General features: G+C 46.5%; 1 protein-coding gene across 1 annotated transcript; it reads left to right on the top strand.

Moving 5' to 3' along the window:
* Positions 1-13,221: 13,221 nt before the first annotated feature.
* LOC144145356 (glutathione S-transferase 1-like) lies at positions 13,222-58,846 on the top strand. Its single transcript, XM_077676927.1, has 5 exons — positions 13,222-13,461; positions 15,055-15,113; positions 21,091-21,232; positions 24,676-24,846; positions 58,653-58,846. The coding sequence occupies exons 1-5, from the start codon at positions 13,321-13,323 to the stop codon at positions 58,788-58,790; spliced, it is 651 nt and encodes a 216-aa protein (XP_077533053.1). The 5' UTR covers positions 13,222-13,320; the 3' UTR covers positions 58,791-58,846.
* Positions 58,847-72,089: the final 13,243 nt, after the last annotated feature.

The raw sequence follows: 72,089 nt of genomic DNA, 5'->3' as shown, positions 1-72,089 counted from the left end.
CAACTGAGTACAAGCCACATCCGTACTTATCCTAATATTCCTCAAATTGTCCGCATAATCATTAATTACTTGTCGCTATAGATTTCCCGTAGGTGACATATGAAACATGTCATTTAGTCGTTTTGACAGCACTGCATTTGGGTCCGGTGCGAAACTTTCGTTTTCCCCTCAAACTCTCCTTTGGTGGATTTGGCTCTTTTCCAAAAAAAAAACAAAGCGCCTTAAATAGCTATCAAGCCCAGAATTCATATGGCAGCGCTTTAGAATGTGTGCGAGGGGAGAGGAGAGGAGGCGCAGGGAAGAAGGGTATGGCCCAAAAATTTAGGGAGGGAGGAAGGGGGGGCCGGGACCCTCGGGCCTCCCCTCTGGGTACGTCCCTGCTTCGAGCGCATTTCTAAATTTGGAGCTGATATACCTGCAAGGTAATGACACACTTTTAGCCTGCGCACAGCCATTAAACTCTCAACTATTATTAATGCAGGACGGAACGAAAAAAAAAATGAAGGGGTTCCACTCAACGTGAAAGATGTCGGAGGTGCAGATCAGATATTCGCCATAATGGGTTGCAGCGCCATTATCCGCTCAGTGCTACCACACATCACGCTCCTCGCCTCCTTGTCTCGCTCCTCTATCGATGAATTGAACCGAGGTTTCGTCAATTGAATTCAAATTTTTGCATTATTAGTGCCGGCGCGCCCCTGCCTGGATGAGCCCGAGCGGTAGTTCTGTTCTTGTTGTGCTTGTTTTCCTCACGCATGTCAGCGCCTTATTGCGCAGTTTGGAACTCGTCGTTTTAAGCGGCCACGTTTTAGTCTTAGTATCATAATAATCAACCCAACGGGCGTTCCCAACTAAATGACCGCGGTGGCTGCCGGTTTTATACACAGTTTTTGTCTCAAATGTACCTGCAGTTTTCTTTGCGCTAAACAACGGAGAGGTGTATTATGAGCGCTAACAATTCAGGAGATTAGAGCGGTTATTATTATATAAACCGCTTGTTTATCAAAGCCTCAGTTGCGTTCGTTACGCCCTATTGCCGTGGCCGTGTACTTGTGAATGTTATCTCGTTGCGCCGCCTCATTCCGGCGGTCGCCAGACAGTGTGGTGGTGAAGTAGCTATGAGGACAATGCAAGCCCGTAAAGTGTTCTGCACTTTCCAAAAACGATGACAAGCGCCCCAGCACGTTAATGTGCCCATTTATAAATTCCGGTATTACGTGGGCGGCATCGACTCGCCTTTAGGTAAAATGAAAGCGCAGCTGCCTGACCTTGTCTGCACCTTTGAATATCTAACGTGTTACACAGAACAAGTGCGAAAGCTCCCAGCCGAGAGGAAACGTACGGGATGGTGTAGTAGTCCCAGCAAATTCCCCACATTTCTCACCGCGCCTTCCGTGAATATACAAAGAGCGTCCATGGTAGCGTTTACGTTCAGGAGCTCCAACGTTGATGCACATGCTTTAAAACTAATACTAAATCTCGTGGGACATCAAATGTGCCTACATACACAACATACCGCAGAGGACACCTGCTAAAATGCAAACTGTGCGGCACGCAAAAGCCAACCTCCATTATGCCATATTGTATGAACTGAATCCTCCACCCAGGTATCCCAGGCTTATGCATATGAAACAGTTTGCCAGATGATTTAAATGCGCTGAGTGAAACTTAAAATTATCAAACACAAATGAGGTGCATTTTGACGTTTATTTATGTTTGCTATGAGTCGAGAAGTTTTATATTTGCTGATATCAAAGTACGACAATGACCATCAGAATTTATGCACAAAACAATCGTTACAACCGCGATGTCCCGGATATCTCGGCATTAATAGTGCCAGACCCATGCACAGACGCTATCATTTAGGAATACCTGCTTGCGAACGGACTTTTTCATTGCTTGCTCTTCTAACGCGTGCGTAATAAGTTCCCATCTAGTGAAAGCGCACTATGGAACGCTCAGCGTTATCTGCTGCAAGTTGCGGTCACCAAGCGGTATCTCCCAGAAATTGTTAGTCAACGCATTGTATCTGCGCCAGCACAACGTTACATCAAAAATCTCTGCTGAACCATAAATGCCAAATACTACCTTGCGAATCGAATGTGGAACGTTTGCAATATATAAGAAGCATGCAATTGAGCTAGGTACTAAGTATACATTTAGGTCATTGTTCTTCTAATCACTACGCTTGACAAATAAATCGCCACATGTAGTTCCAATAATTTCCGTTTTGGCCTACAACTGGAAATCAAACTCCTTAATACAGTTCATTTGACAGTGAAGCTTCCAGTTTGTGCTACAAATGGAAGTATATTTCCAGTTGCAGGCGCAATAGCAAATGTGATTTGCAGTTATTTGAAATAAGATTTCCAATAGTTCTGCGCAACTAAAATGAAGAATTTAAATCGGGAGCACCCGCTTTTCCACCAGTACCACTCTAATATGGTATACTCCAATCAGACCAAATAATTGAAAGGTATTGGAATTTAAATGTTTTTGACTGGGTTGAGGGATACAACCAGTGGCAAAAAAATACTATCTTACACGGTGACACGTCGAAATGCCGAAAAGAAACTGGTTGCGAGTTTTCTGCACTCGTCCCAACATTTGTCCCTTTTTGCCAAACTTTGGTCTCACATTCTGTCCGTTCGTGCGCCAGTAGCTGAAATCCACCCTTTCAGCGCTATTGTTGGTGCCGGTGGAGAACCAGAAAGCTCTGGCTGATGAGTCTTGTAAGACTGTAATTCAACAATGTGGCGACACATATTGCCCTAAATATAGAGCCTCGGCACATTTACCTAATCGGAAAATGCATGAAAACTTTCCTTTTCAGCATCCTAAACCTGAATGTTTTCACTCTGAGTGAATGAAACGGAGCCCTCGGTTTTTGCCGTAAGAAAACGCTTCCCGGCACGGACGGCATTCCGTATTCCACGCTGAAGTATATTGGCCCCGCAGGAATTTCCATACTCTTAGCATTATTCAACAGTTTGTGTATTGAGTAAGCTATTCCGTATTGTTTGGAGAGTGCACATCTTGTTGCATTCCTGAAGCCGAGAAAGACACCAGTTTGGCTCGAGTCTTTTTGTCCTGCAAGTTGGACAAGCCGCTACTGCAAGATTATGGGCAAAATAATTCTAACAAGGCTCCAATGGTGGTCTGCTGTATCGCAAACCTATCGAAAAATTGACGGTATCCCAGCGCCATTTTTGCGCTGGAATCCATAGCCAGCGCTGGTTTGTTCTGCAGGCCCCGCTTTAACCTGCTCGGGCTCATTCGCATCGCGTCATGCGCGCTGTAGTGGTCTAGCTGCACTGGAATGTGCTGCAGGCGTTGCAACCTCACTTGTAAATAGAGCTTTGCACGTTGCAACTAACGTTTCCATGGTATGCGATACGCTGCCCTCATGGCATTGGCGCATGCGTGCTGTGCGGTGAGCCCAAAAGCAACGTTGCGGGCAGAAACTTTGAATAGCGTTATTTTAAAATCAAAGGCCAAGTTTTACATCTACTCTATTACCCTTTCGCAGAAACCGCAAATGTTTGCCATTTTAACACGTTCGTACGTACGTTATCACAATGAAGCGGGGTGGGAGATACATCGTACGTTTACGCCCATATCCACGCATCTGCTGTAGTTAGAATTTAAAATAATCACGGCAACCATTTGAGATTGCGTGCGCTCTCACATAAACCATGATGATCAATTTAAACAAATCTGTTGCATGCCACAATGGACGCGCAGCATCTTCAGGATTCACTCCATAATATCCTGGCACGTCATAGGAAGTCGGAGTTGTAACCAGCAAGGCTTTCAGGAACTACTCACCCGATAGCGCACGGTCAACAAGAGAAGTAAGACAGAAGTAACTGAACGTGCCAGATTGGAACGATAAAAACTTAGAGCTGCATTTTTAGTGCAAAGTTCGCATGTTTTCAATCACACCTTATGTTCTTGCTTGGAGAAACCAGCACGGTCTAGGGGCTTCTTTATGGGGAACCTACTTGGCCGTGAAGACCGCACACCAGCAACGGATCTTAGAATACGTCTACTACGATAAATGTATTAAAAATAAGAAGCCTTCGCCCTTCGAACAATACGGTTTTATATCAACACGCGAAAGTTAACATAGGGTTGACCCCTCTAAAAGGACCAAAATTTATTAAAAGAGAATTTTGCAAAACCTAGCTTTGCTGGCTTGAAGAGTTTCGAAAAATATGCCTGAGTAAGCTACAGTTACGAACATCTTATTAGAAGCTTGGGCTCAAAGAGACAACATCCTGGTCTAGTTGACTGGAACGATTGCAGGATTTATTAAGTATGATGCAACGCTGAGACGAGAGAACCGAATGAAGCAGTGGGTCCTGTTCTGATCACGTCCTTACGATGTGACAGGAACTCGTTTATGCAACTTGCGGCCACGAACCAAAGCCACTGCCGAGACACAAGACTGCAAAAGTGTAGAAGCGCCCAGTTTTCTATTATAGCATCTCTTGAACGCCAACATGTAGCAAGCTTATTAAACACTGTTGCTAGTATTTCCTCCATTTGGTAAGTTCTCACGTCGCCGCACAAGGCTTGACTTGAGAGATATTGTCGAGATGTAAGATGGCATTTGAGAGAGAACTGTTGAGCTCGTGCTGTAACCCACATTTTGAGCTACGTATGGAAGCATGGGCAATAGTTCTTATTTCATATATATGCTGTTCAGCTTTTTGTGACTTTTGAAACTACCTCCCATGAGCCACAAAAATTCGCAATCGTCTGAGGAGTTTAGGGCCCTTGATGTGCCTTGCGGAAATAATCCTCCGCTTGTTCCCATGTCCCGGGAGTGGCTTCATCGACACAATGACACATCAGCGTCACACCAATTCGAATGATATTGTAATCAACATCTTTCTCAGTGTTTGTAGTTTGTCTTGTTGTACATGATGCATTTTCTCTTTTATGGGGCCATGTCTGGCAGGGCAACATCATTTCTTGAGGAACGCTGCTTCTTCACAGTGAAATGCCTGAGTCCGTTGAAACCGGCACACAAAATGCAGCCTCCATAGTCTAAAAATTACGGTCTTTCTTTGTCACTGTCTGAAATTCAAATGGTTGTCATTTGCTACTTTACCGGTAATCCGTGCTTAGTTCTGGCCCATCCAACAAAACGACCAGGGTCTTCCTGGCGTTACTTCAGCAGGCCGGCCACAAGGTACCTATAAGCAATTATACTGCTGCAAAATGACCGGAATGTGACCTATAGTAATGTACGTTTGATCACAAAGTGCAATGCTACCGTATAAAAACATCCACTGATGCTATGCTCATCATGTAGTTGAGCCCCACTTTGTAGCAACTGCTACAAAGAACGGTGTAGAAGTCAACACCACTACAAGGAACTTTTATCATTTGCTCTCGGCGTTGGAAAAAGGCAACACGAAACGAACGAAAACTGGGACCGTACGTCTACAACTTTTAACAGGAAATGTGAATGCCAAAAAAAAACAGCACACCGGCCGTAAAATATTTAGATCGGAGTTAGCTTAGCTTTACAACAAGTTTTGGCCATTTTTCAAAGTAAAAAAACAGAAGTTATCCGGAGATCTTGGGCTCCGATAATTGTTGCCCCATGTGAGAAAGGAAACTTCTGATAGTGAAACCCGCCACAGTGAAAAAAAGGTTTTTAAAAGTCTTTATCGGTAGCGCTGTTTATATTTCATAAATAAACGACCTCCGTGGACTACGTTCGGCGCCATCGTAACAAATTTTATTTATTTATTTATTTTATTTATGGGTACTACAATCCCCTGGAGGGATTTTCGCAGGTGGGTACAACAGACGGAAATTTTAGCATATAACACCAGGCAAACAAATGGAACAGTCACTAACATTTCACATAGTAGGCAGCCATATAACACAAGTCAAAAAAAGAAATGTCACTTGCGTTTGACAAACGTAATCAAACGTAACAAAAATAGTACAGATGAAACATCAGTCTCATTTTATGAAAAGAAAACCAAGCTAGCACAGAAGTAAAATTATTTTCTCTGCTTTTCTAGACCAGCAGCAAAGGATGCTAAAGATTGTTTTGTAACTTGATGGTTATTTAAACTATTCCAATCCTGCACAGTTCTAGGGAAAAAAGAATATTTGAAGCAATTATTGCGGGTACGGAACGGAGTTATTGTACGAACATGGCGTTGTCTGGTGGCGTAACCTGAAGAAAATGTAATAATTTTTCCAATATCTATCTCGTAATGTCCATTAACTAATTGGTATAAATATTTTAATCGGGATATGCGGTTTCTTTCTGAAATTGAGGGTAAGTTAGCTCTGACTAACAGTTCACTTACCGAGGTGCGTCCATAACTGTTATATATGAAGCGAACTGCTCTTCTTTGTATTTTTTCTACTTTATGAATGTTAATTTTAGTAAATGGATCCCAGATCACCGCTGCATAATCAAGTATGGGTAGGACTATTGATTTGTAAGCAAGAATACGGACGGATGGAGGTGAAAGTTTCAAACTCCTTCGTAAAAAGAAGAGTTTCTGATTAGCCTTGGAAGTTACTATGTCAATGTGTTTTGTCCAATTAAGATCATTTGTTATCCATACCCCAAGATATTTGTAGGATTCAACCTTGAAAAGAATGGTATTGTTTGCAAAGTATTGAAAATTAAATTGGTTTTTCTTATGAGAAATGGACATGTACACCGTTTTTTTTTCAAAATTGATTGACATTTGCCAAGCCTCGCACAGGAAACAACCTTGTTTAGCGACTCGTTTAACAAAACTTGGTCCTTTAAGGATTCTATTTCAGAGTAAATAATGCAATCGTCTGCATAGAGCCTAATATTTACAGGGATATCATTTACTATGTCGTTAATATACAAAATAAATAGCAGGGGACCCAGAACCGACCCTTGGGTTACGCCAGAGTCAACAGCAACCCTGTGAGAGGAATGATTTTTAAAAACTACAAATTGTTCTCTGTTTTTCAAGTAGGCCGATATCCATTTAATAAGTTGATCATTCCCGAGAATTTTTTCTAATTTGTATACTAATTTATTTTGCGAAACCTTGTCAAAAGCTTTTGAAAAATCCATAAAAATTGCGTCGGTTTGTTTGCCATTATTAATTGAAGTAGCGAAGTCGTGTATTGTTGATACCAATTGTGTCGTTGTTGAAAATCCCTTCCTGAATCCATGCTGATGCTGGTTTAAGATATTATGTTCATCCAGAAAATGTGACATACTATTGTGGATAATACGTTCGAGAACCTTACAAACGGTTGATGTTAGCGAGACAGGACGATAATTTTTGACACTCTGCTTGTTTCCTGATTTATGGATAGGCTTGACTCTGGCTGTTTTCCAGTCGTCCGGAACCTGGCCCTCGCGCAGCGATTTTGTAAAAAGAACATGGAGGTACTTCGAGATCCATTCAGCGTATCTCTTTAAGAAAGCGTTAGGGATATTGTCGGGTCCACAAGATTTTCTGATATCAAGTTTCACAAGCATGTTCAATATGCCCTGTTCACTACCAACAATATCGGGCATTCGCGGCGAAATAGTTTCAAAGATCGGTAATACAAAATTGTCACAAGAAAAAACGGATTTGAAATGATCGTTGAAAGCATTTGCAATTCGAGCATTGTCGTGCGTGAGAATACCGCCGACATTAAAGACGTCACAATCTTTCGACGTGGGTGAAATGCTCCTCCAAAATTTCTCGGGACACGAGGTCAAGTAATTTGGCAAGGACTCCCAGGACCCCCCTCCAAAATTTCTCGGGACACGAGGTCAAGTAATTTGGCAAGGACTCCCTAGCTAAACGTGTGTGCAGTAACAGTAATGTAACTTCTACCTGCACGGTGTCATTGTAAAATAAACGCGGCTTTTAAATAAGTTACAAACAAGTCATGAGAACAGAACAGGACGACGGTCGCTCCAACAATGTAACGATGCGACGACGCTGACTGGTGTGCGGGTGCACGCGCAATCGATTCTTCTCTATTGGTGAATGTGCGTTCTTTGGGATGCTCGGAGTCTTAATGCTGGTCAAACCGCGTCACTTAAGAATTGTGGGTTTATTTTTAGCGATTTCGAGGCCACATTTTCTTGGGACAATGGCCTTTGTGTCCGTTTCCCATCGACACAAAATGAGCATCAACTAATGCATGATTTATTTATAGGTTTCTGTGTTGGTTGCTCGCTTTCTAGCTTTTTGTTTGCTTTTTTTGTTTTTGTTTTGTTTGAATACTTTTATTCTCAAAGGCATTAGAGAAGCGTGTGGGAAGCGATACAATACCAAATGTTTTACAAATTGTTGCAAAATGGAGAGGGACGTTCGCAGGGTCAGTGACGGATGGAACATCGGCGGAGACGCGCTCCTTGCTTGTTTTTGTACATCAAGAAACCATTGTAGTGACTTGTGCGGTTAGATGGCGGACCTAACATAATAATGTCATAGAAATGAGGTTAAACGTGGGAGGGGTAAGGAAAAAGTGCTGTTATAAGGGTTCTTACGGAATTTTTTTGGTGGGGCGGGGGGGGGGGGGGGGGGGGGGCGATCAGGAAGTGCACAAAAAGACTGCACTTAGAAAAGCGCGCCGGCCCGTGTTCTTTTCTACGTGTAGTCGTTTTTCGCGCTTTTTCCCAAGATGTGTCTCCAACTCGCCCAACTTTCAGTCGAGTTAAACGGAATTTTTAATATGCTGCTTATTTCTGATATAACACCGTTGTGTGGTTATCTTGTCTGTTTCACCTACTTTTTCAAATATGAAATAAAAACCTTAAAATCTAATATTTTTTCGTTTTTCACAATTTTAGCTTAGGGGCAAACGGAAGGCTTCTCATTAAATTAGCCCACCTAAAAATTTTGTGCCGTTGTGTTTGCCATGTTAGACGCGAAACACGTCTTACAACATCAGAGTAAAATTTGCAGGGGCACAGAATCTGCGTCTTCAACCAACTAAACAGGGAACCAAGCTTTCCCGAGAAGCCATACCCAAGTAAGATGAGTGCTTGGCGCGCCGCACATATTGTCATTTTCTTCCTTAAATAAATTGGTATTGAAACAAATTCTTAGCAATAAAAGAATTACCAAATATAAGAAGTTAGTTAGCTGTTTTCGGAGATATGCGACAATGTACGTCATCCATTTCGTTCAGGGCTTCACTCACCAGTAAATAAACTCACGTAGGGGGTTTAGCCATCAAAGCATGTGGCGCAATAAGTAAAGGAATGCCCTTACGAACGACACAAAATTTAATTATCACGCACGCCGTCAACATCAAAGAGACAAGAACTAGCTTTGAACGCCAGTTGGTCATTGCAAATGTGCCAGGTATTTAGAAGGTTTCTGCAGCCACTCTGATATTCAAATAACGATTTGTGTTGCTACCATCACACTTGCTCATTTACCAAACAGTGTTCCGCCCGTCCAATCCTGGCTGGTATAACATTTACAGCCATGGGACGTCTTCATGATGTTTTGCTAATAGAGGAGCTCTTCTGCAAGCCGCAAAATCGCCATCGCAGAAAAGAATACTAACAAAATGCCGAGCTATCGTGACCGCGTGCCTCGTGGCGACCGCCAGGCATCCCTGGCACAGGCAGTGGCTTTAGCAAAAAAAGAAATCCAGCGCAGTCGTAAAGGGGTACTGCGCATGTAAAAAAGCCCCAGCGCTAGTGCTAAATGTGCAAACCCACCCTGCTTAGGATGGGTCACCTGCGACCACTGAAATCTGTAGAAGCGAATATGAATATTTGGTGACATGGCTACGAGTTTGACTGTTCTTGCCGATACGACTTTCACATCGCGCCACCACTGCCTGGAGTCGGTGATGAAGATCTGGTGAAAGCCTGCCATTGCAACTTTCCAACCAGCACGCGCTGCAAAGAAGACAACGACCTCTTCGACGCATATTACGGCGATTACGAGTACCGCAACTACACAAATAAACAATGGTGCTAAAACTAACTCTGTGTCCGGCAATGCTCATCTATAACGTATTCACCATTCAAATATTGCGCGTGGGTGGATTAAGATACCGTATTTTTTTTTTCATTCTTTCGGTCCAGCTCCAACTGTTTGTGAGCTGGCACATCGCAGCCCTGACACGGACTTTTGTAGATGCAAACTCTTATCATTCGCCAATACGTGGTTCTTCGATTTGAGGAGCTGGTCTAAATGAATCTCCCTACCGGGCGTTTGCGGGGCGCTTGATGAGTAAGCTGTTTTTCTTTCTCACGTGAAAGGTTGTCATTGAATGTGGCGCCTGCATACGTGGCCAAGCGTGTTTTTTATTCTTGTGCAATGTGCATTGCAGCCAGTCTTTCAATGATCAAGAGGCTTCAAAAATGACCGCTTAAAATCAAAATTTTAATTGTTGTTTTTACTTTCTTATTTGGCGAGTGTTTAGGGCGTAATAACATCAACAGTTACGCTCACTGAACTCACGTTCCCGCTTTGGCAGTTACTGCACATCTGAATGCAGGTATGGATATTGAATTTCATCAGTAGACATTTTTCGCAAATATTACTGCACCAACAATAGACGAACAAAGCGAAATACCCAAAAACATCAGCGCAGGTGCTATTCATTGCGCCGTGCTTTTGCAGAACGGTTTTACGTAAAGGCGTCTAATGACCGGCAACTGGTTGTTATCAAATGCTTTCATGTAGTACCTTGTCTGTTCCGGTGAAAAACCGATCCCGTCCTTTAGTGACGAGAAGTTCTACCGGTACAAAGGGTGTTGCAGTGTTTGCAGTATAATAACTGTTCGACTTCGAGGAGCTATAGTTCATGCAGGTCAACTCCAGCATCGCAGACCGCTACTGGAGGTATTCCATTGATGGCAGTGGTCAAATAAAAATAAAGCAGCTGCGTTGAAATGACAATTCGCTCCACTTAAACGTTACATGTGGGAGATACAGAACACTGCAGTTGTAACTGCGCATAGCTGACGCGAGATAGGTAACTTTCTAGAATTAATGACATTTCCCCGGCTACAAGCATCTGATATAATGACATCGAACCATGTGTGCGTGTGTGCGTGCGTGCGTGCGTGCGTGCGTGCGTGTGTGTGCGTGCACGTGTGCCGATAATTTTGACGTCGCTATAAAAGCGCCTGAAGAGGCTGCTCCCAGCGCCTGTTTTGTGAAGTTATTTTTAAAGCAAAGCTTTATAGCTCTACCAGCCAACGGTTCTTTCGTGGCGTGCGGGACAACAAACCCCCAACGCGGCAGGGGCGGCAGTGGGATTGGGAGGGTGAGAGGCGGAGGGTTTCATTTACGGAGCACACTGTAGATGCGCGCCGAATTTACACAGCGCTCCCCCCCCATGCGGAAGTGCCTGCTCACTGGCGGCGCAATCGGCGGTGCGGCTTTGTCGTCTGCTTTAGCCAGGGTTGTTTCGGGCGTTTTGGATTAGCTTCTGCCCATTGCGCGCTGTCTCACACCACTTGATTAACTTGTTTGAGAGAACCTCCGGGGTAACCCCCACCCGACGGAATTATGTGGTCGTACGGCCAACATACGTTAAGGATTGTTTTGCAGGGCAGAAAAACAAAATGTACAAACCACATACAGACACCTGGCCACTAGAGAAACGCTGCCTTTTGTGCACTGCTTCCCACGAAAGGGACCCTGTTTTCTAACTTTGTGAATACCAATTCGGTAGCGTTTTAAGCGGTAATAAAGTGGTAATAAAGCGGTAATAAACGTTCTCTTAGCTTTCTCGCAATTCTCAATCGTACTATACTAAATACTTTTTTATAGGTTTAAATGGGAATCACTAAGCTAACATGCCGAATTGTTTTGGTGACTGCGCTTGTGTCACGTGGTGGTGTAGCCCCAAGCTAGCACGTCAGTATGGCTAGGTTCCACTGTCTCACCCTTCGAAAGATGCTCCTCTCCGTTGTCTTTCTTCCGACTCACGGTTGGGCTATAACGGCGGCGTCCGCCGCTCTAGCCCTGCCGTGGTCGACGCTGCAGCTGCTTTCGGGACGCTGCACCGCGTATTCCAGGAAACGGCTGCAGAATCACTGGTTTCACCCTTTGCAGAGCCACGTGTGTGAATTCAAGTGACGTCGCATGGGCGATGGTTGTGAGCGTCGTTGAAAGCTTTGCTTTCTAACCACCTTCACAGCTTCGATTGCAGCCATTTTGTTCACACCGGAGCTTCTCAAGCTTTCTTCTGTGCTTGCGGACTATTAAACAGAAATTGCGCTTGGTGAAGTGCGGAGGGGGAAAGTACTAGTACAAGAAATGTGAGAAAAAGTGGCGAGGAGGCAAGATCCCACGAGCAGAAAAATATAATTAGAGAGGCCACAGGAATCAAACCCGGGACCTTTACGCAGTCAAACCGGCAACCTGACCACTGAGCATCGTCAAAGGCCAGAGGTGTACGTGGCTAACAGTGGTGCGGAACAATAACATGTACGGTCAATTAGAAAGACAAAAAGCGCTCCCTATGGTCGTTACCGAACCTGTGTCGCTTACGTTTTGACACGGACGTCTATCCAGTTGCGCTTTAACCGTTTTCGAGGCGTACAGCTTCTTGGTTGGGTTCGTGGCGCGGGAATTGGCTATCAACTTTGGCTGAGTAGAAGTATACTTTAACTCGGGACTTTGGCTGTATAAATACATAACTTTAGAAGGGTGGTTTCTGGAATTTGATATAACTCAGTTTTTATAGGGAAAGCTTCACTTTTTAATATTCATTCTCTTAAGAAAAGGGCGGACTTAAGGAACAGGACGTTGCAGCTTGTGAAAACAACATCCGCTGTTTTCTCGGTCCTCGCATCTGAATTGCAAAGGTGACCAATTTTTTAATGTTATAATTCGTCGTACTATAAATAACCTCTAAACCGCAAGAATCGCAGCGATACCACCTGGGTTGTGTAAGCTATTTCTCGAGGTTCACGTGTGTTCAGTTCGCCAAATATGCCAGAAGTGAGACAACGTATGAATACGTTGTCGTAATATTCTCTCACTTGCCAACACCTAAATCTTGGTGTACCACGACAACTCGCGAAACAAGAGTGGCGAATAGGCCTGGTGATACTCATTCCACTGCCATTCGAGGCAAGCGGCCACGTAGCCGGGGCGCAGATGGGGAGAACAGATGTAGGCCGGGTGAATTGTAGAACGGAAACAGGTTTTCTCGTAGCGGTTTTTTCTGTTTTTTTTTTCTTATTCTCTCGCGCCAAATGCGGACCATGCGTTTCGACTCAGCTACACTACAAAAATTTCCTGCTCACCTACGCCAGCCTGCCAGCCACACGGGCCCACACTTAGATAACTTGACGATTTCATCAAGAAAATGGGCATTGATATTTACGTAATCCCAACAAGGGAACCATGCCTCTTTATTCAAATGCTAGCCAAGCATATAGGCGTCGAAATGAATGTCAAGGCACTAGATTACGAAAAGCAAGATCACATGTCTGCGAGCTATACAAAGGTAAGTGAGCATCGTAACTGTAGCAAGAAATTTCGTTGGATTGTTGCCAGGTTATTGCTTAAGGGCGTGGCTGCTGACTCTAATATTGCGTATTTTAACACACATTAAAGTAACGTCATTGCCCCCTTGATTTCATTCCATTTCGTGGAAGCTTATATTTTTGATCACGTTTCTTGTAGTTAGAGTCACTCCTCTTGGCAACGCCGAAGAGGCAATCTATACTAAACACTGACCATGACAAACCGTGATGTTTTGTGCAAATATTTCAACAAACGGCTACCTTAACAAGTAAGCGTAAAGGTTAAAGTGATTTCACACATTGCTGCAAATAAGGAGAACAATTTGCCGCATGCGCAAAAGGTTGCGTCTGATGGTAAATGCCCACGGTGGCAACAACTACAAAAGCATAGCAAAGGCGCGAAGTTGCTTCGTGTACGGCATATTTGTCGGGGTTGACTGAATGAATAAATTTATTTTAAAAGGGAAGACAAGACGACGAAAAGAAGTAAGCAAAAACGATTAAAGTATCTTCGAACCAGGGCACGGTGCCAGGCTTAAAAACCGCAATGTTTAAAATGTAGAACATTGACCCGCTTCTTCAAATTCACGAAAGAGATATGCGGAGGAAACGTGGCCAGTTATTTTCTGTGTTATAACGGCTCAAAATAGCTGTATTCATTACCATTGCCATACTCGCCGACTTCTTCAAATAAAACCTTTTTGAGAGTCATGTCTTTCAAACCAACCGCTTTTATTTGGGTAGTATTATTCACCTTGTAGGTGTACTTCAAAATTAAAATCACCAATAATATTCGCGGAAAGAATAAAGCTTGTTGAATGCCCAAGGAGTCGCCATTTCACCTCAATGTGTACGAAAGCGGTTGTCTAGAGGGCTCTTTCAAAAAGCACGACGATATAGGGATGCTTTCGCTAAGCCCACTTAGCATTTCTGAACGCGCATGTAAATGTCTTGATGTGAAATCCGCGGACGCTTCGTGCGCGAGGTCAATGTACTCTTTCATTTTGGAGGCCAACATAAACAACGGTCACTGGTAATCACCGTTCTCTTCAATCACAACCTGCTTGAAGAAAACGCAAAGACTTCTGGATAAAATTGGCGCCGCATGCCCTCCTGCGTACGAGCAAAGTGTGGGCCTGTAACATTCCGGAAGATCTGCAATGCAATTGAGGAAAGAGACGATCACGCCCTGCGCCCCTACAGGTGCTTTCAAATCAAAAACACGAGAAAGTTGTCTAAACAGATTCGATTCACTGCCCTACTCGCATATAGACAAAACCAGCTTTCCAGAGACATGACCCGTATGTGCCTTTATAAAGTTCGGGCTGTTGCAGGAAATATTTACCGTTGCTAATATGTGACAAGGTAAGAGTCGAAGGCCTAAACCTGTGTATTAATGATGTATTGTCAACACCTTTATGAAAGACGAAGCACTCAGTGAAAACTCACGCGTATGATGTTTTATTTGTTTTCGCGGTGAAGCAAGAGGCTGACAGATAGATATTATGAATTTGTTGGGTTATGGTTATATTTTTTACGGTTATAGTTATATTTTTTCTAATCATCTCCTCTAGATAAGTCCGCTGCATAAGGTCCCGACGATTGACGACGGTGGTTTTATACTTTACGAAAGGTAAGCCCAGAGGAGGTTCACGCACTTATTTTAGGCCCATCTAGAACTAGGTCGAAATTATTAAAGTGTTGACAAAAAACGGGATTGCGAAATGATTTCAAGAGAAATCTATAAGACGTTTTTCTATAAAGAATGTCCCTACTGCTTTTATATTCTACGAGGCAACTGTAGTAATCTACTTTGATCCGTATAGTCTGACCTAGTGGGAAGTTGGGGAGAGTGCTTCATTAGAGGAGCGATATTACATAGATTTAAAATACGTAGTTTTAAAGTTGAGTGCAAAAGAAGATAAAAGAACTAGTACAAAAGAAAAATTTAGGATGTGTACAAAGCGGTCTTTTTCACAAACAAACATTATTTTACCTTGCTGCCCTGCATAGGGACTTCAATTTTTTTACAACGAGCAATGGCACGATTGCGTCGGGATGAAGGTACCATCCGTTTTAACTGTTGAGCCGCCATCCTGTATGGCGGCTTGCAGCCGGTTGTCGCATGTGCGGGAGGTAGGGAATAGCTGCATGCGCAGGAATATGCTTTTCCTGTCCTATAGCAACCTGCTCCCATGCACTTCACCACTGAGTCGGTTGACGGGTTGGCATACCGTCATACCTGCTTCCTTACTGCAGTTCATGAGGTCGGACGCACTAATATTTTATAAATCGACGAGTTGCCTGGCGTACATAAAATGTGAAAGAAACAATACACGCCGCTTAAAACGACGAAAGGCTCCAAAAAAGGCAATTCAAACAAAAGCCGTTGTAACATGCAGGCTGCAGGGTAAATCATTTCGTGCCACTGCCTTTGCCACAACAGTGCACAATATTAGTGGTCAGTTTTTAAAACATCCAGCCGCCCGCTGTCCTAGCTGACTAGACGCGACTATCGATAGTCGAGTGGAGGAAGGCAAAGCGTATCGAGGATAATGAACATGAAAAGATACCAATGGCCGGCAAAATTGTTTGACCTCCAATGGTCTTATGATAGGCATGGCGGGTAGTTTCGTTCGGAAAGGTTCGAAATTAGGCTCAAACGACATTGGCTTTCTGAAAGCTGGGTACATCTCATGTCGGGTCTCAAACTTATTCAATATTACCACCAGCTTCTGGTCGGTTGTGAGAACGCGAGCGAGCTTGTGGGCCTCCTCCGCACGCTGAAGGTATCCTTGGACGTCGGCGTTGAGGTCGTCTTCTTCCACGTGGGGAAGCATGGTGTCAAGCATCGTTGCCGGCTATCTTCCGTAGACAAGCTTGGAAGGTATCATCTGTGTGGTTTCCTGGACAGCCGTCTTGTACGCAAACGTGACGTACGGTAGGATTTCGTCCCAAATCTTATGTTGAACTTCCACGTAGATAGGCAGCATATCCGCGATTGTCTTGTTCAGGCGTTCCGTTAGTCCGTTCCATTTGGGGTGGTGCGCCGTAGATCGACGGTGGTCCGTGCTGCTGTAGCGTTATCTTGCATAAGCTCCGCAGTGAAGGCGGTTCCACGGTCTGTGATGAGGACTTCTGGGGCTCATTGTCGCAGCACAATTTGGTTTATGAAGAACTTGGCGACTTCTTGTGCACTTCCCTCGGAAGAGCGGTGGTCTCTGCGTCACGCGTCATGCCACCTGTTCTGTGATCGTTACGTAGGGGACGGGCCTAAAGGTCTTTTCGATCTGTTGAAAGGACCTCGACGGGATGGCGATCGGTGGTAGTACTCCGGCCGGCCTTGTCGGCGGCGTTTTTTGTCGCTGGCAGTAACGGCAACTCCGAACGTAGTGGGTTACGTCGGATATAAGTCGGGGCCAGAACTACTGCGCCTTGATTTTTTCAGTAGTGCGAGCTGTTCTGAAATGTCCGGAAGACGCGTCGTCGTTGCACGCTTTCAAAATTTCATCACGAAGATCTGCGGGGATAACAAGTAGATAATTCGTTCTCTTTCGGGGCTGACATTATTCACGAGGACGGCGTTTTTGAGGCTGAATGCTGCTAAGTTCCGCCTGAACGCCCTAGGCACGGCGGCGTTGCGTCCTTTGAGGTAGTCGATCGTGACGCGGAGGTCGGGGTCGGCACGCTGCTGGTTGGCTAGGTCGCTCTCTGCAACGACTCCGAAGAACGCGCTGCCTTCGTCGGTGTCTTGTGGTGGTGGGTCGACGGGGGGCGCGGGACAGGCAGTCGGCGTCTGAGTATTTGCTGCCGGCTTTATCAACTATTGTAACGTTGAACTCTTGCAGGTGCAAGCTCCACCGCCCAAGACGGCCAGAGGGTTCCTGTAAATTGGCGAGCCAACACATCGCATGGTGTTTTGTCACAACCTTGAACGGTCTGCCATAAACGCGTGGGCGAAATTTGAATATGGCCCATATGATAGCCAGGCACTCTTTTTCGGAGGCAGAGTAGTTTTTTCCCTCCTTCGACAGACCTCGGCTTGCATAGGCGATTATCTTTTCGCAACCACTTTGGTTTTGGACAAGAACGGCACCCAAACCTATATCGCTGGCGTCCTTGTGCATTTCCGTTTCGGTGTTTTCGTCGAAATGAGAGAGCACGGGCGGGTTTTGCGGGCGTTGTTGCAGATCGCAGAATGCTTTTTCGTGTCCGTTTTCCCAGGCGAAAGGGGTGCTATCTTTTGTCAGGCGCGTGAGTGGCTCTGCAATGCGTGCGAAGCTTGCGACGAAGCGCCGGTAGTGTGCGCATACTCCGAGAAATCTTCGCACGCTCTTTTTATCTTTCTGTCGTGGGAAGTTCGCTATGGCTGATGTTTCCGCCGGGCCAGGTAGGTCTCCCGCGGGGTTGACGACGTGTCCCAAAAACTTGAGTTCCTGGTAAGCAAAGCAGCACTTTTCGGGCTTCAGCGTTAACCCAGACGAGCGAATAGCCTCGAGCACAGGCTCCAACCTTGCAAGGTGTTCACCGAAAAACCGGGCGGATACCACAACATCGTCAAGGTATACGAGGCGGGTGTGCCACTTCAGGCCAGCTAGCACAGTGTCCATGACACTTTGAAACGTTGCGGGTGCCGTGCAGAGCCCAAACGGCATCACCTTGAATTCGTATAGACCGTCCAGCGTTTTAAATGCAGTCTTCTCTCGGTCTCTCTCGTCCATTTCAATTTGCCAGTAGCCGGTCTTCTGACGCATCGATGAGAAGTACTTCGCGTGGCAGAGGTTGTCGAGGGCATCGTCGATTCGTGGCAGGGGGTACGCGTCCTTTTTAATGATTTTGTTCATTCGCCTGTAGTCGACGCAGAACCTTAAATTGCCCTCTTTTTTCTTCACGAGTACAACCGGCGCAGCCCACGGACTTTTCGATGGCTGTATAATGTCGTTGCTGAGCATGTTGTCTACTTGAGTCCGGATGGCTTGGCGTTAGTCTGAAGACGCGCGGTACGGCGACTGTCGGGTAGGTCGGTCTTCATCTTCGGTTATCATCCAGTGTTTCTCCAGAGGTGCATGACGTACCTTTGAGTTCGACGAAAAACACTCGCTGTAGCGATGTAGCAAAGCCACTAACTAGTTCCTTTCCTCTTGTGGTAACGCTGGATTCACGTCAAAAGGATGCGGAAGCTTGAAGGTCTCTTTGGGTGCGCGTTCAAAGTCTGCAACCTCGATCACGTCACTCCCTTGTTGCGTTTCTTCCAGGAACACAATTGGTGACCAAAACGTGGCATCTTCGTTGCTTAAACCGCACAATGCCTCTTGCGACAGACACTCCGCGGTCGATAAGCAGCCTTTGGTCACTCTCCACGATAGCTTCGATGCCAAGAGCAGCACCCTCAGAGTAGACGGTGATCGTCAAGCTTGCGCGGGGTGGCAGGGTGACTTGATCATCGACGATCCTTACAGCTGCACGGTGTTCGGGGTTCGGGTCCGGCGTCACGGAGTGATCGGAGGAAAAAGTTATTGATTGTAGGTTTAACGCGCCGACGCAACGCCGGCGACGAGGCGCGCCGTAGTGGAGGGCTCCGGATTAATTTTGACCACCTGGGGATATTTAACGTGCGCCGAAATCTAATCAACACGTGCGTTTTTGCTTTTCGCCTCCATCAGAAAAGCGGCCTCCGCTGCCGGGAATCGAACCCGCGACCTCGTGCTCTGCAGCCTTAGCCACTGGTCCACAGCGGCGAGTGAAAAAGTGATCGACTTGGTCTGCAGATCAATTATTGCGCCGTTGTTCTTTGTCAATTATTGTCAATTATTGCGCCGTTGTTTAGCACTTAGGCAAGACAACGAACGCGGCAGGGTTGGAGAAGCAATTCAGCTTCGCCAGGCCTATCTCTTGGGCAGTCACGCGCGTCCGCAAAGACGTTGCGTGCCGGCTTCCTTTCCGAGCTGGCGGCTGGTCGACCGCCAGTAATGGGCTGCAACGTCCCTTGAGCCTGGCCGTAACACCCGTACCCTCCTCAATTTCGGCTTACAAATCGCAGATTTTGGCTGATCGTTTGCTGTGTGCATGCGCGTAGTTCAGCTTTCGCATTTTATATCTACCTGCCGCGGTGGCTGAGTGGCTGATGCATTGCGCTGCTGAGAACAAGGTCGCGGGTTCAATTCTGGGGCGCGGCGGCCACTTTCGGCGCTTGTAAAGATCCCCAGGGGGTCAAAACTACTCCGGAGCACTCCACTACGGCGTGCCTAATCGCCGGCATTGCGTCGGCGCGGTAAACCCTACAATTGATTGATTGATTGTGGGAGTTTAACGCGCCGACGCAACGCAGGCGATGAGGCGCGCCGTAGTGGAGGGCTCCGGATTAATTTTGACCACCTGGGGATCTTTATCGTGCGCCGAAATCTCGTACACACGGGCGTTTTTGCTTTTCGCCTCCATCAGAAAAGCGGCCGCCGCGGCCGGGAATTGAACCCGCGACCTCGTGCTCAGTAGCAAACCCTACAATTACTCATCTCATATCTTGCATTTTTATTGAAGACTATACGGAAAGAGTACTTTCAAGAAGTCACAAATTTCACAGCAGTTGGCGTTTAAGCAAAAATATCATTAAAATTGAAGGAAAACCTGATTAGGAATAAATAACAAGCGTTGATTCCCAATGAAGTGGCAAAGTGTTAGTGAAAACGGTTATAAAAGTAAACGTATCGAGTATTATTCTTGACACCTTCAAAATGAGATTGACGTTATTTCACTGCAAAATACGAGGCCAGAAAATACTTTGAAGTCTGCAACTTGTAGCATGTGGCCTTCTTTGTCCCCAGATATAACTAAATTTAACAAATTCCGCTTGTGCTTCGAGATTTTCATGACAGCAGGAACAAAGAGGCAGGCACATGGCGCGAGGGGAAGAAATAAGTGAGAGATGGCTATTGGGCGAAGAGCCGTGTCTTGTGTCTTGATGCATTTTGAGGCACGAGGGTAAGGGAAAACTGGTGACGTTTGTGCCTTGGTAACACATCGTGTCGCTATTGTCGTCTATTTGTTGCAAGGCCCTGTCCGCCTCGGCCAACAGCTCTGCATTCTTGTTTACTGACTTGTTACTGATTTAGCTCTTATAGAAGCCCACTTGGCTCACGGTAGCATCGTCATACTAACATCTGTAATATAGAAAATTGGAGAGGGGATCTACGTCTGTGTTTTGAGATTCAAAACAATGTTGAGAGAGGCACTTTTCCAGTTAATTTCGCGCTTTGCAACGTTCAAAGACATAAAATGTCTTAAAATAAAAACAAATTCAAACCAGTCCTCAGAGACACAGGCATGCCCCTTGTATCTGTATCAGCTGACGTCTCCGCTTATAAGTTACGCAGCCATATACTTCGCAGCCACATAACTGCACATGTTCTTTTGTTTTTGAGCCATTAGGTGTTCTGTTTGCCATTAGTCGGCTATTTTGTGTGCCATTTGTAGGATATAGCGACACTGCATTTTTCTCGTGCTTAGTTACTTATGTTTCCGCACATTTAAATATTTCCCGTAAAATGTAAGTCTTTGTTTACTCCCGGTCACATTCGTAGTAGTTTGATTGATGTAATGTTGCCTTCTTTTAGTACTGCCATCTGTTACTACCTTCTGAATAATTACGCTCCGGAATCATCCATTTACCCAAAGGAAGTTCACAAACGAGCGCAGGTGGACCAAATCTTGTCTTTGGTTTCAAGCTTCATTCAACCGGTTGCTTCATCTTACATTGTGAGTGCCATAATTTCGTCATTACCTGAACACCTTATAAGCACCTAATAATCCCGACTTTCGACATGTCAGATTCCCTTGTATATTGCTTTACTTTTGTTCGAAAATGTCTAAGCATTACTTACAATTTCTCGACAGCATACCAACATGTCGTATGTCGGTGTAACTAGGATAACCTCCCATTATAGAGCTATTCAAAAACGTTGATTTGAAACAACTTTTTGTTATATAGTCCAACCCGTTTATAGCGAACTGCAATATGCACCGCGATTTGTTCGATATATGCAATAGTTTGATATAGCCGAACCCGCCTATAACGAGCCTATTGTCACGAGTTCGCAATGCGCAGTAGCCCCCCCCTCTCCCCCCTCCTCAACTCCAGCATTCCCGGATGAAGAAACGAACACAGTAAAGTCATTAACCATACACAACATAATCCATTTATTGCAATTAATAATGCTTCTTTTCCGCCTTAACTGCCTACTTTGCAAAAAAAAAGCGGTGATTTTTGTTTTCACTTTCGTTTTGGCGGCTACAACTGGCACACATTCTCTACACGAAACACTGTTTGCGAGTCTGCGTTCTCCAAAATCGAAGAAGCATTGGCGGAGCACATCGACTGCCGAAAGCGCTTCACTATAAGCATCGGACAACTTTCACTCGCGACATAATCGGCAACACTGGCGAGCTCTTCCCACAGTTCACCGATGCTGCTGTCTTGGTCCGGACTCGCTGACTGGGCGGGTTCCGTCGTACGTCCCACGCGTCGGAAATAGTTACGGAAAGTTTCGGCCGTCACTTCGCTCCGTGCAAGGCGCAAGGTCCCTGTCGCGGCTCCGTGGTCGCGGCCAATCCACATCTCAATCGTCACGGCGAGACCATGCATTTCGGCGTCCATTCTAGGCGCGCGGAGTTCGATATATCGGATGTGAACTTCGTTATAAGGAATATCTTTCCCATGTATTTTTATAACTGAAATATTTTTGTTCGATATTGTGGTACCGGGGTTCTTGCACCCGGCCGCGGTTCCCCAGAAAGACACCGAGCCCCCTCGATCACACCTTTACTGGGAGTCCCGCTCCGCCAAGGTACACTGCTCAGCCGATGCGGCTGCACACACGTCGCCCAGCCGAGTCCGCCATGTTCCGCCCTCGCTCCTCTCGCGCCACCTCCTCATCCTCAGCCGGCACATGTCCATCGCGCGGGATTGTCTACCGCCACTATTGCCGGATTACCACACTCTCCCCCCCTCCGAAGAAAAGGCCGACGCTGGCTGCCCTCGGCTGCAGTCGTCGGCACTCTCGAGGGACTCCCACGGCTCAGCCCGGATGGCAGTAGACCGGTGCCACAGGTGGCCTCCTAAGACCCGGGGGTCCTTGCAGAAGGTCCAAACGTGGCAAGGTCCTGTCCGCGGGCCTTGCTCCGCGGGTCGCGTCGGCACTCTCGAGGGACTCCCACGGCTCAGCCCGGATGGCAGTAGACCGGTGCCACAGGTGGCCTCCTAAGACCCGGGGGTCCTTGCAGAAGGTCCAAACGTGGCAAGGTCCTGTCCGCGGGCCTTGCTCCGCGGGGGTGGTGTCCGGCGCAGTCGTCAGCAGCTGTCCGCCTCGAGCTCCTGCTTCATCATGGCGAACTCCTCCTTGGTCATGGAGCCATCGCCCTCGCCGAGCTTCTGGAGCTTCTCCCGCGAGGCGTCGAAGTCCGGCCGCGGAGGGGCCGGGGGAATGATCATCCCGGCGTAGTCCTCGCTCTCCTCCAGGCCGTCATGGAGCCAGATGAACTCCTCGTGCTGCCGAAGCACAGAGAACTCCGGCTTCTGGAAGTCCGACAGTGTCGTCTTGGTGTGGACAGTGAACTTGACCTTGTCCCTCTCGCTGAGGGCATCCGAGATGTCCACCACCAGAGACTGGTCCGCCAGGTCGATCGTGTCTGACCGCATCTTCAGCGAGCTGTCGGTCACATTTGCCGCGGAACACCAAAACGAGGAAGAAGACCACAATGCCCTTCCTAGGAACCACGGCCGGCCCCACGTTCAGGGCGCCAAATGTGGTACCGGGGTTCTTGCACCCGGCCGCGGTTCCCCAGAAAGACACCGAGCCCCCTCGATCACACCTTTACTGGGAGTCCCGCTCCGCCAAGGTACACTGCTCAGCCGATCCGGCTGCACACACGTCGCCCAGCCGAGTCCGCCATGTTCCGCCCTCGCTCCTCTCGCGCCACCTCCTCATCCTCAGCCGGCACATGTCCATCGCGCGGGATTTTCCACCGCCACTATTGCCGGATTACCACAATATATAGCATGATTCGCTCTATCCGGGTTCGTTATAGCCGGGTTTGACTGTATACTCACGGTGAAAATGTAGAAAACAAAGCATTCAATTGAAACCAGAAAAATGGTTGGCATTTTTTGTAAACTTTATGGATAAAAGTGACGATGGGAACAACAATGAACATCTTGTTGTGTTTGCTTTAAACGATAAAACTAAACTAGTCCAAACAAGCCCGCTATCACTCCCGCCAAAGTCTCTCTTTTCTTCATTCGTCCTTCATGAAGCTCGCACAAAGCTACTGTTATCGCCAGCACCCTGCGGCCCTGCGTGATTTCCTTATTGCAGCAGATATGTCGTCCAGTTTTACCGTTACTAGTCCTTCCAGACTGTTCTCACATTGTAAAACTTCAGTGCTGAAGACATCGTTGTGTCCCGCCAACCTACAAAAATGCGGCAGATCATGTGCCCAGTGATCATTGAGTAATGTGGCGAAGTGCACGTAGCGGTGCTGCAAGCTCACCTGCATATATATATACTTTATTTCAACTACCTTCCGACCTCGGCAATACGCTGTTTCACATATAGCCACCAATACTCACAAGCCCTTCAACTCTACCAACTGTATTACGGTAAAGTGTGGATGTCAGGTGTCGCATCACGGACCTTCTTAATGCCTGCAGAAGCCACTGGAGAGTTTTAGCTGTGCGAAACGAAAGAAAAAGTCTGCTCAAGATTACTTCTGAGGTACAAACAAGGCCAGTGATGTTTTAGATTGTAAAATTTGCGAACAGACTGCAGCAAATTCTTGAAGTTACGTTTTCCATATCCTCAAACCTGTGAGGAGTACAACCCCACGTACGTTATGTATGTACCATGTTGAGCACAACCTTGTTCAACAAGACCCAGAAATGCGACCAGGTATTCAAGGTTACGCAATGACGCTCTGGTGGCTGTTATGACAACTGTTCTAAGAAATGACAGGGCAAGTCATGCCGGAAATATCTGCATGCCAAAGTACTCAGCTGTCAATAACTTTAAAACCGCCAAAGCACACCTCAGAAAGCGGTTATTTCGATTTAAAAATTTCCACACTTCAATGTGGGAATTCATACGCGCAACCATATCGTAAATGTTTATTACCTCCAAAAAATTTATTTTTGTGTTTTTGTTTAGCGCACAGCCATTGTACGAAGGAAGAAACTAGTCGGAGACGAATTGTCAGCATTTGAGGACAAGGTATTGAAGCCCCTCCAAGAAATTGTCCGGGACAAGATGTTTGTGGTGGGCAACGGACTAACAGTCGCGGACATCCGGCTTGTTTCGATTATGATGTGTTTTGTTCCGGTGAGTGTACTAATTTGATATCTCTAGTAACTCCAAACAAACTGTAACCTTTGACTGGTATCGCAGTAGTGAAAACCACAAAACCTTTAAGAGAGTTTTTAGTGAGAATAATCGGTAAATAATTCTGGTGTTAAAGCTTCTAAATAGATATCTCGCTGAGCATACACCTCTTAAATTGAACATGCACATGACTAAAATTATTTCTTGCTATGCCTAGACGCTTACTGTGGTCGCCATAAAAAGCTATGTTTTACGCAATAAGTATCTGAAGGGCTTCAGCCGCAGCATATATCTAGACAGTAGTCGACAAACAGAATGAACGAATGAAAGAAACTGTATTCTGAACAACAGGTGCAGTTGTTGGGACACCCGCCCTGTGGAGGGGATCCCTAGTCTGGGATCGCCTGGTGTACGCTGGCTGCGCGAGCCCTGTGCACCAGGTAAAGCTGGAACAAAGGGCCCTTGGAGATCAACCGTGCCGTCCACTGTTGTATTTAGGGGTTGGGGATTGGTGGCAGGTCCGGTGTTTTTTGGCACTCCCACACCTGATGGTATAAGGTACCGGGCGCTGGGTAGCAGTTGAAGGTGGCTTGATAGTCTGTTAGATGAATTGCATGAAGAAGCGTACGGTGTGGATATCTGTTAGTTTGAAGTCATCTGTACATTGTTGCTTTATCCCTTGTGAGCTGGTGGCGTGGAGCGGGGAAAAAGTGCCGTTTTTGTCGGTAGTCCGCAAAATACCTATGTAGCGCAGGAGAGGATGCGGGTTATGTGAAAGAGATGGTGACTGCCCCGTTAGAGAAATGGCCCGGTGTATGTAAGTGCGGGAAGCGGCGCGAACAGTTCAAGGAATTCCGTTCAAAGGATTCGTCTCCTGGAACTCAAACTAAACAAACTTCGGGAATGCTTAGTCTTTTAAAAAACGACGAAGTGCTGTTTTAGAAACTCGGCCTCGTGAGTAATTTCTGCAAGCTGCTTGAGATTCGGTGAGTATGGTGATTGGGTATTCGGCAGTGATGATGGCGAGGGGTATCAGGGCTTCTTTGGCCGAATCAATCGCAATGGTATTTACTGTGCAGGAGGTGATTTCTGTTCACCGTCATGCACTACACAAGTTACGTGGGCGGGATGGTGGGGATGAGGGGATGCGTCCACAAAACAGGTACTTAGCTCGTTTGCCTATGCGGCTGACATGGCTCCAGCTCGAGCAGTTGTTTTGGGCTTGTTGCACTCCGGGTGCATATTTTTTGGTATTGGGGCCACTCGTATGTCCTGTAGAATCTTCAAAGGTATGCTTGTTTTCTGATGTTGAACCGCTGTAGTAGTATAACCTCATAAATGAAGAGTTGCGCGCCCCGTCATTGTTTTCTTCAGGCGCTTTATCTGAGAAGTGTGGTGCGCTTGTTGCAAATCCTCGCAACAATTAGGTACGCCTAATTGTAATAATTTAAATGTCGACGTTTTCGAGGGCAGCCCTTGTGCAGTCTTCTAGGCTTGGCGAATAAAAAATTATATTTAGTCTGGCTTTTGCGTTAGTTTTAAGGGCCAAGAACGGTGTTCTATAAGTGATTCAACTTATATGCACTGCTTGTATTATTTTGAGCGTGTCTGGTTCTTTGAGGCCATATAGCCAATATGTGCCGCGCCGAATTATGTGTCAGCTGGTTAACAGTCTTCTCCAGGGTAGTGATTGTGTGGAACCCGTCCCAGACCCGGACCTATTCGAAAAACAGAGCAGGAGCTGTGAAACCTCCTGAAAGGAGCAGCGTTGCTCAGGAAATGTGCTCCACCAAATATATGCTGAGTTTTCCAAACACTTTTTTTTTTCTACGAACGAACACGGAAATCGTTCCTGGCAAATATGCTAAATATTATCTTCAACCAGACGCAACCAATAAAAAAAAGTAAATACTTCGGCTTGCTTTGAAATGTTGTAACATATGAGGATCGACTTTTACACCTCCTGATAGACAGGTACGTTAATAAAAATGAAAATGTGTAGTAACTATTACCGGCCCAAAAACTGTGCGTTTTTACCATATATCGTAAACCCACCTGTTTCGCAATTGGTCAAAATATAAGAGGCTGCTGCCGCGTATGTATGTATGCATAGAGAGAGAGAGAGAGAGAGAGAGAGGGGGGGGAGGGAGGGAGAGAGATAGAGAGACAGAAATAAGCGCAGGCAGTGATGAAAGCCTACCAAAGCAAAGGGAAAACGTCGTATGTCATTTTATTACCTTTGAAACAGACTAAGTTTTATCAAGGAAAGACAGAAAGTGCATATAAAACAGTGGCCATGTTTCCTTCAATCATTCTGCCGCCTCTGACATTAGTTTGAATCCACCGCCCCTAGGCCAGCGCAAATCTTCATGGCCTCGTCGGCACCCCCAGTCACCGCCACTGGGATACTAGCGGGTGCGGCCGATGGGGATGAGGGCACCGTATAGTCTCTACAAAATATATCTCTCCCCTTCTTTATGGTCAAGAACAAAGTTGAAATATTTACTAAGAGTGCACAGACAATGACTTTAGTTCACACTGGAACAACAGCCTCCCTTATGAGTAAGGCTTTTAATGAGCGTAATGAACTCAGCAAGTTCAAAAAAAACTATACTGTGACTGAGCTGGCATGTTTGGCGGTTATCTTACTAATGCCGAAATTTCACCCTTACCTTTACGGACATCCTTTTATGATTGTCACGGGTCATCATTATCTGTGTTGGTTGGTTTGACTTCGTGATCCATCCAAGAGGCTCGCCCGCTGGTCTCTCAGACTCCAAGAATACGACTTCGTTGTATCCAAAAAAAAGCGGCCGCCGACACACGGACCCTGAATGCCGTTCCCGGCTACCAATTGTAATGACGGCGCCCTACGCCGATAATTTCGACGGCTACCTTGCACCAGTATCTGTGGAATTTCCAAACAGTTGAAACCTTTTGATGAGAGCAACAGAACGATCCCAAGCTGGCCCCATTCTTCACCACTGCTCGTATATGCGCACTTTCTATAGGATTTCCCGCTCAATTTAGTCCAGGCGCCCATGAATATAATCCCAGCGCCAGTGAATATATTCCAGGTGCCAACCAATATAATCCAGGCGCTAACCAATATTTTCCGGGAGGAGGACAACATTGTTTTCCACATCACGTAAACAAGTAAATCAACAGCACCTATTTCATACTTATGACGCCAGTACTCTTGATTTGCAAACCTCATTCTAAGTCACGTGAAGAAGTTATGATCCTTGTAGTCGCGGGACGTCATAAGGACTCATGTTAAGGATTACAAGGTATTTTTTTACATGAAGCAAACAAACAATGGAAGAGAATTTATTTGATGCCTAGAATGCCATTGCTTGTGATGTAAAAAATGGCATGCTTAGTCATGTGACTAACTCATGATTCGTCAGGGATCATGCGAGATCATAAGGAATGATGTTCACCATGACAACATCGCTCACCATGTTCACCATGACAACAAGTAACTCAACAACGATCATTTGACACCAATGAATCCAATTCTTCTGATGTAAAAAAGGGATGGTAAGTGGCGTGACTAATTTATGATCCATAAAAGTCCGGCATAATCATAAGAAATTACGTTCACCGTGTCAAGACTCTTTTGCACATCCCGCAAACAAGCAATTCAACAGCGTTTTTTGTGACTATAATGCCAATACTTGTGATGTAAATTTTTTATGGTAAGTCACCTGACTAATTCATGATCAATAAAAGGCATGCGACATAGTGAGGCATCTTGTTCACTATGCCGTGATTCATTTTGCACATCACCTGAATTAGAAATTCAACATCATTCATCTGATACCTATGAAACCAATATTTATGATGCAAAAAACGTCGTGGTAAATCACGTGTCTAGTTCATGATTCATAAAAGGCATGCGATATTATAGGGAATCACGTTCACCATGACAAGATTCTTTTGCGGATCATGCAAACAAGCAATTCCACAGCGTCCACTTGGCACCTATGATGCCAATAGTTGGGTTGTAAGAAATGTCACGGTACGTCCCTTGACTGATTCAGGATCCATATGAGTCACGCGGCATCATAAAGAATCATGTTCACTATAGCAAGATTCTTGTACATCACGTTAACAAGTAATTCAACAGGGTTTATTTGATACCTACGAGGGCAATACTTGGAATGTAAGGAACTTCATGGTAAGTCACGTGACTAATTCATGATTCATAAAGGTGTTGCGAAATCATGAGTAATCATGTTCACCCTGACAAGATTCTTTTTTCCATCACGTAAACAAGCAATTCAACAGCGTTTATTTGATGCCCAGATGCCAGTAATTGGGATGTAAGAAATGTCATGGAAAGTCCCGTGACTGATTCAGCATCCATATGAGTCGTGCGACATTACAAGAAATTATGTTCACCATGACACGAGTCTTTTTGAATATCACGCGAACAAGTAATTTTACAGCTCTCATTTGATACCTGCTATGCCAATACTTGTGATGTAAAAATGTCATGGTAAGTCACGTGAATAATTCAGAATGGATAAATGTCATGCGACATCATAAGGAATCGCGCTAAATATGACAAGATTCTTTGGCCTTCATGTAAACAAGGAAATAAACAGCGTTTATTTGATTCCTTGTTGCCAATACTTGGGATGTAAAAAACGTCATGGCAAGTCACGTGATTAATTTATGATTCATAGGAGTTATGGGAAATCATAAGGAATGATGTTCACCGCGACAAGACTTTTTAAAAGCACCTAAAGAAGTAATGCGACAGCCTTCATTTGATGCCTAAGATGCCAATACTCGTGATGCAATAGACCTCATCGTAATTCACGTGGGTAAATCATTGTACGTGGAAGTCATGCGACACCACTATGAATCATGTTTGGAATGGCAAGATTGAATAGCGAATATTCGATACCTATAATGCCATTATACATGAGGTAATAAACGTCATGGTAAGTCACGTGACTAGCTAACCATCCGCAGGAGTGATGCGACATCATTAAGAGTCATATTCACAATGGCATTATTTTTTCGCGCGTAACGTAAAAAGCAAGTCAATAGCGTTCATTTAATGCCGGTGAAGCGGTTGCTCGTACAAATGCAGGTGATCTATTAAACCTCATGGTAAGACATGGTACTCTTTTGTGGTCGCACATGATATAAGGGGTGTTCTGTTTGTGTTCGTCACATGACTCACGCCTACACTGGCTGTTCAAAATCATTTCCGCACCAACTGGATAATTTTGAGTGGTACTAGTCCTGCACCTGTAACTTGAGAGCTGTATTATGGGAATGTCCTCCATGAGACAAGGTGAGGAGCCATTGAAATGCGTTTGATTAATATTTATGGCGCCAGAATTTAAAGCAGCCGTCATACAGGTAATGTCAGAATCACAGCACTATTTTTTTCGAGAGTTAAGTGTTTTGGCAGAGGCTCCGTCAAAACAGCGCATGACGAAAGGGCACGCGACAGAAGAGCACCGACATAACAGCATGGCGTCAAAAGGGCACGCGACAAAACAGCACGCGACAAAACAGCACGGCGTCAAAAGCGCACGCGACGGAAGAGCACACGGACAGAACAGCACAGCGTCAAAACAGCCCAGCGACAGAAGGGCACGAATTTTATGGAATGCCTAACTGGGCAATTGTTTAGATTTTAAAGCGTATACAAACATTATAGAGGGCGGAAGATGCTCTGTAGGAGTTCCTCTTCACGTTCCGCTGCTCTTTCTTGTATAGAACCAAAAAATTCAAAAAGATAAGACGAAAGGTCTGGCTATCTGAACCTCAAAATGGCTTTTGTTTCCTTTTCAACATCAAGGTTTATAGAAACGATCCCTTGTACTAATCGTTTTAAAGTAGCCGTTCAATTTTTGGGGTTATTATCAGAGTATAATATAATAAAAATAATAAAAATAACAACCTATTGCCTTGAGACCCCCTTACAAAAATTTTTGCAAGTCTCTGCGTATCACAGTTCTTTCGATTCTATTCAAATATTTCTAGCCTTGCAGTTCCGATTGAATGTAGAGGTGCCACAATATGTGGAAGCTCTCTTCCACATTACGCGACTCGGCGTTGCCTACACATTTTTTTGTTTAAAAAATGCCGCAGCGTGCACTGCAAAAGAATGGCGGCCCCCTTCCTTCGTCGGAGACCAGTCTGTTGCATCTCACATTTATTTCCCAATTTCCCGCTGAAAGGTCTCCAAGACTGGTAGGCCCGGAACGTTTCGTCCCCACGCTTCCACATCGTTCCCAAAATGGGCCGCCCGTGCTAGAAATGGCGGCGGAGTCTAAAGTCAACGCCCGCGCTACGAACCAAAAGGAAATGCGGTGCGCCCGGAATGCGATGCTCAGTCAGTATCCATAACGCGAGGATCTCTGGTTCAATACCGACCACGGCCTTAGGGGCTGGGGATGTTGGCGTCTCATGTCGTCGTCTTCGTCGTCGTAATCGTTGGCTCGCGTAGTCATGGTGCTAAAAAACAGGAAAAGTCGTTTGCGCCTTGCGCGAGAACGTAACGCGTAATAAAAAAACCGGGACACTCGTTTACCTCTCGCGCTGGAGCGCTTCGTAACGATTATTAAAAAAACACCGGTACACTAGTTTACGCCTCGCGCAAGAGAGCTTCGTGCTTCAAAGACAAGAGGCTTTTACAGCAACGCTGTATACCTCTAGCCCCAGTGGTTTCATCTCCCTTTGAAAAACGCCAAGGCGCCAAAATACACTTTTCCACTGCATGCATCGCCCCACCTCAGGTTTCACGTTAGTGGAAATGGCCCGGGATTTTTTTCTTTCCAATTCTTGTTATTGTGTTGTTCACTGCCGCCGCTGAAACCGTGCCACCCTCGGGCCTTTGAGGTGGCACAGTGTTAGGTTTCCGGTTTCATGGCGTTTCTGGTTTATGGTTTCATGCCCTCCCGAACCACAGTTATTTGTCAGGCTTCGAGGCTTTTTGGTAAGAGTGACGGCCAAAGCTCGGCCTAACCAGTTCTGCTGTTAAAATGACTGTGAAAATTCACCACCCCGCGCATGCGGAGAGCAAGAGGAAGATGTTTCCAGCGTGTTATTTTAGACTGCCCAATATACTGCAGGCTAAAACATGAACTCTACCACAAACAATAGCAGTAGCTAACCATATTATGGTGGGTCCAGAAACCATAAGGCCTGACGCTGGACGTCAAAATAAGGTTGTCCGTGCCTTCAATGCATTCTTTAACTCAACAGGTATCCCTTCGAACTAATAACGGATAGTTTAAGCCTTTTACCGCGAATTCCTGAATACGAACACACAAGGACCAACTAAACCTCGGGAACCTCGTGGACGATATCGTGTACTTGTGATATCTTTAATTGTATCTATGGATCTTCGTTCAGCGAAATGGAGAAGCCGGGGTTTACTGGCTTCCAACCCTTCCTCTGAATAAACCAGTTAACCCAGCTACCTACTTATTTTCAAAAAGGCCTAGGTGGGTTCCAAGGCAAAAAAATCTTACACATAGCTTGCCTTGCACCAAGGATTCAATACATGGCATTGCGTACACTGCGTAAACCTACAGTGCCGAAATATTTACACTATAAACAATACAATGTTCTCTCGAATGTGTACCTTGTAAAAAATTGGAAAATTCAAATTCGCTAGATACGAGGATAAGAAATTATAGCAACCACCACACAAAGTTTGAACATATTAGCGAACAGTGTTTGCGAAAGAAGAAAAAATCCCGTACCATCTCCACTCACGTGAAACCTGGGGAGGGGCAAAGCATGTAGTGTATAACAGTATTCTTGGTGCCTTGGCGTTTTTGCCCACGGAGATGAATCCTTTTGGGGGTAGAGCCTAGAGGTATACAGCTTTGCTGAAAAAGTCTCGTTTCTTTGAAGCAGGAAGCGTTCTAGAGCGAGGCGTTAGAAAACGAGTGTCCCGGTGGGTTCTTTTAGTACGCTTTTTTTCCCATGGTGATGTAACTTTCTAGCGCAAGTCGTTGAAAAACGAGTGTTCCGGTGTTTTAGCACCGTGACTACAATGACGACAATGACAGGAGACGCAGAAAGCCCGAGCCCCTAAAAAAAACATCGAGCAAATACACATAACCTAGTACGATGATTGGCTTAACGTACAGGACAGCGATTGCGAATAAAACAGAATCAGACCATTGGCTTTAACCTACCATAAATGGCTTCAGTGTAGCAGGTTGCAAACTAAACAGTATATACGCAGACACTGCGGAAAGCAATGTAGTTATTCAATTCAACGCAAATTATTCTTGCACAGCTGATATTCAAGGCGAAACCCTTCCACTGTGTGAATAAAACCATAGCGGTGGTTTTAAACAAGTAAGCCTACAATCAGTTAATGCGCTGAAATAAACCGCCACCAAATAAGCCTATCTTAGCGAACGGAGTTTCGTAGAAGGGGGATTCTGTCAAGACGTTTCGTTGAATAAATCGTACACATCTAGAGAAGCGTCTTTTGGGTGGATGGACAAAAGATAAGCGAGGTTGTTCTATTACATTCACGCTTACTGCATTTAAAGTTGGTATTTCGACAGCAATCTTGTGTTCCTAATTTGTTGTACACTGTAGGCATCCATACCGCTCATCTATTTCTTTCAAAACAAATTTATAACTATGAAGGGCTTAGCTCTTTGGGCTTCTGCGGAATAGTTGCATGCATTTTTTTTAACATGACAAAAATGTATGCCTTCTTTCAGTGGCTGCCTTTCAAATGCTACATGCAAACACGGCTCCAGTACACAAAAAATAATCAGTCATTTAATGAGGAAGACAGCTGAAACACAAAGCTTTCTCTGGTTTAAATGAAGAAAGTGGGTGCTTACGATTCGTTTCTTTAAATTTGGTTTATTGGGATGTTAGAGTGGCTTGGAGTATAATTCGATGGAGAAAGCAAGCCATTCCGAACTATTAGAAATGTTCTCGCTCGCAATTCTGCGTTATTTTAGGCCAGCGGATGGTTATGCGGCTTTTCCCAAAATGTACATTTATTTGTGGAATATGAGCCGACATATTTAAAGCTTTCAGTCAATTTTGTTCTTTATTTCTTTTTTTCTGGGGACTTAATTTATAGAACAAATCAGTGATAGTAACATCGTGTATTTTGTTTTTATTGGTTTCTTGTAACGACGTATTGCCGTTTTTTTTTTTGAGCAAAGCTTTGAGCAACCTGCGACAACAACTGAGTAATATAGCCACGGCCTGCGTAATTGGAGTGAGTGCGTGTTGAATATCGTTTAAAAGAAAGTTCAACCAATGAAAAAGGATCGACGAGCGATTCTCATTAAATAATCGCAGAAGACATTGTTTCAAAAAACACGCGCCATTATAATTTCACGATTAAAATCATGTTTTCATTGTTATTTTCCGGGATTTTCTATTTCAGTCTTTGTTAATTTTAGAATATTTAGAAGATGCAAACTTTTTATTTGGTTAAGTAATTTTTGTAAGCTTGTTCTTTCTATTCTTGGGCGTTCAAAACTTAATTGGACCATCTGCCTCCAGTCACGCTGTTGTAAAGATGAAATGTGTCAGCTTGTTTTGCTTTAGTCTTGCGTATGTTTTCGTAGTACCTGCGAAAGTCTCTAGGTTATTTCTGCCAGGAATGCCGCAGATGAGAGGGGGGAGGGGGGAAGGGAGTGTAGGTGGCGGCTGAAGAGCCCCAGGGAAATAATTGTGAAGCTATTGTACAGGACACTTTAGACTCGCCAACTTCACGTGCGTGTCTCGGCTCGCGGGGGAAAGGTCGACGAACCCAAATTCCAAGGAAGGAGTCCCGGGCGCCCCGCGGGCCAGTGACGGTCGTCATTGCATTGGCGTGGGTCGTCATCTTTTGGAGGGGAAAAACCTGATGCGGTGGGAAAATGGGAGTGTACACGAAGACGTTGAACAGAGAGGCCAGCCGGCTTGAGCTGATAGCTGGCGGGTTGCCAGAGTGTAGTTATCGCCTTGCAATATACGCAAACAAAGTTGTAATAAACGAGTGATTGGATAAGCAATAACAATATAATGAGCGGGAGAGTTCAATCTCGTCTGCATCGTCGGTGCAGCCGCAACGAGTCCCAGTGTCCCCCTCGGGGGTCACGGAATCCGCACAAAAAAAGAACGCGAATGATATAACGCGAGTAAATCAAGGCAGCCGCTGCTTGAGCTGGCGAACATGGGTATGTCGGGCACGATAATTAAAGTGATGAAAATGAGTGGAAAAACAAGCAAGAAGGGGGCCCTCCAGCCGGTATCCGGACATTTCGTTGTAGGAGGACATGTCGGTGCAGCACATTTCGGTGCGGTCATTTCGGTGCACTAGAGTGAACTAGAATCCCTCTAGGTGCACGGACATTGCGGTAGGTGGACCACGAAAAACCCGAACGCCTTTTTCCAGTCTAAGAATCCTCCTCACAAAACTATCGTGCTATTTGCACTCGTGTTCACAATCCCTCCGCTCAAATACACACGTCAGCATTTGCCCCCGTCCGTGTAACCTCGACTGCGCCCTCTCCTCAGTGAAAACGAGGGGAGGGTCGGCTTTTGATGCACCCAAGAGGAACAAAGGGGCAGTGCCATCCCTGCGCCGGACTATACAATGGCCTGCCCCCCCCCCCCCCCCCCCCCGACACAACAGCAACAAACGGGTATTACAGGGCATGCGCGGGGACGTACAATGCGTGCACGCGCTTTCAAAAAAATCCGTTCTTTCCTCACGACAATATCGCAGGCTTGTCTGTAGAAAAAACAAGGGACAACAGTGTTTGAAAATTCAATTTATTGTGACAACGCAGTTTACATAAAACTTTTCATAAGATTTTCTGCATTTTTGGGGGCAAATGAATGTTTGTAAAGCTGCTTTCTTTGTATAGGTAGAGTGCCTTTTATTTTTAGCAACTATCATTAAGAATGCATTATACCGTAGTAAACACCGCCGAAATGCCTTAGCTGATTTGCGTTCCCAGACAGTTTATCGAACGCTGTTTTATCGAAAAATTGTCCGTTTTATCGAACGCTGTTTTATAGAAAGCCGTTTTATCGAACCACCTACGTCCGTTTTATCCAAAGTGTGGTTTTCGACTTTCATTGAAATTTTCGGGGTTTATTTTGTTTCACTCGCCATCGCATAACTTAAGCTGGAGTTAGCTTCATCTTAAATTATCTCTGCCGCGCATTACATACAAAAAACTGCCTGTTTATGTTAACACGTCTTTCCCGTGTTTTCTATCCCCTTTGTTTTATTAGTTCTTTTAATTTTCGCACCTTCAATGATTGCACTCAAGCATGTATGTCCCTTTTGTTTGTATTAAAGAATTTGCCACATTAGTAGCAAGCTTAACCCAGTGGGCAATATTCCTTAGATGTGTATCGGTGTACTTATGTTGGTGTTGCCAAATATATGGTTTATCATTATGTGATCCAAAGTCATGTCCTCCCCCAATTTTTCTAGAGTCGTGGTTTGCACGGGACTCCTACTCGGACCATGTGGTCACATTGTTTGCATCTGGAAAAATATTGTGCCAAGAACTTCGGAAAGCTTAGTGCGATATGAATGGAACAGGGGAGGGGTTCCGACAGTGAAAGCGAGGCCCCAACAGAGGTGGTGGAGTCTAGGAGAACTCGTCACAAGGGAACCCGTCACAGCCAACTCGTCAGGGGTCATGGGTGAACTCCGCAAGCAGGACAAGTCGTCATATGTCATCTCGCACTAGGGAAACTCGTAGCTTGGGACAACTCGAAAATTGGCCACCCCACCACAATTTATGCTTTTCGTTAATCATGCTCAAATAAAAAAATACAGCATTTCGCATAATTGTCCACTCACGCGTGAGCACTCTTACACCCATCATTCGATTCACCATTACGTTTCCCTGGTGGCCCTGGAGGAGCACGCCAGACCAGAAAGTGCATTTTGTTGGTTTTTGGGGTGCTTTGTTCAGCTAATCGCACGGGCCATATTAGATTTTCTTTGCTCGTTCTCAATTTTTTTCAATTTTACATTTTCATTTCTAGGTAATCGGGTGACGGCGCTGTATTGAGCAGACCTTCACGATTTCGCTATTTTTTGTGTTTATTATTTTTATCACACTGTTTTTTATGCCTTATAATAAAAGGGTAAAAGAGTATGAGCTAAAAACCCCAGACATGCTGGGGGGCGACGAGGGGATGGGGGGAGAGATGAAAACTAACCAACCTGCAGTATGGTGATTAATTTTATAACTAACCTTTTTATCGTTAGTTCTAAGCAAGGCATCGAGAACACTGGGGCAAGTATTGATAACCTCCTAGCAACTGAACCCAGTTCCCATTAACAATTAGGAAGGCAAAAATCGGGAAACACTTTTGCTAGCGTTTCAGTTAGGTATTTGGCATTGGACTCACGAGCGCCAAGAAGTGCCTTACTTAAGTAGAACATACGTTTCGAAATATTTAGATTGTCTGTCGACACGGAAGCGGTGTATACAAAAAAGTACGATGCATATCGACTCCGAGGCATTCTAGTCTATACGCCACAAAGCTGTAAAATGTTTCGGATCAGAGGAGGGACTAGAGACACAAGGAGATTTGTTATGGCAGTACCATCTGCGCAATGAACGGAACAAAAAAAATTGTTTACACAAATTTCGCGCATCACACAAACAAAAGAAAGCACGCTCGAAAGAAAAGACAACTAGTACAAAGACTACAAATTCTGTTAAGTAGGCTCGCCAGCTGTGGAGACAAGATTTGCTAATTACATAGCAAGGAGGAAACTAAAAAAATGTACTGCAAATTTGGTTGCAAGAAACGGCTTGAAAAAACAGTTTCGGTAAAACGGCTTCGATAAAACGTCCGTCGATAAAACGGCCTTCGATATAACGGCGTTCGATAAAGCGGCTTCGATAAAACGGCATTCGATAAAACGGCGTTCGATAAACTGTCCGGACCCCGCTGATTTGCTTGCCGTAAAAACTTATGGTCCCTATATCGAACTTATGGACCCAGAACTTATGGCCCCGGAACAAATGATCCCGGGCACCTCATCGGGCAAAATGATTCCACAAAACCTTACGTTGGCTCTTTGTTTAAATTTGTGAAGTGGTGTATCGCCTTCTGTAAAAAAAACTGTCAGCAAACCATCGCTTCATTTTAGTATGCATTTTTTCGGAAATGCAATTGCATGGCGTAACACAGTTGGCCGGTTTCATGTTATTTTTGTTTTGTGTGTTTCCGCCGTTATTTTCCGGATTTTCATTTCATTCTTTGTTGTAGATGTTTGAAAATACATTTTTATTTCTTTAGTTGTTTGTAAAATCTTTTACTTTCGTATTTCTTTCGTATTATTTATTTATTTATTCATTTATTTATTTATTTATTTATTTATTTATTTATTCATTTATCTATTTATTTATTTATTTATTTATTTATTTATTTGTTTATTTATTTTGTACTTATAAAAATTCCACACCACAATTTATTTCTATTTACGCTATTATAACTATTAAACCGTTACATACGCTAATTATATTTTTTCGCTAGTTCTTCCCACCCCTCTCCGAGGTTTTCCTTGTCACGGCAACTGCACTAACAGCAACTACGTCCAGGCACGGCCAGACTCCACGCTCCTTTCTCACTCAGGAAGACAGTTTTTGAGTACGCCCGTGTTCCAGGAAGCCGCACCTGTCGCGAGGAACCGCCGCGAGTAAGAGAGGTTGGTGACAGGCAGAGTTCCGAGACATATGCACGCTTTATTACGACTACCTCTCGCACCATCGGCTGGGCCACTGGTCCAACGTGGCTATCACGACATTCAGCACCATGACAAATTTCTTCTAAAGAGGGCAACGAGGGCCAGCTCAAGCAAAAGAAGTATTCTACCGAAGAGAACCCCCTACACTCCCCCCCCCCCGCCCACTCCTTCCTGTTTGATCTCGCTTTTTAAGGGGCGTCCCAAAAAAGGCAAGTCTGGCGGCGTGGTGCATCAACTTGCATCAATAGTTGGCTTTTCAGTGAACCATGACAATGACTGTCTTTGGTTCTCGCAATTTCTGGGTAAGTAAAGCCGTCAGAAAGACGAGCGAAAACATGTTTTCGTATTTGCGCAAAACAACCGCATATATTTGTGCTCAAATGCAATTCCGAACAATAAAGTTCGTTGTTGATTGTGGGTGACCAGTTTCGATGAGCTCACCTGCTGCCCTTAGCAAATGTTACGCTCCCGCAACACACCAGCAAAATTAACAAATCATGTTAGCAGCAGTCTTCTAAACCCTGCCGCAAGAAACGAGGCGTATTATTAGCTACATTGCATATTTTTAGAGAAAAACAAAAGTATCTAAGCTGCAAGCTGCCGAATTATCAAGGTCGAAAATCTTTATTAGCGCCGCTTCGCTTGATCCGAAGGGTAGATATCCAAGCCTTTCATGTAGAGAGCGCCGTAACGCAGCATAGCTAACGAAATATACCATTCATCGTGTAAAATTCTTTTTTGAAATAGCGATAAATCGGCGAGCGTGATGCACTAGTAGAGCTCTATGTTTTCTGACATTCAGCAGTACCGACCCACTTACATTTTAGATACTGCACATAACCTAAATAATACTGCCACTGTAAATAGGCTCCCCGCACAGGCTCAAGTGGCATTCGCTTCACAAACTTTAATAAACAGAAGAACAAACCAAAGGAAGCACGGGAGAACACACACGTACGATGACAAATTTGTATGCAGCATTTAACTCAAGTAAATTCAGCCTTAGCAAATATATTATACAGGGTGATCAAAGTTAAGTCGACAGGTTTTTTTTATTATGCGTTTACTTTTGCGTGAAGACCACCTATACAGTGAGGTTATGCGTCCAGGGGTACACAAATGAGGTGCTAAATTTTGATGTAGGTGACCTAATTAACTAAAATTGAATAATTAATTTTTTGTGGCTGCAGTAAGCAGGCATGTTTGTATTGAGAAGTCCAATGCAGTTTCATTTGGCAGAATTCTTCTAGCGCATCCGTACTCCGATATATCGAACCGTGAAGTTTAATTACCGTTCGCATGATGACTCATGCCAGACAGTGACGTCTGGCGCAAAGCTCCTCCCTTTTGTTCTGTTTCGATTGCGGTTCTGAGTACTGCAGATTGCGATAACACCAGCCAAGACTGAAAGGGTGCCAGTTATCACTTTTTCTTATGCCTCCTCCGCGTTGTCGAACTAAACACCGTACACAGCAGGCGCGTCACAAAAGGGAGGAGCTTTGCGCTGGTCTTCACTGTCTTGCATGCGTAATCATGCGAACGGCAATTAAACTTCACGGTTCGACATCTCAGAGTACGAATGCACTATAAGAATTCTGTCAAATGGAACTTTGTGGAAACACGATTGCCTCTAAATTTTTAATACAAACATGCCTGCTTATTGAAGCCGCTAAAAAGTTAATTCAACAATTTAAGTTAATTAAGCCACGGACATCTATAGTTACCACCTCACTGTGTGTCCCCCTTGGTGCATAACCTCACTGAAGCGGTGGTCTTCACGCATATCTAAGCATCTTATTTTAAAAATAAATGTCGACTTAACTTTGATCACCCTGCATATAGACAGATGCAAAATACATTGTGCACAAATACAGACATATAAATACAAATACACTGACCCCCTCTCTCCTTCTCTCATAGAGGCGCTCATGCATAGGTGCAGTAGTGGTGGGACCATTTTTCCTACTTTGAAGTTTGGACCATTTGTTCCTCGACTATTTGTTCCCGGACCTTGACTTCCGGGGTCGTTTGTTCCGGGGCCATTTGTTCCGGGACCATTTGTTCCGGGACCATTTTTTCCGCGACCGGCCTATGGTGCGAGAAAATCAACACGGTCGCTGCTTGAGCCCGCGCGCGTGCCCTTGTCATACCCGTAATTTCAAGTTTTGAAAAAAAAAAACACAAAAAAAAACAAATTGAGCGAAGGCGTGCCTCAAACGACCACGTAATTCGCGGGTCGAGTGGGAGAGGGCAGCAATAGTTGGATGACAGAGGCTAGAGCAGTGTTGGGGCCGGAAGTTCTAGGCCCGGCCCGACCCCGCCTGGTAGAGACACGGCCAGGGCCAGGCCCGAGCCCGACAAAACATTAATAGAAAAGCTCAGGCCCGGCCCGAGCCCGACAGCATTGATTAAAAGGAGCTTGAGTCCACGCACTGTTTTCTAAGCTCAGCCCGAGTCCGCCAGACTCCAAACATGAGCCCTCAAAGTTTGGTCTTTTTAGCCTAAAATAGGCTCAGAAGTAATATATTGAATTTACACTTATTCAATACTTAGACCCATATCTGTACAACATAAATATCCTGACCTAAAAAATGTATCTTTACGGAAAATATTGGTAAAACAGGCGCTGTATTTGCGACAGTCTCCGAACCTCAAGCACAATGAGGATCGCTTAAGTGATGCTGATAAAAGTGGATATTTTTATTTATGCATTTCTTGGACATATATGCCACGTTTCGTTATTTTATTCAATTCTCTTCCCAAAGAACTCTTTTTCTACTTGTTTTTGACGCGCACACTCTGACGAGAGCTAGTTGAACGTGTACTTCTCTCAATTTAATTTGCCAAGTTTCGTTGTCGGTTTGCACCAGGTGTCTATCCAAGTAGACCTAAGTTCCTCCCATGCTCACAAAGTTTTCTACTCAAAAAGTCGCTTTATCGGCACAAAAGCATCTGTATAAAAAGCTTTAAGAAAGACACACGGGTACGTTAGCTAATCTTTGGTGTTATGGTCTGCACAAAGTGCAATGTCCAGGTCACATTTGTTGTTGTTTTTTTAGTTTGAAAAACAGAGGAAAGCGACAATCATGTACTCTACTACCAGAGTGCTCTCGTTTTGTGACCCGTCCCCTCCCACTATGCTGATGAAGCCCATACGTTTTCTTTTGTTGGCTTGAAGGCTTTCTGAGTGTAATACGTCATTTTGTTATTTTTATAGCATCGCCTTGGTGACAGACTGACAGCACTTCGCTTTTTTTTTTGTTTTCCACCCAAATAATAACCCAAATGATCAATGAGCCGAATTTTTTCTTGTCAACATTCTAAATCTGCGGCAAACGACTGCCGGGATTCAGGGTCTGCCCGGGCCGGCTCGGCCCAAAAAGTGTTTTTGTTCAAGCCCAAGCCTCGTCCGGGCCCGAGACAATGCATGCTGCGCGGCCCGAGCACGGCCCGTGGGCCGGGCCGGGCACGTCTTTTTGGACTATCCCGGGCCCGAGCTGTGCCCTAACTAGAGCACTACCCGGGCCGCAATTTCTAGGCCCTGCCCGAACCTGCCCGATAGAGACACGGCCCTGGCCTGGCAAACTTCTACAATGTAGGCCCGAGCCATACCCGAGCCCGACAGAATTTGATAAATTAAGCCCGAGCCTGCCAGACTTGTTAAATGCCCTCCCTAGTCCTACAGGCTATAAACATGAACTCGAAGAAGTTTGCTGTTAGCTTAAAAAGCGCAAGCACAAAACGAATACGACTAATTTGGATTTAAATTTTCATTACACTTGGACCGAACTTTGTACAACTTCAATATCCTCACTTAGAAACTGTTCTTTCAGTAATCATGAACTCCATTTGCGACTTCGTTTGCGGGTCTTCGAAATAAAGACACACCGAGGATACTTCAAATGATTCGGAGCAAGTGGATAATTTTTTGCAATATTGAAATTCCTTAGCAGATACTGGAGCTTTCGCTGTTCCATTACTTGCTGAAATTTGAGCTCACGATGCGTCCGGTTTCACCACTTCATTTTAGTATTTTTCTCTAGTTACGTTGGCAGCAATATTTTATCGGCGCTTCTGTTCTTTTTTGCCTCTTTTCATGGGTTTGAACAAAATTTTTCAGGAAGAAATCATAGGCTCTCCTTCAAAAATTGGTCCTTCAAACTCTGCACATAGTCCAAAGTCCACGTTACGTTTGTTCTGTTTGTGTTTGTTTGAAAAGAAAAGGGAAAAGACAATCGTGCTGTACTGTGTGGCTAGTGTGCCATCGTTTTCTGGCCCACTCTCTCCCACTATGCTGATGGGTCCCAGATATTTTTTTATTGATGTAAAGGCTTTCTAAGCGGAATCGCCTTTTATCATCTTTTAAGAGCGCCGTAATGAATTTACACTTCGCTGTTTTTTGTTCTCACGTAACATGAAACATCACCAAAAATCTTCTTGTTGTCAACAATTTATAATTTGCGGCACAGGATTTCCGGGCCTCAGGGATGGCCAGGGCGGCTCGGGCTAGCCCGGCCCGAAAATTTTGGTTCAAGCCTGAGCCCGGCCCGGACCCGAACAAATTCGTGCGACTCGACCCGAGCCTGCCACGCCAGTGCACTACGTCAGACTACCTAGCTACGCCACCGCACCCAACTGTTTCAGGGCTGTGCCCTTGCGGTGTGCTGCTTTGTCGTGTGCTGTTTTGTCGCCGTGCTATTTTGTCGTGTGCCCTTTTGTCGCTGTGCTATTTTGTCGCTGTGCTTTTCTGTCGTGTGCGCTTTTGACGCTGTGCCCTTCTGACGCTGTGCTGTTCTGTCACCTGCTGTTTTGTCGCGTGCTCTTTGGACGCCGTGCTGTTATGGCGGTGCTCTTCTGTCGCGTGCCCTTTCGTCGCGTGCTGTTTCGTCGCGTGCACGCGACAGAAGAGCACCGACATAACAGCATGGCGTCAAAAGGGCACGCGACAAAACAGCACGCGACAAAACCGCACGGCGTCAAAAGCGCACGCGACGGAAGAGCACACGGACAAAACAGCACGGCGTCAAAAGCGCACGCGACGGAAGAGCACACGGACAAAACAGCACAGCGTCAAAACAGCACAGCGACATAAGGGCACGAATTTTATGGAATGCCTAACTGGGCAATTGTTTAGATTTTAAAGCGTATACAAACATTATAGAGAGCGGAAGATGCTCTGTAGGAGTTCCTCTTCACGTTCCGCTGCTCTTTCTATATACCGTTTTGGCAGTTTCCCCTAACCTAGGGTGCTATTCCAGAAGACCCGAGTTTGAGTGAAACTCGAGCAAGGTGGAGCTGTGGTGATTATAATAGGCTCATGATAATATTTCGGGGCAGGGTTAAAGTCTATTAAAAATGCGATTCATGCTATTTGCTGATTATTAAGGGGACGCATTAGGCCCAGCGCAGCGCGCACCAAGGATGCGCCACTTGGGCGTGGCGCATCTTTCAGTGCTTTCTCTCGCGCCACTGATGCACTGGTGGCTTCTGAAGGCACGCCAACCCAATTACTTCATTTTATTGTACTTGTACTTTATTCATATGTATTTCACCACAAAGTCTATTTATTGTTTTGTTTCATGCGTTTATCTGATCTTTTTGTTTGAATTTTTCTTCCCAAGAAGTAGTTTCTGCCGTTGGTGGCACACAGTGCAATCACGTGACTATGACTGGCGAAAAAAGGAAGCGGGTGATGAAAGCGCGCCATATTAAAAACAGTTGCTGCTCGTATTGGGTTATCGAAACTCTCCGGTTTTCTACAAAAAATTCCTCGGCGCGGTCCAGTGTGCTTATGTGCTTTTATGGCGAAACCCTGTTGAGACGTATTAGCAACTTATTTTTTAATTTATTGTACGTGCACCTTTTTCCTCGCTTTCGTTTCTATTTCTTTTGGCACAGATTACATTAAACGGCTCTTTTTCTGATGTTGCGTGTTTGCGTTAGTTTCTTCTCTTTGATTTGTTTGTCTTAGTGTGCACGAGACAGGAACATGCCCCAGCCTCCCTAGAATCAGGGTTCTGCGAGGGTGGTGTGCACCTGTCCTACTCCCGTGGCATCGCGTTCAGGCTTCACGCTGCACGCACTATTCTACAACTGTTACTGTTTGAATCCACAGTGTTAAAAATTTTGTGAACCGGGCACTTTAGTTCCTCAAAGATCTAATATCCGGTCCCAGCCACCAAGTGTCCATGTGTTACGAAGGAAGCCGTAACAAGAAGAAAAACGACATTTCAGGTTTCTTTGCTGTATTTCATTACGCTCTTCAGCTATTGTTTGAAGAAGCTCTGCGCAGTCCGTTTTTGTCGTAGAGTTCAATCCCCTCACAATCCTCTCTTCCTTCGCGTTCTCCCCACTCCCGCTTATCCTCCCTCTGGCGTCAGGCGGTTCCTTTAATTCTTAGCTCTCCCCTATACTCGTTTTCCATGTTCTGCTTCCTAACACACGAAGGTGACGCTGAACAAAACCCGTTGAAGGGTGTTAAAATCGCCTCTCACAATAGGCATGCGCCATTGGTTGGATTGTAGAGAGGATAATATAAAGATGCAACAAACCATCAAGCTATCGGGCTATTTGCCGCACCAGCATCGACCATGTGGAAGAGGAAGGCAGGACCATGTCCAATCCAGGCACGGGAATATGCGTAAAGACGTGCCAGGGGAAGAAGATGAAACCCATTATGTGCATGCCCGAAAAACGAGCTAGGTTATCTCAACGCTCGGACCTGCGTTTCTATCGGCTTCACACCTGTAAACACACCACCTCTACCGACTATCGGTGCGTCGACTGTCTCCTTGACAGCATTTCTAATACGTATAAGCTAGCCTGTCACTGACGTTTTCACAAGAAATGCGCGCTGCGCAACCTCTCGAGGGCGGCTGTCCGCCGCGCTGATGATAAACAAAACGCACGGTCATGCAACGCTTCGTTCGAAACTCCCTTGCAAGCAGACGGTAACTGAAGCGCACGCTCCGGCTGCAGATGGATAGACGTGCGGTAGGACCCTGCGGAAGCTATGTCCGCCAAACCACCTAAAAGAGATGCTACGTCTGCAAAGCACGTCTCCACTGAGCATATTGCGCTAAAACCCGATGAAAGTCGACTGGTGATGGTCGATGGTGCGGTAGCCACCAACGCTTCTGTAAAAGCCGCCCGCCGCGTAAACCCGCAGCGCAAACTGCACTTGCTCCTCGGCGGTCATGGAGCTAACGCTGTTTCTAAGGCATCGCAAACAGGGGTCTGTCGCCAAACGACTCCACAACTAAGGAAAAGCACTTTTCGGGAGAAAGAAAGGCATCGAAATTCCTATTTTGTTCAAAAGAGCTGTAGGGAGAGAAATATGCGTGCTACGGAAACCATAAATAGAAACTACGCCGCAGCAGTCGCTACCACGGGCGTCCCGAGTTCAACTCGGCCGTGCAAAACCACGCCCGAGTTTTCTTCGAGTTCGAATGTCAGTTAAACACATCCAGCCCTTCGGTGGCGCAGCGTAACAACCGAAGCCGCACGCACCCTTGGTGCCCACTTTGTGTGGGCGTTGCGTCGTAGCCAAGAAGTCGTCATTTGATGCCCGCTAGCAGTGACAAGATCTTAGCACAAAACAAAAATGAATTCCACAGGCCACCGTCAGCCAACGGTGCCACAGTCGCGGTGGTGTACCGTCAAAACCGGAGTTCACTATTGTACATGTACAAGCAGACAATAGAGGCAAAAACGACACGATTTTTTCCGAGGGAGCCTTCATCATACACCGTCAAAGCATAGTCGATGACTAGTAACACAACTTCAACGCCTAAAACGCAACCGCCAATCCTCAAACGCACTCTTCAATTGACACGGGACGACTTCTGATAAGCGCCCGCCATGCACACAAAAGCCATATTTGATGGTTTGTAGCACGGCTTGTTCCATTCGCTACAGTGAACCCGTTTGATTACTTGGTTTGCGTTTGCGCGGAGCTGCACTGGGACTGCCCTTACGCCATGTTGCAAACGTAATTCAGGGGCCCTATTCTCGACTGCACAAATTGCCGGCAATTCAGGCAATTTTCCGGAATTTTTTTCTGGTTGGCTTTCAATTTTGGTCATGTGCTTCCGGTTGACAAATCGGTTGTGTGTGCTGTCGTCATTTTGACGTTTCATGTCGTTTAGGGACACCAGTTCTAAAGTTTGCCTTATTTCTCGTTACTAAAGGCGCATAATTCTTGGCCGGCAATGAAAAACCAAACTTAATGCAGCGGACATGACAACATAAGCCTGTCTTTGCTATTCAACAACAATACTGCTTGTAATACACACCCCCTCTGTGACTGGCTGAGAAGGCGTGACGTATTTTAAACAGTTGGCGGGAACGATTACGCCATGCATTGGCAGCTTCAGCCTGCGTAACAGTGACGTAAAGCTACGTAACAGCTTGAAACTGGCGGCTGTTTTTGTCGCAAAATGCAAGCAAAATAGGGCAAAAAATTGCCCCGGCTTACGGCGCTGCGAAATGTGCGGCAATTTGCAGCACGCGCAGTTTTGCATACACGCTGTTTAAAGGATGTTTCCTACCGAAACAAATTACAGTTTAAATTGCTTCCAAGTCAGCGATCATGGAGCATACAAATAATGTGCAGTATTTTGCTTTTATATTTGGCAATAAAATAAAAATTATCTGTTTGGCGTAACCGCAACATAAGAGGGCAGTACAAGCCTCTCCATGCATGGCATTTGTCCACATTCGTCCTAGTAAGGTGTTGGGTCACATGATCGAACTCAAGAGAAAAATAACAAAGAAAAGTGACTCTTTGGTTCATTACAGCGCTGATTGAAGTCGAGATTGATGAATGAGTGAATCAGCGACATCGGTGCGCTCCGAGGTTATCAGGCGTAGCGCTTCGCTGCTCTTATGTGTCATAGAAGCGATGGTCGCGGCCGTCTTTTAAATGCATAGCATTTTAGTAACTCACAATGTCACGCGGCGTTGGCGTGCCTTGTCGTAGTCCGCATGCGCGCCTTGTCGTAGTCCGCATGCGCGCCTTGTCGTAATCCGCAGGCGCGCCTTGTCGTAGTCCGCAGCCTATGTCCGCAGCCAGGCCACTCACTATAAATGAGATAACAGTTTCCGGCGCCCGGTTTCGAACCCATGACGCCGCGGGCGGAACGCAAGGTGCCCGGCGCACTACCGACCGAGCCACGAAACCGACACAGATTTCGATGCACCGAACGCGCCTTATATCCTTCACTCATTGCTCGTTTGTTTCGAAAGCGCCACAAGTTGTCCCGCGCCTCCAAAAGATGGCGACACGGGTCCCGCGATCGAGAGATACGACTTGCCGGCGCACCCCCTCGGAAATGCTGTGCATTTGATCGTGCCCCTGGCGAGGGGGATGTCTTTTTTTAAGCTTCCCACTTATGCGAGGTCGAAAACGTGTTGCGACCGTCAGAAATACGGGCCCGAGTCAGCCATTGCACCACCTAAGGGGCGCTAAAAACCACTGTGTCGCCAAGTGATTTGTGGGCAAGCGGGTTACACCGCATACGCGCACACGCCGGCATGGTTATCGCCTCCTCCGCCGAAGTAGCGCAAGGAGGGGAGCGGTTCTTTATCCAGGCTGCAACCGTGGCCGCCGAACCACGTGCACTTGTTTCGAAGAAGTCGCTTCCTTTACTAGTTGCCGACGACTGGGGCGTCCGCAGAACAGCCGGCCGGCCCCATTTTCCGCCTTTGCCGATGCATTGGAGGCTGGAGCGTTGGGTTACTGCGGCTTCCCTGTGTCCCACTGGATTGAAGGCCGCACGCTTCCCCACCGGCCGCCTCCTTTCCAGCTTCCTCACCGTTTCTACGAACCGTGTGTGTGCGTGCGCGCACGGCTCAGGACGCATTCCTAGAACAGTGCGCCGGCAGCTTCCGAGGCATCACGGGTGCGTGTTCTTTTGCCATTTGGGTATCGGAGGGTCCGTCAGCATGCGGCCTTTCGGGACGCATGCGGCATTTCGGGACGTTCCGCGTGCGTCACGACGAACGGTTTTAGGCCATCGACTGATTTGTAGTGGCTGTGCGACCTTTGACGTGACGTTTATGCGTGGAGCGCAGGCTTGGGAACAAGTCAAAGATCCTCAGAGGTGCAATAAAGCCTAACTGATTTCGGAAAAGGGGACCGCTACACCTGTATGCTGCGGAGCATCGAATAATAACGACGAGTGCCCTCTTATTTCTTCTTTACTGTTTTTACTGTGTTTTTTTTTACTGTTTTCGGTATCGAAATTCGCACCCCCCCCCCCAAAAAAAAAAAAAGTGAAAAAAAAAAAACAGTCTCTGGGACCGCTACTGCACCCAGCCAGGGTTCTGTGGAAGACGTTCAAGCTTTCATTGGTTTTCTGGGAAAACCAAGATGTCGGGAATATAATTAAGCGCACAACGGGCGGAGAGCCGCACCTTTGCGGTCTTGCCAGCAGAACGGCCGATAATTTGTATGGGAGTATTGAAAGACGCGTTTTTTCTGTGATCACGCCACAAACTTGTAACATAGCACCAGACGATAGCGTGGCGGCGGTGGCGGCAGGAAAGGTGATAACGCAACAAAGCTTGCATTGAAGCAGAGAGCCCAGCTATGCTACTAAAAGCGATTGAAAGAAATAAATAGATTCGGTAAAAAAAATTGTGTGATATTCTTTAGCTCGATATCCGTGTTTCGCTCGCTTTTGGATCAACGTTACTCGATCGCCTTGTGGTGTTGACGCCAAATTTGACCCCCAGAAATGTGTTTTTCTTGTCAGCCTCAGTTAGTAGATAGCTACCGTCTTAATTTTTATAGTACATGCCAAGTGTTTTTATATCTTTCTTGCACAAGCTTTGATACCTTGGTAGCGATCTTTATGAGTGACTCGTCAAATTACACTGCATGTCGTCATAGCTTTAGGTGCAGCACGTCACTGATTGCTTACGTCGTGCTTACGCAAAAAACATGGGCGAATTGCCGGCAATTTGTGCAGTCGAGAATAGGGCCCCAGTAGAAGAGAACACCTAGAAAAACTAGCAGCTTCTTACCGGGCGTGGCCAACAGCCACGCTAGGGATGCCAAAGTGGCAGTTTGGGTATCTAGTTTATCATCGGGAATGAGTTTTGGAGAGCGATTTCAGAAGGTGCTGCATGCGGAAGATAGCACACGCCGTACTTCATCAACGTAAGCGGCCCCAACACACCGCGCTGAATATGCATGGCGTGCTGCGCGCGATTTCGGTGGTTTTGCTCAAAGTGTATCCAATGCTGCACTATCTGTGCTTTCATAACTTTAGCCGCTGGAAACTCAGGACTAGGCGAAACTCGGGCCTTCTGAAATAACGCACCTAATTGAGCAATTTAAAAGCATTAATTTATACCCATGACAACATCCTTGGTGTCATGGGTATAAATTGGTTGAAAGTAACATGACTCTGTGCGCGCACTTTCTTAGTTATCTTTTCAAACAGGTCACATAACCTAGTTCACCCATTTAGATGGAAATACAAATGTGCCAGGATGGTATTGGTTGCGCCTAAGTTACAAAGCGCTCGCGTCCGTTGTACCCTGAGTGACTCCGAGAATATAGATTAGCGGCTTTATTATATTGGTTGTCACTAGGATTACATTCACTGGCGCTGGGATAATGTAGTCGTTTTTCACTTCTGGAGGGCCTGCTTTACAAGGCAAACTACGGAGCAGGTGGTGCGTGGTTGCTTCCGGTTGTACCAGAGAGTCGGCACCCTTGCGTGCAGCGCGCTATGCACGATGACTTGATATTTGGACACCTTGGTTACGCTAGGACATTACACCGCACCCAAGAGCGCTTTTACTGGCCCAACATGCTGCGCACGACTGAAAAATGCGTGACCACATGTACAGAGTGCCAGCGTTACAAGTGTCCTTCTGACATACGTACCGGTGTTCTTCATGCTGTGCAACCACCCACTGCTCCTATTGATCAGTTTCGGATTAGCCTGGTAAGCCCACTTTCTTGAACGCCTGCCAGCAACCGCTGGGTTATCGTCTGTGTTGAACATATAATGCGTTATGGGGAAACCACACCTGTTCCAACTGCTTCAGCAACCTGTGTGTCCGTATTCCGGCTGATTGTTCCTATTCTTTGCCCCGGTGCCCCTTGTGAGCTAATCAGTGATCGTGGCCGCCCATTTATTGCGGATGTTGTGTTGTGGAGATGTTACTTCGGCTTTGTACTTCGCAGTTCCGGCATGCTACCCCGTACCATCCACAGACAAATGGACTGGATGCACGCACGAATCGAACGCTCCTCAGCATTATCTCAATATAGGTCTCCTCCGAATACAGAAACTGGACTTAAATACTACCATTCATCTCCTAGGTTTAAACTACCGCCCAGGACGACACCACCGGCTACAGCCCCTTCTACCTACTCTGTGCACGCTCAGCTTGAACGCCTATCTACACCATTCTACCATTTTTCTTGCACAACCAGACATCGGTTGCCAAAACACTTTGCCTGGTTGAAAACTCCCGCCACTTAGCCCGTCTACGTACACTGTCCTCGCACGGCCGTTCTAAGGACAGATGCGACGCTCACCACCGCAGTGTTGTATTTTGTTAAGGATGGACACCTTTAAGAACACGTGGTTTGTGTACTAAGTTTTTGTCCCGTTACACCGGCCGATTTATTGTTGTGGACCGTGTAAGCGATGTCACCTGCGTCATTTTCCGGCTCACTGCGACGGGACGCCGGGCTGGCAAGACTCAGCTTGCAAATCTGGTACGCCTAAAGACTTCCAACCCTGGAGCTGCTGAGTGACTCTCCATGGGGGGTCCGTCTGTGGGGGGGGCAGTGTTACACGACACGACAGGACTGCTTTACTTTATGGGCCGACCCTCCCCGCCAGCTTCGCGGGCGATGAAGAAGGGAATGAAGCGTTCTTTGGACGAAATCGAGGGTTGGAATTCATGGTCTCCGGCGAACCACTGCTAGGCCTGCGAATAAACCCTACTTCGCCTCTTAGTCGCCTGCCCTTCTCCGTAACAATATGTATATATTGTGAGGCCGTAGTTAGAAGGCGACAGGACAGTTCTTTCGCAGCTCCTTTATTCCGAGGCGTCAGGCGGAAAAAACCAAGATGGCGACCCAGCGTCCTTGCTAATGATGATCAGCTGAAGAAGACGTTGTGGCGGTGATGATTAGTATGTACGGAAGGTGATGCGGTAGCCGCAAGTTACTGGTCATGAAGATTCTTCCTTATGGTGACAAATATCTTCTAGCAGGGAGCAAGACACAAACTCAGCTGACACTATTGTACCCCTCGTTCAAAAAAACGCCGCCTGGCCGCGTTTCAGAGTTCGCCGCGGCGATGAAATGCCTTGAGACGGGAAGCGTGAACTGTCTAGGTGCCACGACGGCGGCGGTCAGAACATGTGAAAACCGGGATTGGCGCAACAGTTTACAGGAGAGGTCGCCTCGAGAACCTTGTAGGGACCAAAAAAACGATGAAAGAACTTCTTGGAGAGGCCCAGAACATGAAGCGGCGTTCACACCAAGACCTCGTCACTGGGTCGGAATTGAGGAGAGCAATGCCCAGCGTCCAAGCCTTGCTTTCCATCCTTTTGGCTGGCTTCAGTGTGCATGCGGGCAAGTTGCGGTAGTGTTCAATCTGAGAAGCAAATTGTTCGGGATGCGTCGCAGAAGGTGACATGGGAGCGGTACATTAGAATTTCGGGATACTTCGTCCGACGAATTCATTAGCGGACACCGGGAAAGCGCATCCGTGTCGAGGTGCTTGCGACGAATCTTGTAGATCACCATGAAGTAATTTTCTTGCAAGCGGATAATCTAGCACCTAGTCGTCCTGACAGGTTTTTCAGACAGCCAACACAGGGCATGGTGGTATGTAACGAATGTGAAATGGTCACCGTAAAGGTATGGCCGGAACGTTTGTACGCACCACACAACAGCAAGACACTTTGCGATGGAATAATTCTTTTTTGCGGACGGAAGTGAGCGCCTTGCATATGCAACCATTCGTTCACGCGAGTGAGCATCGCGTTGTAGCAAGATGGCGCCAATTCCATCCCCGCTGGCCGCAGTATATAGGAGGGCTTCCTGCGTGTCATCGAATTGGCAAAATACAGGCCCGGAAGTCAGTGAGTCTTTTAGGTCTTGGAAATCCTTCTCGCAGTCATCACTCCAAACAAAGGAAGTACCGGAATGCAGCAGCTGATTGAGGGGCCAGCCCAGGGTGGCGAAATTGCGAACGAAATTGCGGAAGTATGATGTCAGACCAAGGTAACTGCCAAGTGATTTTGGCTGTTCAGGACGAGAGAAATTGGCCATAGCAGAAATTTTGTCTTGGTCGGGCCGTGTACCAACAAAGCTGAAAATGTGACCGAGACCCTTGATGGATTTGCTGGCGAACTGGCATTTCTTGGTGTTCACAGACCGGCCGGCTTTGACCAGGTTTTTTTCGAGACACCTGAGACCTTCAGAAACACTCGAAGAGGAAGAGGACGAGAAAAACAAAAGGCGGACAGGTTATCCAGGCTTAGAGCTCGGATTGCTACTCTGCACTGGGGAAGGGGTGTTCTGGGATGAAAGAGAGGGCAGGCGAAAAAGAGGGTATGGGAGCGGGGTCGCGCACACACTTTAGTCCCTTCGTGGGCACTATAGTCTTTCATCCACGCGTGTGTACTTCACGAAACGCAGAAGGGATTTTGCTGTCTTCTGCAAAGTTGATTGTAGGGGTTGATGTCCCAGAGTCATCTCTACATTGAACGGTTGATTGTCCAATCGGCTGAGCTCGGCGGCCAAAACGCGTCTTTGCGATGAATACTCGGGGCAATAACAAAGCTCGTGTTCGATTGTCTATTCAACCTCGCAGGCATCGCAGTGGACACTACTGGCCATCCCGACGAGGAAGGAGTAGGCTTTCGTCACGGCCATTCCGAACCACACCCGACAAAGTAAAGTAGACTGAGATCGAGACAGCCCACACGCAAGACGACGCTGGAGTACCGGGTCCTGGTTGTGGAGGCGCGGATGCACAAACTCCGGTGTATTACATTGAGTAATGGAGGTCCTGCGCGGAACTGACGAAGCTACACATCCGGCTTCTCACGAGTCTACCATTTCACCACCTTGCGCTGCTTCCTCACAGTCGACCACGCTCCTCCTTTGAAGCCATTGTCGCACCGCACAAGGCTGAGGTACCGTCAAGTTACAAGCCTGCGGTCACACCACTCTCCCCGTTGAGGTGCCTGGCAACACCGGAGGTTCGTCTCCATGTTCCGGGTATTAGAAAGAAGGCTCACTTGCCACCACTGGCTCTCAGACAGTTTTCCATGCAGTTACTGCAAGAACAACACAGTACCCGGAAGCATATATAGACAGATAGTTCTGTGACGTCCTCGAGATTGGCACGTGCGGTAGTTATACTATCGGAATCAACCGAAAGTCGATTCTGTGTTGCCCATGCCAAGACCTCTACAGCTACTGAACTTGCAGCCATCGTGAAGCTCTTCAATACATTCTGGCTGCTCCTCCCCGAAAATGGTCAATTTGTACCGACTTCAAACGCGCCCTGCAAAGTTTCCGAGCAGCCTTGCGCTGCGTTCCTTTGCACCAACTAGTGATAGAAATTCGAGGAGATTTATTTCACCAGGCCGTCAAAAACAGGCGTTATATTTCAGTGGCTGCCAAGCCACTGTGAAATAACTGGCAATGTTTTGGCTGATGCCAGTGCCCGGACAGGCCATGACTGTGGAAGGACCATCTTCTTTCCGCTTTCAAGGACTGATGCCGCTAGTATGACTCGAAGGTAAAATAACAATGTCATCCAGGTAGCGCAAGCACGTCTTCCACTTAAGGCAACGAAGGACTATGTCTATCAAGCGCTGAAATGTGGCTGCGGCATTGCATAACCCAAACGGCATTACATTAAACTCGTTTAAACCGTCTGCAGTAGCAAACGCCGTCTGTCCTTTGTCAGGCTCGTGCATAAGTATCTGACGATAACCTGACCTGAGGTCTAAGCTGGAGAAAAATTCCACCCCCTGTAGGCAGTCGAGGGCGTCATCTATGCGCGGCATTGGATAAACATCCTTCTTTGTGATCTCGTTCAAAGCCCAATAGTCCACACAAAACTGCACGGAACCATCTTTCTTGCTAACCAAAACCACGGGGGAAGATCATGGGCTGGAGGACGGCCGAATGATGTTTCGTTTTACCATGTCCGCAACATTTTCTTCGATCACATTTTGCTCGGACGATGACACAAGTTACGGGCGAAGGCGGACGATGTGGGTGCCATCCGTCTAGATCTGATGCGCTGTCACATAAGTCTGCCCCAGCTTGCTTGAAAGCCAGTAAAATGTGTCTGTGTTTTTCCAGGACCTAAAGACGCTGCTTTGTTTCACTTTCAGAGAGATTTTTGCCGATGGTAGCCGAAAGTGTGGCAATAGTCGACTCAGGTTTTGCAGGAGCCAGAACGGAAGCGACTGAGCATGCGGGAACTTATGACAGCGTATCGTCAGATACAACAGAAACGATAGTAGCGCCTGTGGGGAAAAACTGAATGCGGGAAGGGTGTTGGTAGCAAGAAGCTTTGCTGATTCATTTGCGAAGCGAACGAGGCATGTAGGAATGACGACGCCTTTGGGAAGAAAACGAGGAGAGGGAGCTATGAGCAATAATTAGGTCTCCGCCAAATATTCGGTTTGAGAAGACCGAAAAGGGCGTCTCGCGGCCGGCGTTTAAAAGAATCTGCACTTGCTCTAAGGTGTACCTGTGGCCCCTTAGAAATGCCGCTGAGCCGCTCCGTATCCATGGGTTGAATTTGAAAGTAATCACATGAAGTGACGGCGGATGCAAATGACAGAAAATCCAAACCCAAAATAAGATGACGAGGACACAGTGACAACACCGCAAACTGAACATGATGACGAAGAGAACCGATGACAATCCGCACTGTGCATTGTCCGGATGGCTTAATCACGCTGCTGTTGGCTCCAGGTAAAAAAGCTCGTTGTAGGGTGTTCGCACGTTGCCTAAACGAGCACACAGTTCCAAACTTATCACTGAAACGCTCGAACCAGTGTCAATAAGGGAATCGACGCAAACACCTCCAACCAAAACAGATAGCAAGTTCGAGGAACGCTATGGAGGACTTGTAAGCTTCGCAGGAGATGCACTTTTTCTTCCCAAAATTGCACTAACTAGTTTTCCTGGCGGTAGTTGGTTGCGTAAGACACAGGACAAAGAGGCGAAATTTAAGGGCGAGCTGGTGAAGGAGAGCGGGGTCGTGGGCCACGGGAGCGTCGAGGAACGTCGTTAGACTGAGGTGAGACGGGGAGCGGCGTGAAGGCGACGGGTACGCACTCCGCTTGTAGCTGTAGTAATTCGAGAGTACGTTCTTACGTTCGTAATCAGCATAGCCACGTCATTCATCCAGTTTGCGGCGTCGACAAACGCGGGAGATGTGTCCTCGAATGCCGCAATAGTAGGACACGTGCCGGTTAACGGAGGCTTCCTGACTTGGTCGAAAGTGGGGCGTCGAGCGTGGCGCGTGGGGCATGGCCGCGGCATAGTTTGCCAAAGGATGAATCGTGATTGGGGACAACGGAAGGGGTGTTCGGCCACCGACCTCCGAGTAGGATGTTGTTGGTGGTGCAACCGGATGGACACGAGGCACTGGCACAGGCACAGCCGCAAGCTCCTCTTTAACCATCTCGCGAAGGCCAGGAGCAGTAGTGGCTTGGCGAATACCATGCGCGAAATGAGAGATGTGGCCGTACACGTCTTCACAAACTATAGCTTTGAATCATGGCACCGAGGTTTTATTTTCTAAGGTGAGTGGTACACGCCGTGTCCTGTGGGAGGAGGATCGATTGAAGTTCTTCGATACGCTAACAGGTGGATGTTACGTCTGCTACGGTGGAAGGGTTCTGCAGGACAAGTGTGTTTAAAGCCAACTCGCCATCCCTTTGAGAATATGATGGACGCGGTCTGATTCCGGCACACCTTTGTCGACGAGGCGACACAGCGCTAGAAAATCATCGATGTATGAGGTGTATGTCTCATCCCCTTGTTGCACGCGGACCTCTAGTTTTCTCTTCGCGTCGTCGCTCCGGACATTAGGGAAGCCAAAGATTTTTCGCAGCTCCGCAGTGAAGCCAGCCCAGTCGGTAATTTTGTGTCGTTGGTTTAAATACCATGTTTCGCCGACCTGCTTTGGAGAGAAGCCAACGTTCAAACATTTTTCCTGATAATCCATTCTATTGAACTGGCTTACTCGTGTCTAGCTGTCCAGCCATTCCTACACGTCTTCGCCCCGAAGACCAGCGATGTTGGGCGGGTCGCGATGGGGACTGGTCACAATGCATCGCAGAGGTGCGGAGACTGCGCCATTCGTAGTGTCTTGCGACATGCACATTGGTACTGAGGGCAAGAGGCGACCGGAACGGAACTCCAGGGGTGGCGAAAGAGGTACACCTCGGGATCGACTTGGAACTCCACTCCTTGTAAGGTCATAGAAGCCGACGGCACCGTTGCTTTCGCAGCTCCTTTAATCAGAGGCGTCAGGCGGAAAGACCCAAGATGGGTACCCAGCATCCTTGCTTATGATGATCTTCCGAAGAAGAGGTGCCGGTGATGATGAGTATTTACAGAAGATGATGTGGTAGCCGCAAGCTACTGGTAATGATGATTGTCACTGATGGGGACAAATAGCTTCTAGTAAGCATCAAGACAGAAAACACTCAACTCATAATATATATATATATATATATATATATATATATATATATATATATATATATATATATACATACATATATTATGAGTTGAGTGTTTTCATATATATATATATATATATATATATGAGCTCCCACCAGTACGTACAGTAGGTTCACCAGCGAACATGTAACGTCCAGTGGGTGATTTCTCTATCACGCGTGGCCGACCAATTTCGAAGTAACATGCGTCTGGTGTTTGCCATTGTCACAGTAATGCTAGCCCGCCCGCACCACCGCCATGCCCGACATTACCGCTTGAGCTGTGTCTCACGCCGTAGTTCGCTGCGCACGCCGTATACGTCGAAACCGACTTTTGCGCTCGCTCCGGCGCGCCGCCCCACTTAGCAGTGACAGTAGATGCGACAGTCTAGCTACAGGGTTAATGATCCACACTGATCTCTCTCCCCATTATTTTAACTCCTGTTGAACCTCTTTTTTTCTTTCGGCATGCTATTTGATTCGGCATGTGACAGAGTATTTTTGGATTTTCCAATTGCCCAGCCGTTTAAAGGTTCGCTCACAAAAACGAGTTGTTTTTTATTTATTTATTTATTTATTTATTTATTACCGCAAGCCTGAGTACCAGGCCTTAGGCAGGAGTGGGAATATCAGTTTTCATTCACAAGTACGCAATACTAAACTGTATACTTAAAAATACAAGATAGAAAAAAATAACACGAAACACATTGACAATATTTCTCGAAGAAAGAAAAACAAGACACATCAGAGAAAGCGCATACCTGCATAGAGTTTTACACGCATGACACTTCAACGCGCCACTACAAAGAAAAATGGGCAGATTAATACCCCTTGCAATTAAAACACCACGGCACTGTGAACAAAATTGCCACACAAGGAATAAATTGAAAAACGCAACAAAGAACGCACTCGGAGGCAAACGTTTACACATTGCTGAGGACAAAAAAACGGCAACACTGTTCACATAAAAGAGAATACGATACGCGCACAACTTTTTTTAAAGGAAGCACATTTTCGCTGTTGTCGTCACAAATGCTGTAATTATTGTGGATTTTCAACAAGCTGCCATTTATACACTAGCACTACGTGTTCTCGAAATGCCAAAGTTGTACTATGGTGCGTTCCTAGAAACATTGGTTTTATCAGAACATTTGTTTTCTAAACGTCGGTGCACGTTGCGATGTCGTAGGAAAATAATTGCCCCAGTTTTATGACATCAAAATGCGTGCTAGAAAAACCTTCCTCGTGTGTTGCCCCTGGCAAATTCAAACTATCTTTGTGCATTCATGAATCAGCGTCATACAAAAGTGCGGATTTTTTTCAGCTTTCAGCAGTGGACAAGTCGAAGTTTGCCAAGCTGGTGTCGTACTACAACAGAATCAGCAGTCAGCTACCATGCTTCGCCCAGGTTTTAGGCTCAATGCTTGAAGAACGAAGCAAGGAATGGGAAAGCTACGAATGAAGATTTCATCACTCGTCCAGCTAGCCCACATCTGGCGAGTGTGTCGCGGTCCAGCAAACACACATGAATAAATTTTGCAAACAGCGCTGCTCTGGAACAAATCGTAATTGATGTGTCCGCAGGTAAAAATAGCAACAAATCACCGAGCTCCCGCACGTGATCGCGGGTCTCGCGGCGACCGCCCGGCCGTTAACACCAAGCATCCTTCCGAGCGCTCGTGTGTGCGTGATTTTTTCCTCTCTCTCTCTCTCTCTCTCTCTCTCTCTCTCTCTCTCTCTCTCTCTCTCTCTCTCTCTCTCTCTCTCTCTCTCTCTCTCTCTCTCTCTCTCATTAACCTAGACCAAATTCTTTCTTCTGCTCCAATATTTTGCGTCGCATGATTGATTGTAATGCAAACATAACTCTTCTTAGCCAGTTTCCCTAAATGTGTATGCGCCATTTTTCGGGCCACCACCACCTCGCGGTGACCACCGAGATTCCCCGGCGCACATTTGTCAAGCCAAGCATGACAACCTAGTGAGGTTGGCCAAGAATGTACAAAAAAACTCCAGCGTTTGCCGTAATTGTGGCAACACTTGTAGACAAGCGGACATGCCACCGAGACCCCTCTTGATGACTCCTTTAATCCCCTCAACTTCCCATGATGATAGCGCGGCAAGAGAAACAGCGCTACTTCTTTTACAACCTCCTCCCACGCGCAACAGTGAAAGAGCATAGTCCGTGTACAAAAAATTGTTTAGTTCCATGATATTTTTTTTGCGATAGTAGATCCTTTTTAGTCAATGTAAGCCAAAAGAGTTCGACACCTCGCGCCTTCCGTCTCCACCGGTGGTACCGATCTCTTGACGTTGGTGGACGCACGAACCGAGCCACTGCACGCCCTAGATGAAGCCTTGTGAGGAGACCAGCTGAGCTCATTTTCTTTATCTTGATTGCACGTATTGCTAGCTGTGTCCGCCTCGCGTCATTTTTCTTAGTGGCAGCCGGATGCATGTTTGAACATATTGGAAGGAGGCTTCTATTTCTAGGAGATTATGCGCGTTGTATTCCTGGAGGCTCTGTGTGTTGTGCCTTGACACGCAGCGCACTTTACGCTCTTTCGCTGAAACTTCCGGTGCACACGGATATTCGTCCCTTCCACAAACTTGAGTTTGAGGTGTCAATTTTTGGGGAATGGTGGTAAACTATCCTACAACTCAGCATTCAGCTCATCTGTCTTCGGACGTTTCCCTTTAGCAGTTTTCACTTTGCTTCGCTTGCACCGATTCTTTTCGTTGGTCATACATGTTAACTCTGGAGGACAAAGTAGATCATGCATTACAAGCATTTCTTTCTGCCTTCGACCGGCGATTCGTTCGAAGTCAACTTGGGTTTTCTACCCTTGCATATATCTTCTGTGGTCACTTGAGAGGATTGAAGACTGCAATGCTCCCTGGGCGTTACATGTGATGGAAGGTTGTCTATGGTCTAGGAGTTGCTTATGTCATTTACTTGCGCTTCTCCAACCGTCGCACGAATTATTGCCCCTTGATCTGATATTTTACTGTCAGCGGTAACCTACATGAATTTAGTCTCTTCACGATTAGACTTCTCGATAATGCCGGTTTTCAGTGTCGTTACACCTTGCAAATTCAAGTTTGTTTTTGTCGTAACTTGGCCCTTGCAATTCACTGCTCCATTATTCTGATTCGTGTCTGACGTATCCCTATTTTCAAAGTATTCTTCCGTATTTCGTCGGTGTTCCTTCAGTAATGCGCAGCTTCAACCTCTATAGGAAGCAATTCGGTTTTGTAGGGCTCTCCGTGCTTCGAGCATTTTAAACTCAGCCTTGGGCTTTGCCATACAAAACTAATTATTCAAACATGAGTGCATCTTCAACCTCGGCTTCACATACATCAATTTCCACGCGGTCTTGAACTTCTCTGTTGATCGCTTTCAGTGCGTCACGGTATTCAATCAAATTACGAAGAAAGTTCTTTCAACTAACTTATTGGTGGTTTTCGGTTGGGAGGAGGTCTTCAACCTTGCCAATAATGGACGTGATCGACTGTCGGACGATGCGCCGCCTTTGGAGTAGGGCTTCCGTATTCCGGTCTGGCGTCGCAAATCTCGTAGGGTCTGGCGACCTGGCTCAGAGGGCAAAAGTTGGCATCGTCTCCAAGTTAGTGTCGGCCCCGCATTGGATTATCATCTCTTGCATCATGCAGATATCTCCTTATTCTAAGCTTGTTCCATCTTCTTCTTCTTGGGCTGCTCCGATGTGTCTCGAATCGGCGTATTCCACCTTCGGCTTCATTCTTGCTCCCAAGAGGTGAGAGGGCGGCCGATGAGAAGCAAAATCCGCTCAGTGTGGCTCACCTCTTGAGGTCTCTTTCACGGACAAAAAATATGTAGACAAAAGGACGAGCCGCCGAGACCCCTCCCTATGATTCCTTTAATCCCCTGAAGTACTCATGATGATAGTGGGGCACGAGAGAAACGGCACAACTTCTTTTACAACAGTTACTCAGAACGAGCAATACGCCAGCGTTTCGCCCTAATCATGGCAAGAGTTGCTCGAGACGACGAATACTTGTTATGCAGCACGGCCCTCCAAGGTGATGTTCAATGATTATCACTTACAAAAAAAATGAAAGAAGCTCACACTTGCAGTACCAATGATGGAGCAAAGGTCATTGCGGCAGCACGAAAGAAGCAAATAGGCTGCAATCCTAGGCTTATACCTTCGTGATGGTTGTGAAGGTTGCGTTCAGCTCCACTACCGTCAACCCTTATGCGTCAGTGCCAGCTTTCTCCATTTTTTCGCCTACCGCGGTGACACGCAATTCCGGGTGGTATCAGGTCATTTTGCTTTTAAAGTTTTAAAATTCCTTGAATGGTTAGCTTGCCTGCAAAAAGGAACTTTCTGTTTTCGCACATGACTACAATAATGATACGGCAAGGTTTTCTTACGAATATTTTCTCACAGATAGGTTTCGCGTGAATCAAGTGAATATCTATGCTTATATCACATTCTGCAGTTCAAGTAAGCGCTTTAATTTGTAAAGACTTTATAAGAAGAATGTCCTAGCGTTGGCGGCACAGGTTTTTTTTTTTTTTTTTGGCGCCATATGTATCTTAGTACAAAAAACTGACGAGGCAGGAATTATTACTTGTAGATTGAGGAGCACAGTTGCGAGTCCTTGTGAGAATGCACGGCAGGGTCGGATGGAGCGCTACGACACTCCATAAAAGTGCAAAACAATAAGAAAATGACGTCAAAGCCTAGTTTAAAAGTCCGAAATGCTTCAAATTTCAAAAGCTCTCTGAAGAGAAGGTTAAGTTTATTTCCACCGATTGCGCCTGGGGCGTGTGACTGCAGCGCGAAAGTGGTAGAACAATGAAAGTCACCGGAGGGTGAAATAGAGCGACTGACTTTTCGCAGAAAAATCTCCCTTAAGTGAAGCCTAAGTTCGAAAGGCGTAGCGCTTAACTTCCCGACATAGAATTGTTATTATGGTTGCGCCTGCTGTTTCTCTGATTGAGGCGAAAACTAAAACGCCAATGTGTCCAGCTTTTAGCGCGGATAAACATCTGTAGGAGGGCGAAGTAAAGCCGGAATTCCAAACCAAGGCCTGTAGCTTGGGCGCGTAGGCATGGCATATCACTCAGAATTCTGCAGCAAGCGGTCAATGCCTCCTATTTCAGTCTTGAACCTTCCTTTCTGGGTCAACTATTAAGAAAAAAATTACAAAACTGCTGAGATGTAAAGCCGAAGAATGTGTAGTGACCTGTTCGCGTAAAGAGGGTTACGAGAGTAACTTTCTCTCTTTATTACTTTTGTATTTTGCAGTGCCCAATAAATCAAAAGTGTATAATAAGGTTAACAATGACTCGTTTACTCTATCATTCAGGTGCCCTCACTCCAGCAGATAATGTCCACACAGCGTCCGGTCGAAGGAAAACAAAAACATCTCTTTTGAAACTGCACCTATTACCATTGCTTCGGCAATAGATCCCGAAGTACCGCAGCCTCACGAAACAGTTGTGGCAGTGAGTTGTCATAACTATATTTCTCTAGAATATCTAGCAAGTATAAGAGAAAAATGGTATTTGTGCTCTAGTGCTGCTGAGACAAAGGATACGGGTGCTATGACAGCAGCGTTGGCCGCTTTTCAGATGAAGGCGAAAAGCAAAATTTTTGTTTGTCAATATTTCGGCGCACTTTACAGGACTTCCAGGAGGTTAAAAATATTGCGGACGACTTCACGACAGCGCGCCTCACGCCCAGAGTGTGGCTTCCGTGCGTTAGACTCCCAAAGTTTGAAATTTGAGTTGGTGGTCTACGGAATCAGCTGTAGCCGGCTAACGTTAGGTGACGGACTGTAATGAATGACACAAACCAGGGTTTAAGATTTACTAGGTACGTTGCTACAATGATTGAAAATATTTGCCGTAAAATACACTCGAAAAATTGCAGTCATGAAAACCAGCATAGACATTCAACAAAACTATATTTCGAACGTGCCGCAATATACTGACAACAACCTCTAATTTCTGCTATTGACGAGAGGCGTCCGCAAACAAACCGCGTAGAAAAAAAAACACAAAACCAAAGTCACAAGAAAGTATGTGATACTGCTCAGCAGATAATTTTCCCTGAAATATAGAGCACCAGATGTGCGACACCCGCTAGACCTCTCCATTCTAAATAGATACTATTCCAATATAACCTCGCAGGTAGTTTGTGCTTAGTGATAGAATGGTACAGTCAGCAAACTGCTTGTCTATAACGCGCGAGCGGCATGCCTCGGACTGCGCGGCAGACATCTAGTGATAACGCCTGGCTTGAGACCGGTCGAATGCGAGCATGCGCGACCCGCATAAGCGCGGTGTCTGGTTCCCTTGTCGCTGCGCCCGTCGTCTTGGCTTCCGTACCTTCTTTTTCCCGTGGGAAGTGCTGCCTGTGCTGCCAGACCGGAAAAAATTACCTGACATTAGCGATTGTTATTACAGCGTTGGTTGTTTTTAATTACGTGCAACGCTTAAGTTTCGTGGCGCCCCACGCAATTTAGACCGGCGGTTTCTTTCTGTGTACGAGAAAACGAACAACAATCGATGAAAACGCATCGCTGCCGGTGTTCTAGACTGACTCGATATCGGTCCGTGATCGCTTGCACAGTGCATTAAAGGGAAGCTGAAGCGCTTTCCAAAAAATTTGAGTTAGATTAACAGTTATATAGTTTCTTGCGCGCTGATTCGGAATATCACATTGAAATTTATAGTACATGACTCCAAGTGGCATTTATCTTGCAAAAAGCGCGGCCCCGTTTGAAAGACGCGCGCTTTTCGTCTTTTGACGCCCGTGATTGGTTGCGCCCGTCATGACGTCAAAGGAGGACACCCTTCGGCCGCGCGGGTTGTCGGAAGCATTGCGAACGATCGCACGGTTGCCTCTGCGTCAATTTATTTAGCTTGCAGTTTAATTTTCGCACATGACTGGAAGTTTGTTTTATAATTTCCCGTGCTGTTGGTTCAATTATCTTGGAGCTTAAATTTGCTTTACACGACAGAGAACCCCAAAGCAGTGACGGTGACGTCGACTGGTGGGTTCCATCAAAATATTTTTGAATTAGGCAACCAGCATAGGGGGATTTTATGCCTTATGTTAATATTAGGTACTGCCTTAACTGTTTCTTATTATACACAAAACCATTTATGCCGAAGGTTAATGGGCGTTTTATAAACAATCTACCAACGAAAAGCACATACGTGCACTGCGCGAAAAAATAACGTTCATGCGCTGTAAACATATATGCGAGACACATCTTGCCGGTACACGCATAAACCAACAAGCAGACTCTGCTTCCGCATTTCGTTTGTTCGTTGTCGCCCACCCATGCCCCCTTACTCATCCCCGTACACAGACCCACACGCGCGCGCCATTTCGGCAGCGGCGCTACGGCGCCTCCGCGATTGCTAGCTGCACTTCGATAAGTGGCGTCTTACTGCTTCACATGCATTTATTCTGAAAACACTGCAGCATACTAGTTCCTGCTCAGCATTATTGGCTGTAGTAGGGCTTGATTTTCGCTTGTGCGTTGCGCATTCTGCTAAAATATTACGGCCAACTCGTTATAATTAACAGACCAGTCGGACAAGGCAGTTACGTTGTAGTTCCGTTACTTAAGGTAACAATCACCAAACGTTTGTGATAATGAATCGTTGGCCTGTTTCAGCATTTCTAGATTTAAGCATTTACCGCGCTAGTCGGACAGAGGCCGTATATTTACTCTTGGCTCCTAATTTTTTTAGTATCATCATTATATTTATATCACCGACTATCATTGGAGCACACTTGAGGTTCAGTGACAACAAGTGCTTGCCAGGTTATAATATGCATGCCACACGGAATCTTGGGCAAAAAATTAGGCCCCCGAAGTCAACACAAATTATGGCACGGTGGTGGTTCGGAGTGTTTTTTTTTTTATTCCAGACAAACATCACCTTATCGTGACATGTATACTTGCAAAATAAGTAATCTGGTTGTCTTGGTTCTTTTACTTTGTAGGAATACTGTTTACCTCTTAGCCGGGAGAGAACTTCTATCAGGATTGGCCCCTTGTTTTAGTTTAGCCAAAAAATTGTTTTTTTGAAAACTGTCCTGAGCCCATAGGGAAAGAAAACCGACGCGTTTAACGAAACAAGTATTTCCTGAACAAATGTGACTTGGTTTCTGGAATGGAGCGAAACATCCCCGGCCAAAGTACAGCAGTATTCCCCATCCTTCCTAAATCTCAAATCTAATGTGAACATTCACGACCGTCGCATAAAAAAAACCGCATTGGAGTGGTTTACAAAGTATTTAACGTAGTGTAGTATATTCTCTGTCATCAAGCACAGCCACCTCGGCTGTCGCTTCCGTATGTTATCAAGCATCCCGGCGTGGCATTATTCTGCTTAGGAATACGGCATGATAACGTATGCCTCGTTTGGCGTTCGTGCATACTTTTAAGTGCGAATGCACTTTATAAGCGACCCCAAACCTTCCACCGCCGGCGGCGGCGGCGGCGGCGGCGGCGGCGTCCGCAGTCCTCCTCTCCCTAGCAACGGCGTGGAGCGGAGAGGAGCGTCGGTAGCAACGGCGCGGTGACGTCACTTCACCACGTGACCGCGCTCGCTCCGCCTCCTCGCCGTGGCTGCGCGGGTGCGCGCCGCTCCCCGCACCGCTCCTCGCGCCGTGACGTCATGGTATGACGTCACAGCGCGCCTCCTTTCCCCAGCAGCTGCCGTGCGCCTCTCTCTCCACCGTGACGTCCCACTCTCTCCTCTCCCCCTGGCTCGGCTGCAGCTGCCGTGCGCCGCTGTCCCTCTCCCCTTGCGCTCGCCTCCTCTCTCAGCCACCTGGCTCGGCGCGCTCGGCGCGGCGTACCCCCCTATATATGCAGCGATAAACTGCCAGACCTCCGTGGGTCGGCTCGCGCGCGCTCACGGGCGAATGCCAACGGATTTTAACTTTACTCCCCCTCATAGCATCACCCCGTGCATTCGCACTTAACCATGTTCACCCTCGGGGAAATGCTTGGGAGTTTTTTTGAACACGAAAATTGTACAAATGAGGGCTATCAACCACAACAACAAGTATCATTCACAAGGAAACACGGCGAAAAGAGCATGGCCGAGGCGGCCGATCCGGCCGGAAGTCCAGGTATGACGTTTTTCAGCCGGTTTTCGCCCGCGCTCTTCGGTCTTCCGGCATCGCACGGCGAGATGGGGGCGGGGCATTGGGCCACTTTTGTTTGCTCATTGCGCCGCTTCATTTGCATGTATTGCGAAAATATTTCGTACACATGAACTATTCAATGCGTACTTGCTGCTAGTCAACTTTTCTTTTAATTCTAAAACCGCTTCACCTTCCCTTTAAGTATTGTGCCGTTCGCACGTCAGAAGTGACGCGCAAAGCCGAGCACAGAAACTGGATAGTGGGGCACGCGGTACAAACGCGCTAACACAGCGTATTGGCAGAGCGATGACGCAATGAACAGATGTGGACTAAAGCTAATGCAAACGAAAAACTCGCTCAGCGCGCGCTAAGGCTGGTAATCTCGGCTTTTGTTTCCCAGGCTGGTAGCGCAGGCATGAAGCGCTTATTACGGTCAAAGGTGTGGAAGCTAAGGCGACGGGCACAGCGAGGAGGTACACAGCCATCGCGCTGATACGGGCCGCGCATGCTCACATTCTACCTCTCTCAAACCAGGCGTTATCACTAGGTGTCTCCCACGCAGTCCGGAGCACGCTGCTCGAGCGTTATAGACAAGCCTTTTGGCGACTGTACAGTCGTTTGGTCAAGCGACAAAATCCGACTTCCTAATGCACATACGCGGAGTTAAACGCCCGATGCGTGCAGGGTGTGTTTTAAAGTTGAGCAGCTGTTCCTTTATCCATACACTTAATCACAAACGTAATAAATTGGCCTTGCATGACGCAAAATGTTATACAAGGATATAGCGTATCCCAAGGCTGCGCAGGGGAATAGACATTCGAAACAAGATGTACAGTCTTTGTCAAAATTTTGTGGGCCACGGCGACAGTGGCCGGAGCAGGCGCGAGGCCGAGCAGGGGCGCTGCGCGTGCCGCTGTCCGCTGGTTGCGCGGCTAAAGAGAGCGAGGGGAACTTTTGCTCTTGCTTGTAGTTTGTCCGGCGCGACAAGTGCTGCGCAAAGTGCCTGCGCTGTGCGAAGTGCGCCTACTCTGAGAAACCGGCCCTGCTGCACTTATCGCGGCAGCCATACAACAAAAGGAAGCGCGAAAGTTCCCCTCACTCTCTTTAACCGCGTAACCAGCCGACAGCGGCAAGAGAAGCGCCCCTGCTCGGCCGCGCGCCTGCTCCGGCCACGGTCGCCGTGGCCCACAAAATTTTGACAAAGACTGTACATACTCCCAAATTTATAATAATATAGCGGAAGCGACAACCACTCGGCATGTCAGCGCATATCACGGTGTTCACAGGAAAAATAGGTGAGGGTACGCGCAAGCGCATAGAACTATCTGTTGTTGGAGCGTCGTCTGCTCCAATTTCTTCGCAGGACAACACAACCCCTGTTTTTCTAATCTTGCAAGGCCATTTCCCTACCGCCAAAGGTAGCTAAGCAGCGTGGGGCACAAAGTCATTCAGATGCAGTGCCAGGGTGTGTGCCACTCTGAAGGAAACAGCATAACAGACGACACTCATACAGCAGATAGCCCTATGCGCGTGCGCGCACTCTTGCCTATTTCGCTGCCGAACTCCGTGATAAGGCGCTGACATGCCGGTTGGTCGTTCCTCCCGCTATATTATTAAAACTTTGAGAGGCTGTACAGCGTGGCTCCATAAGTAGGCATGGTAGCAAATGCCGCAGCGCCATAGCAGCCGTGTTGATACCAACGGATGCGTGGAGCTTTCGAATTTGAAAGCCAGAAGACGCATGTTTAAACGGAGGCAGTGCACTTCCTATTTAAAATCGTTAGTCGGTCTTTCGCTAATTAAAAGCAAAATGTTTCGTCTGTCTGTCTATCTCAACTGTCCGTAGATTGAACCACCCACCCAAGAGTTAAAACAGTCCTTGAATGAGACGTCCGTATAGCCAAAGCGTGTCTAAACTGCTTAGTGTGGTGTAAATGTTCCAACCTGCCGACCTTTATGAAGGAACACAAAAAGTAGGCATACTTGAAGCAAGGCAAACCCTTTGGTGATATTTGCAATGTATTCCTATTTAAAAGAATACCACTGCATGATTTTTGCCATACCAAATAAACATAAGCCTTGAAAAATAGCTGTTTTGACCTACGTATATAAAAAGTGCTCCCGACTGCGCCTTCTTGGCAGTGTTCCAAGTCCAAATTAGATAAAGGTTGCAGTAGATGGCGCAGTACAATGACGCCGCAAAATTAAATTGACTTGAGCGAACCTCCACCGTTTTTATTGTTGGGGGAGCAAAACGCGAGGGGAAGAGCGTGAGGTGGGCGGAAAAGAGACTAGAGGCATTTGTAGCGAAGTAAGCAGGTACGCGGCACATTCTCGTATGCTTGCTGCTGCCTACACTACACGCCCATTTGCTTCATGAACTAGCACTTCTCGTCGATGCATTGCAGGATACAACTAAGCACATCCGCTATTTTATAGACGTGGGAGCACGTGTGGGAGTGGCGTTTTCTTTGAACGCATTTTTAGAAAAGCTGCATTCCTGTAGCCCAATATGGTTTCATCGCTGCGGGCAAAAACGGTCTTTGTGGGCAACATGCCGACACTCCAAGGCCTAAAATGCTCAGCGCATGCGTCAGCCTAATCAGGCTTACAGTAGAGGGCCCAGAATTCGTTCAAGGAAAGCACAAATCAAGCACGGAAACCGCACTGTGAATGACAAAACACTGTGGACAATGCTACCCCCCGACTACGTGTCCCTTTAAATATGTTTGAAGATTATCGTTGCATGCTAGGCAGGCCTAGTTTCACTATAAAAGAGTACTTTCGCCCAAGACTCCGAGCTTGTGCGTCAGGCTAGGCAGGACCCAGTATTTGCCACTACTGAAGCTGAGCCACATCTGCTGCTGAAATGCTGTTACACGCGTTATCTTTGGATCGCATTCGGAACGACGTCAGGCGCGCGCAGTAACAGAGCACGGAGGACCAGCTAAGTCTACCAGAGTTGACCGACTAAAAAGCGTAAACAAGAAACTGTTTGCGCCCATGAACCGCTGCAGGGTAAACAAACGTCACGTAATTTGAACCGACCAATGATTATGGCGGCATCACGGAACAATGCCAGAAAAGACTGTTGAAACCCTGTACCCTTATTTAGTGACAATAGCCGAGCGCAAGCGACAATTCAGCCGAGACGACGAGAAACATTTCCTATCCTCCTCCATCCCGATCTGTAGCGGTTTACAACAGGTTTGCTGGACATCCGCCGTCGCAGGGCGGGATGGCGACCAATTTTTCGCTCCTTATGGGCTTTTCCTTTTTCAGCGTAAATTACCCGCGAGCGCTAAATCTCCTAGCGGGCAACATAATATAAATCTGGTTATATTGAATTGATCAAGAAATGATTGCTTTAAGAAGATGAGCATAAAATCCGGAGAAATATAGAGTAAAACGATTCTAATTCTTCGCCAGTAAATAAAGTCCTACGCTATGAAGCCGACTGAGGGGCCATAGTTTGGGAACTCCAAGCTTGAACAAATAACTTGTGGCACCGTGCCAATAACCTTACTGAGTTCATGGGACACGCCGTTTTTTTCGGCTACCTGAACAAAGTAAATACCCCGTAATGTGAAGCACGCTTTCGCCAACAAAGGGCGTCAGTATTTATTCCCGATATTGCTAAAAACTAGCGGCATAGGTTCGCACAGTGAAACAATAACTGTACTCTGACATACATTTTAAAAGCGAACATGAAGTCTGTTTTCCCGCCCTTTATTTTGCAGCTGGCAGAGCGCGCACTAAGTGGTTTTTAGGTGCCCATTGATTGTTGTAGCCGACATTCATGAAACACCTTTATTTCTCTTCAGGCATGTGAACAATACAATATTTCAAACTACTCAGCTTCCCTCTAAAGGAACAATCATTGCTTTTAAAGGCTGCTTCAAGAAATCGCTTTTGTTATACAATTTTTCTTAACGCCTTGCGATAGAACGCCGTCCTATGGTTTACGCTTACGAACAACAATTTCTAAAAGCCATGATATGCAGTTCAAATAGACACACACAGAAAATTTTCATGTAATCTCAAACGGGCATGTGCTATTTGATCTGCATCGCTGGAAAGCACTTGTCGGATTTCCGCAGTGTCCCAAAAATGTAAACGTGGCTGGTACGAGGCGTTGCAAGAGTCAAAACACGGCGACCGATGAAGACGTACGTCATACGGTGACCTCCTCGCTCACTTGCGAAAAAATGCTGGCATGACCAGCCAGGCAGTAACGCCGGCAGCGTTCTTGCAGACACTGCGGCCGCACACATTCTCTTCGGTGAGCAGGACAGGCTTGTTGGGAAAGCAGTTGTCGGCATTGTAGAATTACTGGACAGAGTAAAACTTCGCTGACACAAGACGTGAGCTGGCAAGGAAGAAGAATTCGCTGGGTAGAAGAAGGTCGGATGATGTCGCAAGCATTAAGGGGAATGGCTGAGACTGGAGAGGAATGGTCGAATGTGGAAACACGAATTCTAACGTAGCAGTCGGGCTTCAAAAACTTAAGCGCTGGCATACAAGTTGTCATTGTTAAACGTTACGTTAGAGTACCCGGCCCGGTGAAGGCAGACGGATAGGCTAAGCAGGTCAGTCATCGTGGGGAAAAAGCTGTGGGCATTGCAAAGCAGGAGCCAAAATGAAATTTGGTTGCATCGGGGTCTCCGCACACGTTTAAAAACCCGTAGGACTCCGGAATGTCGGACACTGTCGTTCCTTATCAATACATGCCAGAATTGCTCGTATGACAAAGTACGCACTCTAACGCAGGCAGCCTTCGTTCAAGCGCTACTTCATGCACGTACGCAACAGTTCTGCTCCAAGTTGGCTCACATTTTTCGACCCCCTGTCGAACAGGACTGTCAAGGTGAGCCAGACGGTCATGCAGGGAACACATTTGTCGGCATTCCGCAACAGTCGGTGAAATGAAACTTGGATCGTACGAGGTGTCGCCTGGCTCTGCCGAAGAAGCGCAAGGCCGAGCACGTCTGGCGGTGGCGTCCACAATCAGTTGAAGAAGTGTTCGCCATATGACCGCCGCGGTCTACTGCAGAGCCCGTTCTTCCGTAGCCGTGGCGGCACCCACAAGTAATCATGCCAAAGGGGTTCACAGTTCAGAGTCACAGCGAGCAGAATGGGTATGCGGGGAGAGCAGATGTCCGAATTACGGAAGAAGGTAGAAAATAAAACTTGCGTGGCACCATGTTGAGGTGGCGTCAGGATGAATACGGTAGACCAAAGGACGGACGTCGGACGGTGTCGTTGGCGCTCAGTTGCGGGGCGAGATGCCCATACGACGAAAGGCGCACTCTACGGCAGACAGCCTTTCTTCCAGTGCCGCAGCGAACGCCCACAGATCTGCATCATGCAAAGGTGGGTCACCGTTGCTTGCGCCTTTGGGCGGTGCGGTGATGCTGGGCCTTGGCTTTTCCGGAGTTTCGATGTCCTGGGCCTTCAGGATGAGGTTCGTCACGAGAACCTGCTTAAGCATGTTTCTCTTGTGACGACGACATGTAAGGCCCGCCAGCTTGTGGTGGGACACCCACAGAAGGCGGCAAACGTCGACGCTCATTGCTGCCCTGAGCTGCGGGCGAAAC

The sequence above is a fragment of the Haemaphysalis longicornis genome, unplaced genomic scaffold (genome assembly GCF_048455015.1).
Source record: "Haemaphysalis longicornis isolate Haplotype H1 unplaced genomic scaffold, Haemaphysalis longicornis Haplotype H1 scaffold_7, whole genome shotgun sequence".
NCBI classification, from domain to species: Eukaryota; Metazoa; Arthropoda; class Arachnida; order Ixodida; family Ixodidae; genus Haemaphysalis; species Haemaphysalis longicornis.
The sequence above is the reverse complement of the archived record's forward strand: the minus strand, read 5'-3'. Positions and strand labels throughout refer to the sequence as shown.

Bases quoted from the DNA above. Each gene is read 5' to 3' on its own strand.
- LOC144145356 (XM_077676927.1), top strand. From the start codon at position 13,321: ATGGGCATTGATATTTACGTAATCCCAACAAGGGAACCATGCCTCTTT. The intron at 13,462-15,054 runs GTAAGTGAGCAT...CATCTCCTCTAG, and splicing joins TGTCTGCGAGCTATACAAAG to ATAAGTCCGCTGCATAAGGT. The intron at 15,114-21,090 runs GTAAGCCCAGAG...GCCTTCTTTTAG, and splicing joins GGTTTTATACTTTACGAAAG to TACTGCCATCTGTTACTACC.